Genomic DNA, 72089 nt, shown 5'->3' with positions numbered 1-72089 from the left:
CTATGGTGCCCACCAGGAGGCACCCAGGATCCCCGACCCAAAGCCCCGACTCCTGCACATCCATCCCTGTAGCCATTTTGAATGCTTTGATGCCCTCCTCTTCGTTATCTGTGCCCCACTTTAGAGACAACACCCCATCCAACGACTGATCTGAGGACCCTTTTTAGCAGCGGATGGCCCTAACCACTGTTCCATAATTGCTGACCGTCAACCTTCCTCTCCTCATGGTGTGCCAGTTGGGGAAGGATATTAAGTGCCACATGCCTTTCAATGCATGACTTTGAACACCTTGAAATGCATTTGTTGTAAGAAACGTGATATATAAATATAGTTTGATTTGATTGATGACATTACAGCTGTAGAATATTTAATAAACTGTAGGTTTTCCATAAACTTTTAATTGATATTTTGGGATTTTATCACTTGACATCAATCATATAGTGGGAAGGATCTTATAAATCTAGACTGTGTGAATGCATGTACCATTCAGAATGAATAAATAAATACTATGCCTTTTGAAGATTTGTCTCTGGTCATGAAACTACAGTACAGGCTGAATGTCTAAACAAAGTCAATTCTGAATGGCAATAGATTTTTTTTAATTCATTCTCAATGACAACATTCTATAACTGAGTTATCACTCATCTAAGTAGTATCCGGGGTAATATGGTTAATGATTCTATAACTGATTAAGTAGCTCTCCTTGTAGAATGTTGACAGCAGTATATTACACATTGTATTGCTAAAATGCTCAAACTTAACTTACTAACTACACACTGACACAGGATCAACTTGATTAAATATACAGCAAGGAAAATAGTACTGTAAACTATATTACAGCATCACTGCTGTAAAGCAAAATTACAGTATTAAGCTGGCAACTGTGGTGCCAGTATAATGCTGTAAATTTACAGGGAAATACCTACAGTAATATACAATTATTTTACAGTACTAAGCAGCAATGCAGGTTGTCTTTAGAAGACATCTCCCTGAAATGTAATTTTGTGAGAAAAACAATACTTGTACAAATATATATATCTATTCAAATTCATAACATGAATTTCACATGAATTGCACTTTAACCACAAATATATTTAAGAAAGAAAACTCAAAACGGATCAATGAAAAATAGGAAAACAGTCGAACAGGGAGAAATGTTTACAAAAAAACTATAACAAGAACTGCTTGCCTGCCTGTCTGAGAGAGAAACGAGAGAGAGAGGGATGGATAGAGAGGAGCGAGCAGGACGAGACTGGAGCCAGAGAGGCATGCTACCGCAAGCCAACACAGGCTCTGGGATGGCACTAGCAGAGCATCTACTGCCCCATCCCGCATGGCAGGATTTCTGAGAGAATGAGAGATGCAAACAAGTCTCGAATTTGTCTTTGTGGCGTGCAAATTATCACCCCAATCTTCGAAACTCTGATCCTCCTTAGCTCTGATACGTCAAGTAGGACAGATGTGGAAATAGACAGAATAGAAAGAAAGCGATTGCTATTACTATTAATATTACTCGGTGGATAAAAAGGTATATGACAACTGACAAATAAAGTTTATGTGTTCATCATGTCGTGACGTGACTTACAGTGGCTTGCGAAGGTATTCACCTCCTTTGGCATTTTTCCTATTTTGTTGCCTTACAACCTGGAATTAAAATTGATTTTTTTGGGGTTTGTATCATTTGATTTACACAACATGCCTACCACTTTGAAAATGCAAAATATTTTTTGTTGCGAAACAAACAAAAAATAAGACAAAAAAACTGAATACTTGAGCGTGCATAACTATTCACCCAACCCCAACCCCCCCCCCCCCCCCCCAAAGTCAATTCTTTGTAGAGCCACCTTTTGCAGCAATTACAGCTTCAAGTCTCTTGGGGTATGTCTCTATAAGCTTGGCACATCTAGCCACTGGGATTTTTGCCTATTCTTCAAGGCAAAACTGCTCCAGCTCCATCAAGTTGGATAGGTTCCGCTGGTGTACAGCAATCTTTAAGTCACACCACAGATTCTCAATTGGATTGAGGTCTGGGCTTTGACTAGGCCATTCCAAGACATTTAAATGTTTCCCCTTAAACCACTCGAGTGTTGCTTTAGCAGTATGCTTAGGGTCATTGTCCTGCTGGAAGGTGAACCTCCGTCCCAGTCTCAAATCTCTGGAAGACTGAAACAGGTTTCCCTCATGAATTTCCCTGTATTTAGCGCCATCGATCATTCCTTCAATTCTGACCAGTTTCCCAGTCCCTGCCAAAGAAAAACATCCCCACACCATGATGCTGCCACCACCATGCTTCACTGTGGGGATGGTGTTCTCGGGGTGATGAGAGGTGTTGGGTTTGCGCCAGACATAGCGTTTTCCTTGATGGCCAAAAAGCTCAATTTTAGTCCTATCTGACCAGAGTACCTTCTTTCATATGTTTGGGGAGTCTCTCACATGGCTTTTGGCTAACACCAAACGTGTTTGCTTATTTCTTTCTTTAAGCGATGGCTTTTCTCTGGCCACTCTTCCATAAAGCCCAGCTCTGTGGAGTGTACGGGTTAAAGTGGTCTTATGGACAGATACTCCAATCTCTGCTGTGGAGCTTTGCAGCTCCTTCAGGGTTATCTTTGGTCTCTTTGTTGCCTCTCTGATTAATGCCCTCCTTGCCTGGTCCGTGAGTTTTGGTGGGCAGCCCTCTCTTGGCAGGTTTGATGTGGTGCCCCTGACATGTTTGGAGAGCTCCTTGGTCTTCATGGTGCTGCTTGCTTGGTGGTGCCCCTTGCTTAGTGGTGTTGCAGACTCTGGGACCTTTCAGAACAAATGTATATATACTGAGATAATGTGACAGATCATGTGACACTTAGATTGCACACAGGTGGACTTTATTTAACAAATGATGTTACTTCTGAAGGTTATTGGTTGCACCAGATCTTATTTAGGGGCTTCATAGCAAAGGGGGTGAATACATACAGTGGTGTGAAAAAGTGTTTGCCCCCTTCCTGATTTGTTATTTGTTTGCATGTTTGTCACACTTAAATGTTTCAGATCATCAAACTAATTTAAATATTAGTCAAAGATAACACAAGTAAACACAAAATGCAGTTGGTTGTTATTATTAAGGGAAAACAAAATCCAAACCTACATGGCCCTGTGTGAAAAAGTGTTTGCCCCCCCTGTTATAACACAACTCAACTGTGGTTTATCACACCTGAGTTCAATTCCTCTAGCCACACCCAGGCCTGATTACTGCCACATCTGTTCTCAATCAAATCACTTAAATAGGACCTGCCTGACAAAGTGAAGTACTGCCTGTTTTGTAAAGTGGTTATCCCACTGGCTATAGGGTGAACGCACCAATTTGTGAGTCGCTCTGGCTAAGAGCGTCTGCTAAATGACGTTAATGTGCCCTTGAGCAAGGCACTTAACCCTAATTGCTCCTGTAAGTCGCTCTGGTTAAGAGCGTCTGCTAAATGACTAAAATGTAAATGTAAATGTAAGTAGACCAAAAGATCCTCAAAAGCTAGACATCATGCCGAGATCCAAAGAAATTCAGGAACAAATGAGAAAGAAAGTAATTGAGATCCATCAAAAGGTTATAAAGCCATTTCTAAAGCTTTGGGACTCCAGCGAACAACAGTGAGAGCCATTATCCACAAATGGCGAAAACATGGAACAGTGGTGAACCTTCCCAGGAGTGGCCGGCCGACCAAAATTACCCCAAGAGCGCAGCGACGACTCATCCAAGAGGTCACAAAAACCCCACAACAACATCCAAAGAGCTGCAGGCCTCACTTGCCTCAGTTAAGGTCAGTGTTCATGACTCCACCATAAGAAAGAGACTGGGCAAAAATGGCCTGCATGGCAGAGTTCCAAGACGAAAACCACTGCTGAGCAAAAATAACATTAAGGCTCGTCTCATTTTTGCCAGAAAACATCTTGATGATCCCCAAGACCTTTGGGGAAAATACTCTGTGGACTGATGAGACAAAAGTTGAACTTTTTGGAAGGTGTGTGTCCCATTACATCTGGCGTAAAAGTAACACCGCATTTCAGAAAAAGAACATCATACCAACAGTAAAATATGGTGGTGGTAGTGTGATGGTCTGGGCCTGTTTTGCTGCTTCAGGACCTGGAAGAGATGCTGTGATAAATGGAACCATGAATTCTGCTGTCTACCAAAAAATCCTGAAGGAGAATGTCCGGCCATCTGTTCGTGACCTCAAGCTGAAGCGAACTTGGGTTCTGCAGCAGGACAATGATTCAAAACACACCAGCAAGTCCACCTCTGAATGTCTGAAGAAAAACAAAATGAAGACTTTGGAGTGGCCTAGTCAAAGTCATGACCTGAATCCTATTGAGATGCTGTGGCATGACCTAAAAAAGGCAGTTCATGCTCGAAAACCCTCCAATGTGGCTGAATTACAACAATTCTGCAAAGATGAGTGGGCCAAAATTCCTCCACAGCGCTGTAAAAGACTCATTGCAAGTTATCGCAAACGCTTGATTGCAGTTGTTGCTGTTATTAGGTTGTAGGGGGCAATCACTTTTTCACACAGGGCCATGTGGGTTTGGATTTTGTTTTCCCTTAATAACAACAACCTTCATTTCAAAACTGCATTTTGTGTTTACTTGTGTTATCTTTGACTAATATTTAAATTTGTTTGATGATCTGAAACATTTTAGTGTGACAAACATGCAAACAAATAAGAAATCAGGAAGGGGAAAAACACTTTTTCACACCACTGTATGCACGCACCACTTTTCCGTTTATTTATTGTTTATAATTTTTTGAAACTAATTATTTTTTTCACTTCACCAATTTGGACTATTTTGTGTATGTCCGTTACATGAAATCCAAATAAAAATCCATTTAAATTACAGGTTGTAATGCAACAAAGTAGGAAAAACGCCAAGGGGGTTAAATGCTTTTGCAAGGCACTGTAGCTAAAGTTATTGTGCTGGCTGGCAACAGCATTTTGTCTTGCATCTTTAAGTAGAACAAGGCTGAGTTACTCAATAAAGCCCCCTGGTCAACTACATCTTCTTTATCAAAATGTGCATCTGTGAGTGTGACAGTCTCATCATCTACTGTGTTTTCTGCATTTTGTCTGACATAACTGTGATCTGTAACCGGCTCCTTATGCTTTCTGCTCAGATGGTAGTTAAAAGATTACCTGACCCGGAAATATCTGGAGCAGCCTCTATAGGGACAAGACACCTTTTTCCCATCTCTGATATGCCATCTCAAATGAGCACACAAAACTGAAAAAATAGGGTTCTGAAATGAGCATCCCTGAACCTGGCAGGCCATGGGAATTCCCCTTGAGTCGTTTTATGACGCCTATATACATGGGATTTAAAAGCAGAGAAGTTCTTAAAAATGGAAGGGCACTCCTCTACCCCACAAGCAAAACTGTAGTTTGCCACATTTCTATGTTTTTTTTGCATGAGTAATGAATGCTTTAATATTTAGGCAACAGAAATTGCAGGATTTACACCTGTACATTCCCAATAAAGCTACTTCCAGCTACCAGCCAGCCTGCAATATGAAAATTACACTACCCCCAGCCACAAAATTGCATGCACACACCTGAAGAGCTATTGAGCTATACCATGCAACTCATGCCAACCACACAATCTCAATAAAAAAATGTAATAGACTACAAGGCTAAATAAAATATCAGTCTGTTCCTGATGTTTCAGATATAATTAATTTAATGTTGCCTAATTAATGAATGAACAAGGATAACTTCTGAAAGATTAGCAAAAGCACGAAAATTCAACTCACGCGGGAAAATGCCACGTCCATCTGTCACGCCCTGACTCAGGGGACGCTTATATGTTGAGTCAGGGTGTGTATATTCCTTGTTGCGCTTGTTCTATGTTATAGGATCTAGTATGTCTAGATCTATGTTGGCCGGTGTGGTTCCCAATCAGAGGCAGCTGTCGCTCGTTGTCTCTGATTGGGGACCATACTTAGGCAGCCTATTGGCACTAGTGGGTTGTGGGATCTTGTTCCTTGTAAGGTATGTTGTGTGTTCTACCTTGGACTTCATGTTTTGTTTCCTTTGTTGTTTTGTCTTGTGTTTATTTAGTTTAATAAACATGTACGCATATCACGCTGCGCCTTGGTTTGACCCGTCATTCAACGAACGTGATACCATCGCCCTGAATAATGCTAGTGAGCTAACCACACAATCTGAAGAAAATTAAAATAAAACATAACTTTAATATCCTGCAGGGCAAAATATCAGTATGTGCCTGTTGTTGCTGAATTAATAATTTAATGGATTAATAAGGATAAGAAAAGCAGGGGGAATATTCCACTACACTTCTGCTAAATCATACGCACCCCAGACTGAATAGAGCTAACCAGAGAGATTTAGAGAAAGGTGTCCAGTGGAGTTCCCCATCTCTGAGCTATAGCTAACGTTAGCAAGCAGCATTCCACTTTCATCTGAGACGCCTCTCATTCTAACTACAGAATCCCCCCAAAATTATACATCCCAAGGCAAAATGTCAGTCCGTGCCTGCTGACAAACTAAAGGTGCATTTGACCTAGCTAAACTCTCGCTCCCTCGACGGACAGTCTTTTTGTCTGGTGTAGCCTACGAGAACTTTGCCACTAATACCATAGCGTTAGCACCATGCCACCCATGTCATTCACCCACTGGTTAAGTAGCCTTTCCAAAGAAACACACATATGGATTTCTGCACGTTGTTAATACTAATATGATTTGCTCTATAGCTACAATATCACTGATTATTTTACCAGCAAGAAAGATCAATGCAACAGACCGACATGTCAACTTGGCTAGCTAACACAATCCAAACAAGCTAGCTAGTAGCTTAGTTAAGAAAACCTGCAGTAGGTATATGGAAGTATATAGTATATGGAATTAGTACATACCTAGCAGCTGCTCAAAAGTCTTTAGGTGACTTTTCCCCCAAAATAAAAGATAAAATAGCTAGTTAAGAAAATATAAGTACAAATCAAATAAAAAGTGTTAGAAATTGCGTAATTCAAATCTGGTATTGGAATAAAAGAAAACATAATCAAGAGATATTCAATCCAAGCTAAATGTATTATATGCAAAATATATGTATGATAAGTATGATGGTTCGTATACGGGCTCACTGAAATACCACGCAGGGCAGACAGAGAACTGATCCATTGTTATGAGTTCTTCTTCAAATACTCTGACAGAGATATTTCCCACTCCCTGCTGGCCAATCAGAGTAGAGACTGAGCGTGGTTTAGACTTACTCAGCCAATCCGTTGGCGCACAAGCTGGTCCCAGCCCCTTGGCGCTCCACTGTTGCCAGGTGTCTAGTTGTTTTGCAATGTCGTATATGATGAATGGTGGCCATTATCGCTGTCAACAAAGAGTTCGCCATACTGCATCGTGTTAGAGGCTTTTATTAAAATCACGAATCTACAGCATAGATACAGACTCGCGATGTCCGGAGAACGGCTCCCCAGATTGCTATGGCCGTTCTGCCGTCTAATCGTTTACCCCCTATTTATAAACAATGCAAAGGGAGGGGCTACTCCCTTCTTCTGGCCAATCACCAGTCTCCCCTCGGGCGTCACCCTCCAAGCGGCACATTTCAAATAACATCATAAAACATCCCCCCTTTGGCCTGAACAACCAACATTCCATTTCGTCATGAAAAACATTTAACAAAGGCATAATCTTCAGATACGATATTCCCCCCTTTCGAGACGAAATAAACGTCTCGAAAACAAACAGAATAAGATTATGACTATTAACCATTTATCTCATTGAATATTCTTAACCTTAAACCCAAAAACATTCTCCTCTAGAGTGTAAATACCTTTCTATGAAATACCTGTTTATGAAGTGTGAATACATTACTATGACCTATGAAGAAATCTCTATGGAGTGTAAATACATTACTATGACATATGAACAACTGTTTATGAAGTATGAACACATTACTATGAATTATGAATAAATCTCTATGGAGTGTGAGAGCGAAAAACTGTCCAGCAGCCATCCATCCATATCAATCAAAACAGTAAAATTCTCTCACCGTCCCTCTGCCCCAGGCAACCACCGTCGGTACTCCAGATAACCTCATAACTCATGTAAATGCATTTGAAACTATGATGTAATTAAATACCCATGTAAACAAAATCCTATCCATAAATATCCACTCTCAGGCTGGTCAACCCATAGGACCTGAAAGGGAATCTCTCCCTGCTTAAACCTTCTGTCCCTAACCCCATCGAAATAAACAAAAGCATCTACGATCCTCATCTGCATTCAATAACATCAAACATAATTCTACTAAAATCAATACCTAAGAATATGACACAATTATGTATTACACATGTCTATATTTCATTGCAGACACTGGAATGTAGTCCACTACACTTCATCTCCCTGTAATGTCCTCTTCCAATGGACTTGTTGATGATGGAATCAGCCACACCCTCCTTGTTTCATCTCCTCCAGTCATATTGTCTTTGTTTGAGTATTCCAATCTCCACCTGTTCTCCCACATGCTTCTGGAATGACAAGAAAATAAACGACCAAACAGTATCCTTTGCAAAACAACCACTTTCAAATTAAACCTCCATTTCACCTAAGAATTTAAAAAATGATACATAAATGATGCATGAATCACATTATCCATTCCCCCCTTTGATTCATAAATCATACTAAAAATCATACTAATATTGAAAAACCAATTTGAAAAATCATAAAATAATCCAAAATGATATTTATCCCTCAGTTCCACTTGTCCATCTTTATCCAGATCAGGAACAGTCCACACCGGCATCTGAGTGTTGTCTCCAGGCACCACTTCTCCAACCTATCTCAATCTCATAACTTTCTCAAAAGTCAGTACAACATCACACAGTGTTATCAAAGCTTAAACTAGAATCTGACCCATCACTGCCCCTACTGGCCTAATTGATCTTGCAACCAAATCCTTTCAAATGCATCCCTTACAATGCATCTATAACCCCAGTGATATTATCTGAACTATCTGGACTCACAGTAATACACTAATATTTATCAATATTATCTTCCCAAATGTTACACCATACCATGAATGAAGTCCCCCCTTCTCCCTTAAACTTATTCTTCAATGATAGGCTTGAAGACTATGACATGTCGCCATGTGTCTGCTAAATGACTAAAATGTAAATGTAATGTCACCCTTTTAACCCTAGATTTAGCTGTGTCCAATGCTATCCCTCTTATAATGGTAAAACCTCATATGGAAGCTTCAACGTTGACCTGTAACAACATCCTATCCCCATAGGGTAAGAATATACTCTATCATAATTTCCCCTTATCCTCTAAAATTCCCATAGTCACATTGTCAGTCAAAAGCTAATCTTTTAACCATCAAAGTCCTGCTCTTCTTACTACCTGATATATAAAAAGTAACCTATTATTTGTCATTACTACCCTTAAGGTCATGCTTATCCAAATTTATCATACAACATCACCCTGATCTTCCCATAAACATACCCCTTACCTCATATGTTTTATTAGAGCAAAAACAACTTTTATCCCTCAATATTTCACCTGAATACTTCAGAGTTTGCAATTACCTGATTTTACTTTCCCTCTAACCAATGCTCATAGGGTAATCCCTTCACCCAAGAACACTTAAACCCTACTGTTTTGACAACAACATTATTTTATCTGTCAATGACTGTTGCCAATTCCACAGTCATGACAAAGCTCAAAACTGACCCACACCTGACAGAGGCTGCGCAACCGTCTAACAGGTTCGGGATGGAATTCTCAACAGACATGGACCCTCAAGATTCCCCACTGACCCTACAGAATGAGTTAATCTATCTCTAATTTCCACAACAGAGGAACGAGCAGCACTGATCAGATGCCCCCCCCCCTCTGTCATCAAAATCAAAAGACCCCATACTGCAGCTTCCATGATGAATCTCTCTTCTCCATTTCAGATTAATCTATATTGCTCTCTACTACTATCTGCTCTACTTTTTTAACCCTATTCGTAGTAACCTAAACCCCTGAGTCTCTCTTGCTGCCTCCTTTAATTTCAGAAAAGTTGTTGTCATCCTTCCTATATTTGCTATTACCATCGTATCATTAATCCCTTCCAAAGTTACCATTAACGTTGTTGATTTAGTTGATGAATTAAAACCCTTAATTCCTTCTAATGGAAAAGCTACCCATATCCTATGTGTATTATTCACTGTTGGAGTGACTACTGTAATAAACTTATCCTTAACTCCCTCTGTGACTGTGGAAACTTCTACAGACTTCAAATCTTCCATTATAAGCGTTACTTTATGAATTACATAGCCCTTTAACCCATAATTCCTAACCGGAACAAATTCTAATGCTTCCCCTAAATAAGTACACATATATTCTCCCTGACCTTTCTCTGTAACATTACGCAACATCAGTGAACAGTCACTCCTAACCCTCTTCTAAACTATACCTCCTTTTACTCCTGGTCCTGATAACAATACTTATTCTCCATAATTATCTCTCCACATGAGAGAAACATCCCCAGCCTAAACCCTAATAAGTGTTTTCCCCTCAAATTGGTGCTGTATTGGTTCCCTTATAATCAAATGCGATATATTTATGACTTTAATACCTATCAATGTTGAAAGAGTTAAATTGCTTCTCCCTGTTGTTCTAATAAACTGAAGTGTTAATGTCCTTATTTACTCCTATTTTTCCCATAAGACTTTGAACTCCTTCCTTGTACTTCCATCCATCCCCACTAGTGTCACTTTTTCCCCCTTTCAGTTCTACCTCTAAACTTTAAACCTCCTGATTATAACAAAATACACCTATAATGACCTTGATCTCCCTACTGGACAGTGTCATTCATTACTGTTCTCTCTCACTACTAACTTTAAAACTTAGCTTACTGTCTCAGAGTTCCTTCACCCCTAGTTCTCCTAACCTATTTTAATCTAATCTTTTCTCTCATAACATTTAAAACCTTTTCCCCTGACTTATTGACAAAATCTCTTACCACCAAATTTTAGAATATGTGATTGGGAAAGTTCCCCACCTGCTTCTGACTCATTACACACAGACTTGGCAAAACCGACTAAACACCTTTTAGCCTAACCTCAAATCTCTTAGTGTAAGAATGTAACCCAAAATAACAGTCACCCGTATTAAGTTTTTTCCCAGACAGATTGTCTAACAGGCAATCTAATACATTATCATCCTTCCTATGATATTTATCTTTTAAGCAAATGACTCCCCAAAAACCCTACTTCTTAAAATAGTCTACCAGACAGTCAGTCGTCTAGTGTGCATCTTATTGTACAATTCAATTCTCTTCCCAACACTACAATAACAGTATCTTCTAATATTAGTACCTTAAGAGTAAGTACTACGTCAAATCCCTATCCTAATTAGTTATCAATTAGTGAGATGTTTAACCTCTTTAGGCTGAACACAGATAAGTTTACCCCTATTCACTATCACTTCTAATTGTTGGTTGTTTCAACTGTTCGCTATTTTCTCTTCTTCTCTAATCGATGCTCTCAGCAATGCACCCCTTCATCTCTTCTAGAACAGGTGATCTTTTTCTCCTTCATCTTCCTCTGTTGTTTTCTCCTGTTCTTGTTGCATGAACATGTAAAGTACCCAATCTGTCCATAATTATACCAGTCTTCTGAAAGTTGCTGAAAGTGTAACTGAAATATTCCTCCTTCTTCTTTGTTCTTCTCCCTCTCCAATTCTGTGTCTGTCCAGAAACTGACAGTCGATATGGAACATCTGGTCCCCCCTTGGCGGGTACAATTGCCTTTGATATTGTTCAGTTAAAGCTGTAACAGTGATTGTTGATTTGATTCACTCTGATTCTTCATAACCAACACTTCTTTTCTTCTTCTCCACCACCAGTTATAAGTTGTATTTGATAGAGTTTTCTTCGTCCGGTTCTTCTCGTTGTGGACCTATCAGTATTCTTCAAAAGGTTATCTTCTAAGTTCTGTCCTTGAAATATCATCTTCTTACCAGTGGCCTTTCCTTTAGCCTCACTGTATTATTCTTTTCCTTCAATTCTTGAGGTCTTCATCCAGTCGTGTTACTTCTTCCATTTCTCCATTTCTTCTTTCCTCTCTTGTACCTTCAACTTTCATCAGAGATCAAATCTCTAGTCTCCATGTCTTCTTTCCTCTCTTGCCACTTCCTTCTGATCACAGAGTCACTTCCTTCTGATCACAGAGTCACCTCCACCCATGACCTCTCATCATCATCATCCTCTTCTCCTTAAGTTCCCAGACATCTCGGTTTTCTTCCGTCTTCTGGATTCATCTTCATCGTTGTTTCTGCTCGTATTCGTCTTCATCTCTGATGCCATAATCACCCTGCTGGATGATGTCTTTCTGCTGAATCCATATGTGAGAAAGGTGTACTAACTTCTGCCATTAGTCTCTCCTAACACTACTCTAACCCTACTTTGATTACTTTGATTAAAAAATGACTATTTTAATCAATTTTCCCCTATACCAAGCCCTTTATATTCCTTTATTGTGAACTATCCTATTTTAGACTATTTAAGTTATATAGGCTTCCCCCTGTAATTCTTAATATAACCCTAACAACTCCAAATAAATCCTGAATAATTAAACCCAATTTTTATTCCTATATCCTATGTCACCAACTTATCCATTAGTGTTGAGTATATCTTACCACAACTCATCAACTGCCAGTAAATGCAAGTTAGTCATCTTCAGACTAAAATACCCATAAACAAAGCCTTTAACCCCTTGCTCTATAACCCCTAATTATCATAAATTTAAAGAATAATGTCAGTACCTGATTTCCAATCGAACTGCAATCCAGCCCAGTGATGCACATAGCTTCCAAAATGTAACTTTTATTGAAATAGAATTTGCCAAGCCCCTTGTAAAATCGTCATAACATCACATATCCTGTTAGGGAAAGATTTTGTAACCATAATCAGTACCAAAACCTTTTTTTGACTTGATCCTCTGCCACGTGACGTGATCACTTCCTGTATCTCCTCGCTCCTCTCGCTTAGCGTTCCTCTCATATGACAGAAGAACAAAGACACAACATAACATTTTAGTCGTTAATGCAGTCACTGAGTATCTCCAACCATTCAATATTCATTTGTTCTACATGATTCACTGTAAGACTTTAACTCAGGACTAATTATAGATCGCCCAAAAACCTTTTGCTTTCAATCCGTCATTTAATTATTTAATTCAATCTATTATAATCCGTTATCCTATATTTAATTTATAAATTCAATAGGCTACAAAACAAGTTTCATCTTTAACCAATCTTCGTGTTAAACTCTCCCTGTGCCTATTTGTTCCGTCGTCTGTGTTCCTCTCCCTGCAGTTTAACCAATGTGTTGTTTTGCAGAATCCCACGCATGCGCAAATATCATTTTAACATTAAACGCATCCCCATACATTTACTAACGCCACCATTTTGTTTCGTCGACCGCATGTCGTAGATTTAGTGCCGTAAACCAAAACGTGTCCTAATCTCGTGTCATAAACTCCCCTTTCTATAGTGTAGTGTCGCAAAATTAAACGCATGCGCATACCCATTCCTCAATACAATTTCACCGTGGAAGGAAGATTCTCTACTCTCTCTCCCCAAACATAATAACAGTCCAGCTGTAATTCCCCATTTCCCCCTTATAATCAAACAACATTTACCAGCGCTCACAAAACATATAACCTGACTTACAAACACATAAACAAGTTTAAGAGACTTTCACCCGTCGCAACGGAATCTCTAAGGATACGTTAGCATGTAGCACGCAACACAATTAGCCTGTAGCATAGCCTAAGGTACACCATAGCATGATTCACACTTTAGCCTTACAAAGATTAACCTGAGCAACGATGTACCACGTGGCCTGAAACAATCCAGCCTTAGCTTCAGCCTCTAGCCAACAGCGGCCTACTACACAAATCAATATCCTGCACCGTGGCCAAATAAATAATCGTCCAATTCTCCCCGTCTAACTTTATGCTGCCTTGAAAGATGAATCTCATATCAAGCGGTTATCCCCAAACCAATTTCCCGTCGACCAGAGGAGGAGTATAACATAGCTACAACCATTCACTTCATAATTCCCGCTTAAGAAATCAACCTGATTCAGTCTAACTAAGCCCAGGATTTGTAGCCCACTTAATAATAATAATAATAATCATTACAAGTCGCCTCGTTTCGAGGTCTTTTCCGTATTCCCGGTGCCCTAATTATGCAGATATCTCCCAACATATATTCTCTACCAATCCATTTGTACAATCCATTGTTGTAAACAGCGTTTACACATCAACCAAATTTAAAATATTTTCGTTCAGACTCCCAGTTAACAGCCATAACGCCACCTGAGGCCAGGTCATAATGGAACATCTCCTCAATGTACACAAGTCATAACCAATCTAACAACCTCCGAAGCGGTAAGAACACTCACCCTTTTCCCTCAGAGAGAGTTAGGCCGGCGGTTGACTGAAACAAGGAGGAGACGCAAACCCAGGCCCCACGTTGGGCGCCATTATGTCGTATATGATGAATGGTGGCCATTATCGCTGTCAACAAAGAGTTCGCCATACTGCATCGTGTTAGAGGCTTTTATTAAAATCACGAATCTACAGCATAGATACAGACTCGCGATGTCCGGAGAACGGCTCCCCAGATTGCTATGGCCGTTCTGCCGTCTAATCGTTTACCCCCTATTTATAAACAATGCAAAGGGAGGGGCTACTCCCTTCTTCTGGCCAATCACCAGTCTCCCCTCCGGCGTCACCCTCCAAGCGGCACATTTCAAATAACATCATAAAACATCCCCCCTTTGGCCTGAACAACCAACATTCCATTTCGTCATGAAAAACATTTAACAAAGGCATAATCTTCAGATACGATAGCAACTTATCCAGAAAGTCAGCACTTTTGCAGTACACGTCCTTGGACGGTTCACAGAGCACAAAGAAGCAGTGTAGTCTAGTATTTTGAGACACAAGTTCTTATCTCATCCTACCCCCTAACGTTCCTCACATGAATCACAGCTTGTCATGTGAAACAATTTATATCAGTACAGTACAAACCTTCTATGTTTTAATCACCAATGCATTCCTTCTAAGCTATTCATCCCTCCAGTTATGAGAAAATAGATCCCCACAAAAGTAAAACAATAAAATAACAATAACGAGGCTATATACAGGGGGTACCTGTACCGAGTCAATGTGCGGGGGTACAGATTGCGTCATCTGTGGATCTGTTGAGGCGGTATGCGAATTGGAGTGGGTCTAGGGTTTCTGGGATGATGGTGTTGATGTGAGCCATGACCAGCCTTTCAAAGCACTTCATGGCTACCGACGTGAGTGCTACGGGGCGGTAGTCATTTAGGCAGGTTACCTTTGCTTTCTTGGGCACAGGGACTATGGTGGTCTGCTTGAAACATGTAGGTATTACAGACTCGGTTAGGGAGAGGTTGAACATGTCAGTGAAGACACTTTCCAGTTGGTCCGCGCATGCTCTGAGTACACGTCCTCATAATCCGACTGGCCCTGCGGCGTTGTGAATGTTGACCTGTTTAAAGGTCTTGCTCACATCGGCTATGGAGAGCGTGATCACACAGTCGTCTGGAACAGCTGGTGCTCTCATGCATGCTTCAGTGTTGCTTGCCTCGACGCGAGCATAAAAGGCATTTAGCTCGTCTGGTAGGCTCACGTCACTGGGCAGCTCGCGGCTGGGTTTCCCTTTGTAGTCCACAATAGTTTGCAAGCCCTGCCACATCCGACGAGCGTCAGAGCCGGTGTAGTAGGATTCAATCTTAGTCCTGTATTGATGGTTCGTCGGAGGGCATAGCGTAGCATCCGCGTCATCTGACCACTTCCGTTTTGAGCGAGACACTGGTACTTCCTGCTTTAGTTTTTACTTGTAAGCAGGAATCAAGAAGATAGAATAATGGTCAGATTTCCCAAATAGAGGGCGAGGGAGAGCTTTGTATGCGTCTCTGTGTGTGGAGTAAAGGTGGTCTAGAGTTTTTTTCCTTCTGGTTACACATGTAACATGCTGGTAGAAATTAGGTCAAACGGATTTAAGTTTGCCTGCATTAAAGTCCCCGGTCACTAGGAGCGCCACTTCTGGAAGAGCATTTTCTTGTTTGCTTATGGCCTTATACAGTTCGTTGAGTGCGGTCCTAGTGCCAGCATTGGTTTGTGGTGGTAAATAGACGGCTACCAATTATATAGATGAGAACTCTCTCGGTAGATAGTGTGGTCTACAGTTTATCATGAGGTACTCTACCTCAGGCGAGCAATACCTCGAGACTTCTTTAATATTAAACATCGCGCACCAGCTGTTATTGACAAATAGACACACACCCCCGCCCCTCATCTTACCAGACGTAGCTGCTCTGTCCTGCCGATGCATGGAAAACCCAGCCAGCTCTATATTAGCCCTGTGTCGTCATTCAGCTATGACTCGGTGAAACATAAGATATTACAGTTTTTTATGTCCTGTTGGTAGGATAGTCTTGATCGTAGACTATCCAGTTTATTTTCCAGTGATTGCATGTTGGCTAATAGGACGGATGGTAGTGGCGGTTTACCCACTCGCCGAAGAATTCTCACAAGGCACCCCGACCTCCGCCTCCGGTATCTCCGTCTTTTCTACACGCAAATGACGGGGATTTGGGCCTGGTCTCAGGAAAGCAGTATATCCTTTGCGTGAGACTCATTAAAGAAAAACTCTTTGTCCAGTTCGAGGTGAGTAATCGCTGTTCTGATGTCCAGAAACTCTTTTCGGTCATAAGAGACGGTAGCAGCAACATTATGTACAGAATAAGTTACAAACAATGCAAAAAAAATAAAAAAAATAGCACAGTTGGTTAGGAGCCCGTAAAAACGGCAGCCATCCCCTCCGGCGCCATTAATAATTTGCTTTATCATTTTTATTATTGTAGGCCTATTTATTAATCTAAACCAGTTCTTTAAATATGCAAAATGTGTTTTGTTTCATTCTGTTGAGAAATTTTTGTTGGGTAAATTAAGTATTTTTAATGGAAAACTCCACCCAAAAACTATCTTTTGGTATTTGTTTCATTTTTCCATTGTTGATATAGTCCCAAAATCAAGTTTTCAAGATACATAACTTTCAAAATACAGAAATACAGCGGTTATGATGCCTTTTGTAAAGGTTTGGTGTGGTGTGACAATTAGCCTATACTGCAGGCCTATGATATGAAGGCAGTGCGCACCGGCGCTCCAACTGACTCTGACAGTTGAATTTAAGGTGAGGAAGAACGTTTTAGGCCTACCAGAGTTACTCCTATAATCTAACAATATAATGCTTATCTTCAAATTCTGATCGAAAAATAACGAATGAGACTCCTTCTGTACGCCCATCTGACAAGGATAAAGAAATGCATGTTGGTGTCGTAGCATGGCGGCGGCATATCTCTATCTCTCTGGGGCTAGGATTAAGCCGGCTTCCCTTCCTTTATATTTCTTTTTTAAATATTAATATCATACAGTGGACACCTAAGCCTATAGGCCAATGGATGCAATGTCCTGATGCATTTAGTGCTCAAATCTCTGACAGGCTATATAGTGTCCATTTTTTCTTTCGCACTTTTAACAAATGGTACCTTTTTATATCCATTAGATGGCAGTGTCAGACAGAATATTATCCAGATCAATTCAATTGTCACGTCTTCCGCTGAGGCTGCCTCCCCTCCTTGTTCGGGCAGGTTTCGGTGTTCGTTGTCACCGGCTTACTAGCTACTGCCGATCTCATTCTCATCACTCCACTTGTCATGTCTTGTCAATCACACACACCTGGTGCTCATTCCCCTAATTAGTATGTGTATAAGTGTTCCCTCTGTTCCCCTTGTCTTTGTGAGTGATTGTTTCATTGTGAGAGCAAGTAACTCGGTTGAGCTACTCTTCCATTTGTTATTGCCAAGGTGGTATATTTCCCTTGTGATAGTTTCGTATTGACACTGGGTGCGTTTTATTTATGTAAACGGAATATACTCTGGACTTCTGTGTTTTACCTCCTGCGCCTGACTCCTTAATTCACACCTCATCACAGAATCACTCACCCGCTGAATGGAGTCAGCAGGAGAAGACCGCATGCCTGGAGTTGTGGCAAGGGTCAAGGAGCATTCCTCGATGCTGGCCAGCTTGGGGGAAGCGATGGATCGGGTTCTTCAGGTAGTACAACGCCTGGAGAGGAGAGGACCCAATCTATCGAGAGGACCCAATCTATACACCCCAGCCCCTGGAGGAATCCAGATATCCCGGCCACCAGTGTTTGATGGGATGGCAGCGCGATGTAAGGGATTTCTGCTCCAACTAGAGTTGTATTTCTCCAGCATCAGGCCGGCGCCACTGGAGTGGGAGAAGGTATCCGTCCTCGTTTTCTGCCTTTGTGGGAGAGCCCTGGAGTGGGCCAACGCGATGTGGAATGAGGGAGGTGCCACGTTGGAGGACTACGGGAGGAGGAGGTTTATGTACCAGTCACCATGTTTACACAGGAGATGCATGTTGAGCAGATCACTTTTTTGATTATTGAGTCTCCTGCTTACCCTGTAGTCTTAGGTATTCCGTGGTTAGCCCTTCACAACCCCACTTTTTCATGGCCGCAGAGAGTTCTTACGGGGTGGTCGCGTGAGTGTCCGGGTAGGTGTCTAGGTGTTTCCGTTGGTGCGACCACGGTGGAAAGTCCAGACGGTACCCCCACCGCATTCCCCCCGAATACCATGATCTGGCGCTCGCGTTTTCCAAGATGCAAGCGACTAAATGACCACCTCATCGGGAGGGGGATTGCGCGATAAACCTTCGGGTAGACGCTGTACCTCCCAGGAGTCATGTATATCCCCTGTCGCAGGCTGAAACGGAGGCTATGGAAACATACGTCACCGAGTCCCTGCTCCAGAGGTCCCTCCACTTCACCTGCTTCCTCAAGTTTCTTCTTTGTGTAGAAGAAAGATGGCAGTTTACGCCCATGCATTGATTATTGACCACTGAATAAGGTGACTGTACAATTTAGTTATCCTCTTCCCCTCATTCCTTCAGTGATTGAGTCAATGCATGGGGCCTGTTTTTTCACCAAATTAGACCTCAGGAGTGCCTACAACCTGGTGCGTATTCGGGAAGGGGATGAGTGGAAAACCGCATTCAGCACAACCTCGGGGCATTATGAATACCTGGTGATGCCCTACGGTTTGATGAATGCTCCATCTGTTTTCCAGTCCTTTGTGAACGAGGTGTTTCGGGACATGCTTGGTCGCGGTGTGGTGGTCTACGTCGATGACATCCTGGTGTATTCCGCTATGCGCGCCGACCATGTGTCCCTGGTTCGCAAGGTACTGGTCTGACTGCTGGAGAATGATCTTTATGCCAAAGCAGAGAAGTGTGAGTTTTTCCAGCAGTCAATCTCCTTCCTCGGATACTGCATTACTACCACAGGTGTGGAGATGGAGGGAGATCGCATTTCAGCCGTGCGTAATTGGCCGACTCCAACCACGGTGAAGGAGGTGCAGTGCTTCCTTGGCTTTGCCAACTACTATCGGAAGGTTTATTCGGTGCTTTGGCAAGGTCGCAGCTCCCATTACCTCCTTGTTGAAGGGTGGGCCATCCCGGCTCCGCTGGTCTGCTGAGGCTGATTTGGCCTTCAGTAGATTGCGGGGCCTGTTCACCTCAGCCCCGGCATTGGCTCACCCTGATTCATCACTACCGTTCGTAGTGGAGGTGGATGCGTCCGAGGTAGGGATAGGCGCTGTCTTATCCCAACGCTCGGGCACGCCACCCAAGCTCCGCCCCTGTGCCTTCTTTTCGAAGAAGCTCTGCTCAGCGGAGCAGAACTACGGCGTTGGTGATCGGGAGCTGCTGGCTGTTGTCCGAGCTTTGACAGTGTGGAGACATTGGCTCGAAGGGGCAAAACACCCTTTCCTCGTCTGGCCAGACCACCGTAACCTGGAGTACATTCGGGCAGCGAGGAGGCTGAATCCTCGCCAGGCCAGGTGGGCCCTCTTCTTCACCCAGTTTGATTTCACACTCTCATACAGTCCGGGTACGAAGAACGTGAAGGCAGAAGCACTGTCCCGGCTGTATGACACAGAGGAGAGGCCCAGAGACAACACCCCCATACTCCCGGCCTCATGCATTGTGGCACCGGTAGTATGGGCGATGGATGCGGATATAGCGCAGGCATTACACACAGATCCATCTCCACCGCAGTGTCCAGCTGGGCTGCAGTACGTGCCTGCGCTTATCCGTGATCGTCTGATCTACTGGGCACACACGACACCCTCCTCTGGTCATCCAGGTATCGGTCGTACAATGCGCTGCCTGACCGAGAAGTACTGGTGGCCTACCTTGGCTAAGGACGTGAGGGTGTATGTTTCCTCCTGCTCAGTGTGCGCCCAGAGTAAGGCACCTAGGCACCTCCCAGCGTGTAAGCTACAACCTTTACCAGTTCCACAACGACCATGGTCTCACCTTAGTATTGATTTTCTTACTGAACTTCCCCTCTCCCAAGGTAACACCACTATCCTGGTCGTTGTGGATCGCTTTTCAAAGTCCTGCCGCCTCCTTCCTCTGCCCAGGCTCCCCACGGCCCTACAAACTGCGGAGGCTCTGTTTACTCACGTCTTCCGGCACTACGGGGTACCAGAGGATACAGTGTCCGACCGAGGTCCACAGTTCACGTCTAGAGTCTGGAAGGCATTCATGGAACGTCTGGGGGTCTCGGTCAGCCTGACCTCTGGATTTCACCCTGAGAGTAATGGGCAGGTAGAAAGGGTGAATCAAGATGTGGGTAGGTTCCTGCAGACCTACTGTCAGGACCGGCCGGGGGAGTGGTCGGTGTTCCTGCCATGGGCAGAATACGCTCAGAACTCTCTCCGCCACTCCTCCACTAACCTAACACCCTTCCAATGTGTTTTGGGTTACCAACCGGTCCTGGCACCATGTCACCAGAGCCAGACCGAGGCTCCTGTGGTGGATGACTGGTTTCGGCGCGCGGAGGAGAATTGGGACGCTGGCCACGTTCACCTCCAGCGCGCCGTGCGTCGTCAGAAGTCGAATGCTGACCTCCACCGCAGGGAGGCCCCGGTTTTCGTACCGGGGGATCAGGTCTGGCTCTCGACCCGGAATCTACCCCTCCGCCTGCCCTGCCGGAAGCTGAGCCCGCGGTTTGTGGGGCCGTTTAAAGTACTGTCACGACTTCCGCCGAGGCTGCCTCCCCTCCTTGTTCGGCAGGTTTCAGCGTTCGTCGTCACCGGCTTACTAGCTACTGCCGATCCCATTCTCATCACTCCACTTGTCATGTCTTGTCAATCACACACACCTGGTGCTCATTCCCCTAATTAGTATGTGTATGAGTGTTCCCTCTGTTCCCCTTGTCTTTGTGAGGGATTGTTTCATTGTGAGAGCGAGTAACACGGTTGAGCTACTCTTCCATTTGTTATTGCCAAGGTGGAATATTTCCCTTGTGATAGTTTCGTATTGACGCTGGGTGCGTTTTATTTATGTAAACGGAATAAACTCTGGACTTCGGTGTTTTACCTCCTGCGCCTGACTCCTTCATTCACACCTCATCACATCAATTTCAATTCAAGGGGCTTTATTGGCATGAGAAACATATGTTTACATTGCTAAAGCAAGTGAAATGGATAAACAAAAGTGAAATAAGCAATAAAAGGTGAACAGTAACTATTACTCACACAAGTTCCAAAAGAATAAAGACATTTCAAATGTCATATTATGTCTATATACAGTGTTGTAACGAAGTGCAAATAGTAAAAAACAAATACACTATTTGGGACAAACAATTACCATAAATATGGGTTGTATTTACAATGGTGATTCTTCTTCACTGGTTGCACTTTTCTTGTGGCAACAGGTCACAAATCTTGCTGCTGTGATTGCACCCTGTGGTATTTCATCCAATAGATATAGGAGTTTATCAAAATTGGATTTGTTTTCAAATTATTTGTGGGTCTGTGTAATCTGAGGGAAATATGTGTCTCTAATATGGTCATACATTTTGCAGGAGGTTAGGAAGTGCAGCTCACCTACGGCAACCTTTCTCAATAGCAAGGCTATGCTCACTGAGTCTGTACATAGTCAAGGCTTTCCTTAATTTTGGGTCAGTCACAGTGGTCAGGTATTCTGCCACTGTGTACTCTCTGTTTAGGGCCAAATAGCATTCTCGTTTTTTTGTTAATTCCTTCCAATGTGTCAAGTAATTATCTTTTTGTTTTCTCATGATTTGGTTGGGTCTAGTTGTGTTGCTATCCTGGGGCTTTGTGGGGTCTGTTTGTGTTTGTGAACAGAGCCCCAGGACCAGCTTGCTTAGGGGACTCTTCTCCAGGTTAATCTCTCTGTAGGTGATGGCTTTGTCACGGAAGGTTTGGGAATCGCTTCCTTTTAGGTGGTTGTAGAATTTAATGGCTCTTTTCTGGATTTTGATAATTAGCAGGTATCGGCCTAATTCTGCATTATTTTGTGTTTTACGTTGTACGAGGAGGATATGTTTGCAGATTTCTGCATGCAGAGTCTCAATTTGGTGTTTGTCCCCATTTTGTGAATTCTTGGTTGGTGAGCGGACCCCAGACCTCACAACCATAAAGGGCAATGGGTTCTATAACTGATTCAATTATTTTTAGCCAGATCCTAATTGGTATGTCAAATTTTATGTTCCTTTTGATGGCATAGAAGGCCCTTCTTGCCTTGTCTCTCAGATCGTTCACATCTTTGTGGAATTTACCTGTGGCGCTGATGTTTAGGCCGAGGTATGTATAGTTTTTTGTGTGCTCTAGGCCAACAGTGTCTAGATGGAATTTGTATTTGTGGTCTTGGCAACTGGACCTTTTTTGGAACAGCATTATTTTTGTCTTACTGAGATTTACTGTCAGGGCCCAGGACTGACAGAATCTGTGCAGAAGAGCTAGGTGCTACTGTAGGCCCTCCTTGGTTCGGGACAGAAGCACCAGATCATCAGCAAACAGTAGACATTTGACTTCAGATTCTAGTAGGGTGAGGCCGGGTGCTGCAGACTGTTCGTTGATATATATATATTGAAGAGGCTGGGGCTTAAGCTGCATCCCTGTCTCATCCCACGGCCCTGTGGAAAGAAATGTGTGTGTTTTTTGCCAATTTTAACCGCACACTTTGTTGTTTGTGTACATGGATTTTATGATTTGTTAAAATGCCAATTTGACATTTGCTCAGTACATTGTTTTCACTGAGGAAATGCACCAGTCTGCTGTTAATGATAATGCAGAGGATTTTCCAAAGGTTGCTGTTGACGCATATCCCACGGTAGTATGAAAATGTATGCACTCACTAACTGTAAGTCGCTCTGGATAAGCGTCTGCTAAATGACTAAAAATGTAAAAAAAAAAAAAAAAAAAGTTGTTATTGGGGTCAAATTTGTCTCCACTTTTGTGGATTGGGGTTATCAGTCCTTGGTTCCAAATATTGGGGAAGATGACAGAGCTGAGGATGATGTTAAAGAGTTTAAGTATAGCCAATTGGAATTTGTGGTCTGTATATTTCATCATTTCATGTGAACGATCAGTTTCTTCTGTGTATTCTGACCTCTAAAGAAATAGTTGTCAGAATGTCAGTCTCTTTCATATTAATCTCATCTTCATGTCCTCTTTACATGAAGCTGATGCTGCATCGTGACTCCTGTACTGAGTCATGGCTGCTGCCTGAAACAAGTAATAGGGGTCTCTTGTGAAAATCAATAATATTTTAAAACACACACACACACACTTGATGTGTGTTATTGGCAAAGTGTTATGAGTAACACACTATTATACCCCCAAGTCCAGTAAACCAATAAAAACACAGAAGAGCATTACATTTAACACAGCCTCTGCAGTTCCTTTACTAGCTCATACTGGCTTACACACTATTTGCAGTATAAAGACAACCAATCAAGGGATAAGAGTCAAGTTCATGAGATCCAGAACTTATGTGAGGTGTGTCTCATTCCTCCCATTCTAGAATGAAGAGATGGCCAGTCCAGATCTTCTGATTCCCCGGTTCCAGACCCAGTCCCCTTTCAGTCAGCCTGATGGAGCAGAACCAGGTAACAGTGAATTGTATGAATTAATTTGTTTGCCTGGAAAGGTGAGCTGCCAGAGGCGCTCAATAATTTGGTGTTTGTAACAGACGGTGGCTCAGCAGGTGAACACGCAACACTACGGCTGATTGATACACACTGCCGAAACTAAAAGCAGGGTCTCATTGTTATTATTGTAATAGGATCTGTGGAAACTCTACAGCATACCTTTGTTAGCCCTCTAGTCTCAACTGTACTAGTTTGGCACAGAAAGAAAAACAACGTAGTTTTGACCTTGACTAATTTAGTTCCTGGTGATATTTGACCTTCTCAAATGAAATGGGTTAGTTCAGAGTCTTTATCACTGGGTTTTACCCTTTGAGTGATTGTTAATGATATTTATCTGCTCTCTCTTATCCATTATTGATGGAGGTGTAACTGAGGATGCCAATTTGGCTTCAAGGCTTATTAAACGTACACCTGATAATAGCTGTTATAAATGACATTGAGGGGATCTCATGAACACTGGAGGAAGTCTGGATCACCTGTCAGGGAAACCCAGGTATTCTGATAAGTGTGGATGAACAGAGAGGTCCATAGTTTCCACATGCTGTGATGTAGAGATGATAAGCCACAGAGTAATACAGTAAACTCAGTGCTTGACTTGGACTGAAATACAGTAGGTGTCGGTCCTAATTTTGGGTGCCGGTACTGTTTATATTTAGGTGCAGGAGCTCCACAATACTTTTGAGCTAATACAGTATTCTATAAGAAGTGCAGGAGCTGAAGCAGTAGAACATTTGAGGTGGGAGTACTCAGCTCCGGTAAGCTCTTGCCCAAGTCAAGCACTGAGTAAACTCCTGATTAGGGCACATTGGAAAATGTAATTGTTAGAATTTGGGACATGGATATTTTTCTGGACGACAAAAGTGTTAAAATAATTTTTTTGCAAATTATGGTGGAAAATAAGTATTTGGTCACCTACAAACAAGCAAGATTTCTGGCTCTCACAGACCTGTAACTTCTTCTTTAAGAGGCTCCTCTGTCCTCCACTCGTTACCTGTATTAATGTTACCTGTTTGAACTTGTTATCAGTATAAAAGACACCTGTCCACAACCTCAAACAGTCACACTCCAAACTCCACTACGGCCAAGACCAAAGAGCTGTCAAAGGTCACCAGAAACAAAATTGTAGACCTGCACAAGGCTGGGAAGACTGAATCTGCAATAGGTAAGCAGCTTGGTTTGAAGAAATCAACTGTGGGATCAATTATTAGGAAATGGAAGACATACAAGACCACTGATAATCTCCCTCGATCTGGGGCTCCACGCAAGATCTCACCCCGTGGGGTCAAAATGATCACAAGAACGGTGAGCAAAAATCCCAGAACCACACAGGGGGACCTAGTGAATGACCTGCAGAGAGCTGGGACCAAAGTAACAAAGCCTACCATCAGTAACACACTTCGCCGCCAGGGACTCAAATCCTGCAGTACCAGACGTGTCCCCCTGCTTAAGCCAGTACATGTCCAGGCCCGTCTGATGTTTGCTAGAGTGCATTTGGATGATCCAGAAGAGGATTGGGAGAATGTCATATGGTCAGATGAAATCAAAATATAACTTTTTGGTAAAAACTCAACTCGTCGTGTTTGGAGGACAAAGAATGCTGAGTTGCATCCAAAGAACACCATACCTACTGTGAATCATGGGGGTGGAAACATCATGCTTTGGGGCTGTTTTTCTGCAAAGGGACCAGGACGACTGATCCGTGTAAAGGAAAGAATGAATGGGGCCATGTATCGTGAGATTTTGAGTGAAACCTCCTTCCATCAGCAAGGGCATTGAAGATGAAACGTGGCTGGGTCTTTCAGCATGACAATGATCCCAAACACACCGCCCGGGCAACGAAGGAGTGGCTTCGTAAGAAGCATTTCAAGGTCCTGGAGTGGCCTAGCCAGTCTCCAGATCTCAACCCCATAGAAAATCTTTGGAGGGAGTTGAATGTCCGTGTTGCCCAGCGACAGCCCCAAAACATCACTGCTCTAGAGGAGATCTGCATGGAGGAATGGGCCAAAATACCAGCAACAGTGTGTGAAAACCTTGTGAAGACTTACAGAAAACGTTTGACCTGTGTCATTGCCAACAAAGGGTATATAACAAAGTATTGAGAAACTTTTGTTATTGACCAAATACTTATTTTCCACCATAATTTGCAAATAAATTCATTAAAAATCCTACAATGTGATTTTCTGGATTTTGTTTCTCATTTTGTCTGTCATAGTTGACGTGTACCTATGATGAAAATTACAGGCCTCTCTCATCTTTTTAAGTGGGAGAACTTGCACAATTGGTGGCTGACTAAATACTTTTTTTCCCCACTGTATACCAGGTTTTGAACAAAGGACGGGGAGAGCTATCATATTTGAGATTGGGTTTCGTGGCTCTCCAGACTCTGCAGAAGTCTATAAATTGATGCTGTAATCTATGATATAATAAACCTTTATAATCAAGTACAGTGTCAGCGGATTTCTTATCAACACAGCATATCAGCATCGTTGTTCGGCCACCACAGAAATTGGCGACGAGGATTTTGGGACGTGTTGCGTCTGTTTCAACGTTCCATCATGGGCTGCGACCTGACTCCCGCTCAAGAGGCCTGCAGATAAGGTGAGCTTTCTCACAACTTTGGGCGCTGGTCAGTTCGTGTGCCTGTGTGTGCGTTGGGGGATGCACTGTTATGAACTTGTGTGTGCGCCTTGCTGTTGTTTGCTGTGTGATGAGAATCCGTTCTAAATTTCTAAAGCAAACAGGGGGGAGTGAGAATATAATACAGGATAAAAGTGTCTATAGGAATTGATAACACTGGGCACAGGGAAAATTCGCTTTAATAGAATTAAAGGGAAAAAGGAATAGAATGAAGAAATAAGGAACTAAGGAAAAAAGTATACTGTTAGGACGTCGCTGATCTACGGAAGCCCTCAAACGAGGCGATCATTAGATGAGGTATATGTCCGAAGTAGCCTCTCATTGAATATCTGCAACTCAAGGTAGCAGAAATTTAGGAAGGAATATAAAGGAAATAGGAGCGACGGAAGCATGCGGTATGAATGGATGCAATCTGTTGATTATGTGTGTGTGTAAGAGAAAGAGAGCGTGTGTTTGTGTAAATAAAGAGGTTTCTGCTGTGTTTCAGCTGTGTGTCGACTCATGCTATGATAAGATTTATGTTAGAGATATATACATTTACATTTACGTCATTTAGCAGACGCTCTTATCCAGAGCGACTTACAATTAGTGAATAAATTTTTTTTTTTTCATACTGCCCCCCCGTGGGAATCGAATCAAAACATATATACATATATGTTTTGGTTGAGAACAGTGGTTTTAGTTTGGGTAAGGAAATATGTTAATTACGGTTAAAAGCTTATGAGTCTCCATTTGAGAGAACGTTTTCAAAAGTGTTAAAAACTATGAGCCCCCGGGAGGATGTTATGATCGTATAGAGAGGATTTGTAATGGATAAGAAAATGAGTATAAAATCTGCGGATTGGAGTAGAATGGGTGAAGAAAGAGGAGAGAGAAAATAGACTATAGTTACGTTAAAAAACTTCGAAGTAGGATTTGTGTTCTATGTTTTGTTTTGGTTTGTGTGTTTTGTTCAGTGTTACTGTTTGTCTGTGTTGGAAAGAACGGAGGGACAGCTGGTCTGTCTGCTGTCTGACTTAGAGAAAAGTTACTTGTGGGAGAGCTCCTCTCACCTTGAAATCGCACTAGTAAATGAGCTGCGCATGTGTGTGATTTTATGAGTTTAGAGTTACACAGAGCAAATATGCCACTCCCCTGCCTGCACTGAGCTGCTGGGAGACGCAGATTTAGAGCTGAAAAAGAAGGAGGGGGACTTTGAATACACACGAATAAAGTATTCTGTTTGTTAAGTGGCTGTTGCTTAATTATGAAACTATTTGATTGAGATCCATTGAATTTATAAATGAGAGTTATGTTGACGGATTAAAAATAAAAATAAAATAAATAAATACAAATATTATTGCGCTATTTATAATATTCCTGAGTTAAGCTGTTTGCTTATTTCTTAGCGCGAATGTGAACATAGGTATGTCTAAAAGGGTATTGTATGGTTGAAATAACCCAGTGAGTGCATAAAAGACTACATTCTTGTCTGTTTCTTTTGTTCTCCTGTGATGTGAGAAACGAGAAGGAGGAGACAGAGAGAGAGGAGGTGCTGACCAGTGCATCACGCAACAGCGTGTGCTGCTCCGGATCCAGTCCAATTAAGGCCAGTACTATTTTATCCACAAACTTACTTTCCCTTACAGGATATAATAGATACATTGTGTATGCATAGAATATTTCATGTTGTGACCATTTGACAGGGACTTGGCAACAGACTGATCAATTGATGTAATTGAGAATTGCACATTCTTCTCTTTTTTTGTGCATGAGTTGTTTTGATTAAAGTTTTGTTGGAAATCCAGCACTGAGATTATTCTGTAAAATTAAAGTGATTGGGTGCTTATTAAGCAATTGGTTTGTGGGTGCTGTAGTGTTGCTAGATTGCAGGTCTTTCTTTTTTGATTGCTCTGAAGCTGACTAGTTTCCTTTACTTTTCTTTATCGGATGTGGTAAGATTGCCACTAATCAATAATTTGGTAGAAGAAAAAAAAGAAAAAAGGAGGGAATGATAAGCTACATAGCTTAAAATATTTTTTGGTTTACAAATGAATTAGTTTAAAACAATAATAATAATAATACAATAATTCACAATAAAGGAATATAAAAGAGTTGTTACAATGGGGAAAAAGGACATCAAAACTATGAAAGTAATTACTCCTGTTGATGTAGTACAAAATAGTAATCCATTAGTTAATGGTATTGCAAGGTTATCTGGAAAATTGAATAAATGTTGGCCTGACATTGACAGAAACTGATAAAAGATATAAAAGATAAAAGAGACAGAGGTATAGAGAAAATGGCAAAAGAGGCGAAGGTAATAGAAAAACTAATGGCAGAAGTCAATACACCTTTCTCACATACGGATTCAGCAAAAAGGCCCCCACCTTACGAGGAAGAAGTAGAGTTTAAGGACGTCTATCCTCAGCTTCCAGTGATCATTCAGGAGGGTGATTATTGCATCAGAGATGAAGATGAACGAATAATAGAGAGAGGACAAGCAGAAACAACCATAAAGATGAATCCAAACTTCACAAGTAAGAAGAAAACGACATGTCTGGAAACTAAGGGTAGAGTGAGGTTCAGGAGGATGGAATTTGAAGATGATGATGATGATCAGAGTGATTCAGAAGACATCATGGGTGGATATGACCCTGTGATCAGACGGAGGTTGGCTAGAGCGGAAAGAAGGGGTGATGAAAGTTGGAAGAAGAAGGATACAAGAGATTCGACCTCTGATGAAAGTGAAGATGGAGACAGCGATGCAAATTTGGAGATTAAAGGTGCTTCTTGTTCAAGAGCATTTTATTCTACAATGACTAGCACAGAAGAAATAGAAAGAGATATGCATCGATGCATATCATGCTTGGATAAGGCAAATAATTTAGAAGAAGTGAGAGAATTGGAAGAACAACTCAAGAAGCTGAAAATACAGAAGGAAAAACTGCTGAAAAAATAATCCCAAAAATTTCAGAGGAAGGATACATTGCGAACAAGAAAAGGGAGCACAAGTAAGAAGATGATGCCAGTGATAATTCGAGGACAGAATCTGGAGTATAAACCTTTGCAGAATACCGATATGTCAGATATACTTGAGAAGCTGCCTACTCTTCAAGATGGAGCATATCCTTGGATTTCTAAGTTGGAAGAAATTATGGTGGGAACACAGTCTGCCATAGGAGACATTAAGAGACTTTTGGCTAATCTCCTTGGGATTCCAGGTATGGAAGACATTTTTCAGAGAGCTGGACTTAATCGATATGTGGGGACTGCGGTGAATGATCCTGAGTTGTTAGCTGCAAGTAGAAATCGGCTGTGGAGAGCACTGAAAGATACGTTTCCAACAAATGTGCATCCTGACAACATTCTGATTGACCCACTAGGACAACAAGAAAATCCGAGAGCCTATGTGTCAAGAGCTCATCAAGTGTGGAGAAATATTACCGGAAATGATCCAGATGTGAGTCAAATTGAGCAGTGAATTTTGCAAGCTAAACTGCAGATGGGGCTGCCCTCACCAGTAAAGAGCAAACTGGCAGAGTTGGTTGGACTTGGAAGCATGACAAAAGGTGTCTATATAGATCATATAGCCCATCAAGTGGATCTATACAGGAAAAAGGAACACAACCAGAAAGAACAGGACCAAGAAACTCTCAGAAAACTCAATCAAATACAACTGGTGGAGAATAAGAAGAAGGAGAAGAAACAGGCTTTGGTTATGTAGAATCAGTGTTCACCAAATCAACAATCACTGCCACAGCTTCAACCGAACCAGTTCCAACTGCAATTGTCCCAGCCACCACTAGTGGGACCAGTTGTTTCATATCCATAGCCAGCTTCCGGACAGACACAGAATTGGAGAGGAAGAGGACGAGAAGGCTTAGGAAGAGGAGGAAGATTTAATCCATACTTCCAGCAATCTTCAGAAGTATGTTATAATTGTGGACAGGTTGGTCACTTTCCCCGTGAGTGTAATGGGCCAGTAGAAAACACCAGAGGGAATTTCAGAGGAAGATACAGGGGCCAGTCAAGCTCATTTGGAGGACCGGTGAACCCTTATAGGGGCCCGGAGCAAGGATTGTAGAGGTGCCCAGAAGATCCGAAAGGGGGGGTGTCAGCTGGTAGCATCAGGACCGGAAAATTATCCAACAATTGAGGTGAAAGTAAACAACCGACCATTGGAAGTGATGGAGGCTAGCGGAGCTGCTTTCAACTGTGTTAGGCCTGAAGATGCTACACATCACACTATGTCCAATCAACTGATTTGGACAATTGGATTTGAGGGGGTGAAACAGCTGATTCCTCTTACGGAACCAATAGAGCTCTGCTATAAAAATCTGAAAATTACAATACCCATACTGGTATAGGAACATACACCTATTGCATTGTTGGGAAGAGATGCATTGTGTAGATTGAACTGTACAATAAAATGTACGCCAGACGGCTGTCTGGTAGAAGTGCCAAAAGAAAAGGTTTACCAATTGTTGATGACGACAGAGATGGATTCTTCTTCAGTATTTTGGATTGGAAATCTCAGTGCAGATTTTTTGAAGCAGGCTAAGATATGGGAGAAATTCATTGTGGCAAACATGCCAGATGCGAGGCTTCCTGAATATCCATTTCATTGTACGCTCAAGTATTTCAAGAATGCTGCCCAATCGAACTCAGAGGAATGGTTGAGTCATCAACCAAAGAAACTTCAACTCAACTCATGTTGCATAATTTTAGGACCACAAGGAGCAGCTATGAAGATAAACACAGTCGATTATCTGGATAAAGAATTTGAGATTTGAGAAGAGTGTGCCACATGTGACCTTGTTGGTTTCTGAAGACTATGAGCAGAAGCATATAGGAGAAATGATGACAGAAGCAGAGAAAGCTGTTTTCGTACCAATGAAAGAGAATTTGGCGATTTGGAGGAGTGAAGATCAGCGATTTCTCAAAATCATGATTTCGGCTCAGGGACAAGGACAGCCACAAGCTGTACGGATGACACGTGAATCTATTTGCAGTGCAAAGATGGATTCAGACTCTATGAAAGAGGAGATGTTGCAACAAGTTCCAGAAGGTTTGTGGTCTCAACACAGTGCCGATATTGGACTTGTGAAATCAGCCCAACTGGTGAAAGTTGAACTTCGACCAGGAGCCAGACCTCCTTGGAAGAATCAGTATCCATTGAAAGATGAAGCAATCCAAGGGATCGAACCACAAATTGAAGGACTTTCGAAAGCAAGTGTTTTGAAGACAATAAAAAATCCTCAGAGTAACACACCTTTGTTGCCTTTGAAGAAACCTGATGAGACTTATTGTATGGTTCATGATTTGAGAGCAGTGAATGAAGTAGGGACCTTTGAGAGCTATGGTTAAAGATACTGGGAGTGGTCAACTCCATAGCAATCTTTCCTGGACACAGGAAAGCCTTGTAGCATTTGAAACGATCAAACAGAGGTTACAAGAGGCACCTGCACTCACACTACCAGACTACTCTAAGAATTTCTTGCTATATGTGTCTACTTCTACTGGAGGTAAATATGCATGTGCAGTTCTTTGTTAACCGACAGGTACAGGGACGAATCCTCAACCTATTTCCTACTACTCTACTGCCTATTCAGAAGTAGAACTAGGGCTACCACTGTGCTACAGAGCAATGGTGGGAGTATATTCAATGTATGACAAAGCATCATCTGTTATGATGGGTTACCCAGTAACAATTCTTACCCATCATAGTCTCAGAAATCTTCTGAACTATGGAAAATATACATTGACCATGCCTAGGCTCAGAGACTATCATAGGCTCTTAGAGCAGGAAGATGTCACCCTAGTGAGGTGTGATACGGTGAATCCAGCCGAGAATTTGCCAACGTCAGAGGATGGTGAGCCACATGATTGTGTTCAAGAAGCAGAGAAATACTCAAGGCTTAGATCAGATTTGCAAGCCTTTCCATTACGTGAGGCAGACCTGGAGTATTGGACTGATGGGTCTTGTTATCGTGTGGGAGATAAATTGTGTGCTGGCTATGCAGTAGTTAAAGCCCAAGGAACTGGATTTGTTGTTGAAAAGGCTGAAGTAATACCACAGCCTGCGTCAGCACATCTTGCTGAACTTGTGGGGCTAACAGAAGAGTGTTTGTTAGCAGAAGGAAAGCGAGTGACGATACATACTGATTCTGCATATGCACATAGTGTATGTCATTTGTTTGGAGCAGTGTGGAAAGGTTGAGGGTTTAAGAAAACGGATGGTTCTCCGATACAACATCATGCGCAAATAATGAAATTGTTGCATGCTATGATGAAGCCTAAAGAGATAGCGATAGCTAAGTGTGCAGCTCATAAAACCGATGTGTCAAAAGTCACACAAGGGAACAAAGCTGCTGATGAAGCTGCAAAAGCCGTCACAGCAGCGGACAAATTGGGCAAGGTTTTTCTGGTCATGCATGGAGTGGACTTGGAAGACAAAATTATGCTTAAGGATGTGATTTTTATGCAGGAAGCTGCTTCTACGATTGACAAACAGTTATGGCTAGACCGAGGTGCCGTTAAAGATGCTACTGGTCTTTGGAGAAACCATGAGGGGTTGATAGTAGCGCCTCTAGACCTATTAGGCCTGATGATTCAGGAAGCACATGGGTTAGCTCATGTTGCAAGGGGGGAGGTTAGGAGAAAGATCACAAAGGAGTATGGTTTTTGGGCACCATATTTGCTTGAACAGGTTGACTATGTCATAGGCAGGTGCACAATCTGTCTGAAAAATAATGTTTGCAGGGGTGTGACTGTTCTTCCTGGTCACATTCCTACACCGAGAGGTCCTATGCGTGAGTTGTTATCGACTTTGTTGATATGATAAAACCAGTTGAAGGGAAAAGATATATGCTGGTGGTTGTGGATAGATTTTCACAATGGCCGGAGGCCTGTCCAACCAAGCGAAAAGACGCTCAATCGGTTGCCAAGTTTTTGTGTAAAGAAGTCATAAGCAGGTGGGGACTTCCTGATCGAATATCCTCAGATAATGGGAAAGAATTTGTGGATAAATCAGTGAAATTGATTTTTCAAAAATTGGGAAAAAATTAGACCAAAATGTTACGAAAACTAGGGTTGAAGTAACTCTAGGAAATTTTGAATATCTGATTGTGTGATAATCTTCACATTTCTTTGCATATTGTTGTGATATTTAGTGTTTTCTTATGAATCAAAGGGGGGAAATGGAATGTGATTATTTTATATATATCATTTTTATATTATTTTTGATATTGACGTTCAAATTTGCATGTGTTGCTTTGCAAAAGATACTGGTTGGTGTTTTCTTTTCTTCCAGAAGCATATGGGAATGTGTAGAGTGGGATTCAAATACTCAAACATGGACAATATGAATGGACTGGAGGAAGTTGAACAAGGACGGTGTGGAAATGTTCAGATTCCATCATCGACGTTGCATTGAAAGTCGACACTGCTGAGGAGATGCAGTGTAGGGGACTACATTTCAGTGTCTGCAATGATTTATATACATATTTGCATGTGTAATACATAATTTGTGTCATATTCTTTCTGTATACATTTTTTGAAGAATTATGTTTTCTGTTGTTGGGTACATGTGGGGACCTCAGATGTTTAGTTTTTTGGGATATTGGGTCTAGGTGGTCCTCTGTAGCTCAGCTGGTAGAGCACGGCGCTTGTAACGCCAAGGTAGTGGGTTCGATCCCCGGGACCACCCATACACAAAAATGTATGCACGCATGACTGTAAGTCGCTTTGGATAAAAGCGTCTGCTAAATGGCATATTATTATTTATTATTTGACAGAGAGAATCCACAGGAGGATCCGATGGGTCGACCAGCCTGAATGTGGACATTTTTGATTTTGTTTTCTGAGGTTTTCATGTATATTCAATTGCATCATAGCTTAAAATGCATTGATAAAAATGTATAAATTGATCTGGAGTACTTAGGTGGTCACCTGGGGCAGAGGGGCCGTGAGAGAATGTTCCTGTCTTGATTGATTGATGGATATTTGGAATGAAAGCTGCCAGACAGGTTTTTCGCTCTCACACTCCATAAAAATGTGTTTACACTCCATAAAAATGTGTTTACACTCCATAAACATTTGTTTACACTCTTTGAAAATGTGTCTACATAAAAATGTGTTTACTCTTCATAAATTTTGTTTTATTGCTAAAGTTACTCAACCTGATGTAATAAAAAAATGTATTTGTCATAATCCTATTCTTTTTGTTTTCGAGACTTAATTAGTCTCGAAGGGGGGAAATATGTAGTATCTGAACAGTTTATAATTTTGGCTGACGTTTGCAAATGGTGTGTTAGATGAACTTTACTCTGCTTTGCTGAAACATCTGGAAAGCATTACTATAGGGGCCCCCTGAAACAGTGGACATGTAGATATGTGGAGGCCAGGGATTGGTCTATTCAAAACACCCATCTTATGTTACATAGGATATATACCAGGTTTTGAACAAAGGACGGGGAGAGCTATCATATTTGAGATTGGGTTTCGTGGCTCTCCAGACTCTGCAGAAGTCTGTAAATTGAAGCTGTAATCTATGATATAATAAACCTTTATAATCAAGTACAGTGTCAGCGGATTTCTTATCAACACAGCATATCAGCATCGTTGTTCGGCCACCACACACACCAAGACACACATGCACTAAGACACACACACACAGAGGCGTATTTCATTGCCATCCTCCACAGGCAGTGAGTGTGCGAGGGAGGGAGGGAGAGAGAGAGAGAGAGAGAGAGAGAGAGAGAGAGAGAGAGAGAGAGAGAGAGAGAGAGAGAGAGAGAGAGAGAGAGAGAGAGAGAGAGAGAGTGAAAGAGAGACGAGTACACAGACAGACGGAGCAAGCAAGACAGATAGGTAGGAGAGCTAGAGCAAGAGAAGAAGAAAAAGAGTGAGCACACAAGAAAGACAGCAAGAGAGAGGGTGGGAGTGAGAGCACCAGAGACAGAGGGACAGCTAGAAAGAGAGAGAGACGGCTGTGTGTTTCCTCAGCTGTTTTCCCGAGGACATGGCAGGCATGGCGTCGGAGTCAGGCACCCAGTCCAGGGTGATGTTCCAATCCGCAGATAAAAAAGAGGAGCCTACGCATCGCAAACTGGGCAAGCTGACCGTCAAATACAACCGCAAGGACCTGCAGAGGAGGCTGGATATTGAGGAGTGGATTGACAATCAGCTGCACCTTCTTTTCGACTGTGAGGTAGGTCGTGCGCGGCTGCTGCTGGCACAGCTAGGTCCCAGGGGCTGTGTGGGAGATTTATTACTGTATTATCAGCCTTGTAGTGATAAGGTACGCATTATCTGACCATCATATAAGGATGACTATACATCATATTACATGACTGTATATCCTTCCTGAACATCTGTATCACTGAATTGACATACAAACAGCATTCCAGAGTAAACACAACATTATCTATCTACAAGAAAAATTGTAATTGGCTAATACAATCACCCCTTTCCTTATTATAAACACTTCTACACAGACAGTACTATAGTGGCACGCAGCCTCTGTCCTCAGAAAATGAGAATCGACCCCCCTCTGTGACACGGGTTCAGACAGGGCAGCAAATCCCTGTTGTCTCTGGCCAGTTTGCAGTCTGAGCAGTTCTAAGAACTTGAGAGGTTTACTGCCTAGATCTCGGCAGGGAGGCTGTCTGCAGAACTGCTTACGGCCAGGATTGCACATCACAAACGTAGGGACTGGGCGTTTGCATAATAGATTCCATAGATTAGGGAGTGGGACCCCTGTGTGGAGACCGTAGGACCCCTCCGTGTCATTACTGCACTGCTATTTGGTGGGGGGAAATCCAATTATATCGGAGGCTGCATCGATTTGCTGGGAAGTCTCTGGGGATGCCATGGCAACAGAAGACTGGCTCCCACGTGAATAAGAAGGTCTCAGTGGAGTCAGAGGGACGTCTTCAGGAGCATGGGCATCCGCATGATGATGGAGATCATATGACAACACAGCCTCTGTTTGAAGCTGGATTGGGGAAGGTGGGGGTGGAGGAGGGTGATGTTTCTCATTTACTTTCCTGACTGAGGAGGGACTTGGGTTGGGGCAGTGAGTGGCCTGAATGCCTCCAACCAAAACATTATTCTCCACTGCCAAGAAACACTGCATATGGCATACTGATGCTGCAGGGCATGAGAGAGCATTACGTGTGAGGGGTGTCCTCATTAAAGTTTGAGTTCCTGAAAATTGCTACAGATGTAGGATCTTAATTTGATCACTCTTTTGTTGCTGAGAATGTTCCTGCACAGCAGGAAATGCAAAGCTTCTAAAGTTAGTAATTTTCACTTTAAAATGTCAGACTTGATTTATCCTAACAAAAAATGTATCAACCCCTAGTACATTAATTATAATCCACATAATAATTCACAATTCCTGTTGCTGCAGAATTACTTTCCTGCTGTAGCAAACTGGCTCAAATTAAGATCCTACATCTGTATATGTATGGTTAGGAGTTTTTCCTGACCATGTGAATTGACCTGGAAAAACCTATAGTCTAGCTAGGGCCCAGGGGTTTTCCCAGTCAGGTTATGTGGTCTGGAAAAACTCAGGGTCCTAGCTATAACGTTGAGGTAAGAAGACGGGAGTCAGGTTAATGCAGTGACCTGTTGAGTTTATGATCAGGTCTAAATGAACACAGACAGCAGAATATCCTCAGTAGCGACACCTGTCCAGATACATGCATCCAAAGTACATAGTCAGAGAGGGCAGTGACGGGTCGGTCGGCCAGGGCATCAGGTTCAACCAGATCCCATTCCACACAATGAGATGGGAGGGAGAGACAGTCATTACAGCCAGTCTGGTGGCAGACAGACAGACACCCAACGACTCCACATTTCCCTCAGAACAGGCCAGTGGACATCCCGTTTGAGCTAAGCCTGGGTGATTTTAATAAAACCACTCTACTGTCAGATTGGACCCACAACAATGGTTGGCGTTTTGTAAGGATTGCATTACACCTGTCTCCTAAATAATTTATATTCCACTCAGCAGTGCAAATTTGTATGGATCTCATCCCATTAACTGCTTATTTCTCTGTTAATATATGCAAAGATCCTCGAAAGGCAGTGGGTTGAAATGACGCCTGAATCTCAGAAATAAGGATAGAGGATTATGGTTAAAGAAAAATCTCTATGCTGCTTTACAAATTATGCTAAATCAGTCTTGCCTGCTGCTTCAAAATCAAATGAAATATATATTTTTAAATCAAATCATATTTTATTTGTCACATGCTTCGTAAACAACAGGTAGGATTTGATCTTAGTCCTGTATTTATGCTTTGCCTGTTTGATGGTTCGTCAGAGGTCATTGCGGGATTTCTTATAAGCACAGTGGCGACCCGTCATTCAGGGCAGGTGGGGCAGAGCCTGTTGCCTGTTTTGCATGTTATTTTAGCATTAATACGTGTCATATATCAGTTTGTAAACAATGTAAAAAAAAACATATTTGAGTTAATAAAACCGCTCCAAAATGCAGGTGTTTCAGCCTAGCTCAGTGCTTTCTGTGTTTGTGGGGCAGCCAGCGGATAATAGAGAGCTTAGGAATTGGTAATGTTCTCTAGTTGCGCCATGATTGGCTCAGTGTTCTGTCACTCATGGGGACATTACGTCACTGCAAAATCTACAGGGAGAGAGCAAAAAAATTCAAGCCCCTTTGGTGCTGCCATAGATTTACATTACAAGTGCCCATCCAAGAAGGCTCAAGGTCCTTGGCCACAGATAAAATGACGTAAAATCACGTTATATCTACTGTAGCTTTGATTGAACTGATTATGCCAACATCATACTTTCAAAATCTTAGCTAGCAAGCTAGACAAGCAGTCATCATCATGAATCAAGTTGACAATCTACTGGCAAATAATTTTCAAACCTTGTCATAAAGAGGAATTATAGATAAAATGTATAGGTGCTCATCGGCCATTGGACAAAAACATTAGACAACAAGTTGGAAATTGCAATTTCAACAATGAGTGGTTTGGAAGAAATCAGTGGCTAACTGCAAGCAATCACTAGCCTGCTATTCAGTGCAGAGGGTGTGTGGTTCAAGTCTGGGTTTAAGGGTCTATTTTCCAAGCTTAAAAGGATAAACATTCACATGCAACACAATGGGCCAGAAAAGGTTGAATACAGTGCCTTGCAAAAGTATTCACCCCCTTGGCGTTTCTCATATTTTGTTGCATTACAACCTGTAATTTAAATTGATTTTTATTTGTATTTCATGTAATGGACATACACAAAATAGTCCAAATTGGTGAAGTGAAATGAAAAAAATAACTTGTTTCAAAAAATTGTAAAAAATAAATAACGGAAAAGTGGTGCGTGCATATCTATTCACCCCCTTTGCTATGAAGCCCCTAAATAAGATCTGGTGCAACCAATTACCTTCAGAAGTCACATAATGAGTTAAATAAAGTCCACCTGTGTGCAATCTAAGTGTCACATGAACTGTCACATGATCTCAGTATATACAGTGAGGGAAAAAAGTATTTGATCCCCTGCTGATTTTGTATGTTTGCCCACTGACAAAGAAATTATCAGTCTATAATGTTAATGGTAGGTTTATTTGAACAGTGAGAGACAGAATAACAACAAAGAAATCCAGAAAAACGCATGACACTGAGCCCCGCCGATCCAACACGACTGGTTTGCCGACTAAATCGTCTGATGTGGTTTCAACAGGCTTCCCGTTGCGACGACCACGAAGATCCATCTGCTAGCCCCGGCCCGCTAGCACACGCAAACTACAACTGTGCTCCCTGCTAGCTGTGCTGAAGCACCAATTTGAACTGCTCTCGGACTCACATATTGCTGTTCACTGGACCTTATGATCACTCAGCTGCACAGCTGATGCCTGCTGGACTGTTCCTTTACATGGTACCCTGTCCTGTTTATTCTGTTTAGCCTCAGCCCAAACTTTATCGCTATTACCAGTTGTTGTCTTAGCTCTCTCTAATAACACCTGTGATTGCTTTATGCCTCTCTCCCTTGTCAATATGCCTTGCCTATTGCTGTTCGGGTTAGTTCTTATTATACAATTTCACTGTAGAACCCCTAGTCCCTCTCAAACTGCCTCAAATAGTTCCTTTGTTCCACCCCCCATACACGCCGAGACCGGCTCAATCGGTGCCTCCAGTGATGCTATCTCTTTCATTGTTACCCAACGCTTAGGTTTACCTCAACTGTACTCATATCCTTCCATATCCTTTTCTGTACATAATGCCCTGAATCTTTTCTACAACGCCCGGAGAACTGCCCCCTTTATTCTATGTACCCAACGCACTAGAAGACCAGTTCTTAAAGCCTTTAGTCGTATCCTTATTCTAGTTCTCCTCTGTTCCTCTGGTGATGTAGAGGCTAACCCAGGCCCTGCAGCCCCCAGTATCACTCCTACTCCCCAGGAGCTATCATTTGTTGACTTCTGTAACCGTAAAAGCCTTGGTTTTCTGCACATAAATATCAGAAGCCTCCTTCCTAAGTTTGAGTTATTCACTGCGTTAGCACACTCCGCCAACCCTGATGTTCTAGCAGTGTCTGAATCCTGGCTTAGGAAGGCCACCAAAAATTCTGAAATTTCCATCCCCAACTATAACATTTTCCATCTAGATAGAACTGCCAAAGGGGGTGGAGTTGCAATCTACTGTAGAGATAGCCTGCAGAGCTCTATCATACTATCCAGGTCTGTGCCCAAACAGTTTGAGCTTCTACTTCTAAAAATCCACCTTTCCAGAAATAAATCTCTCACTGTTGCCGCTTGCTACAGACCCCCCTCAGCCCCCAGCTGTGCCCTGGACACCATATGTGAATTCGTACTGCTTGGTGACCTAAATTGGGATATGCTTAACACCCCGGCCATCCTACAATCTAAACTAGATGCCCTCAATCTCACACAAATTATCAACGAACCTACCAGGTACAACCCTAAATCCGTAAACATGGGTACCCTCATAGATATCATCCTGACTAACTCACCCTCTAAATACACCTCCGCTGTCTTCAACCAGGATCTCAGCGATCACTGCCTTATTGCCTGCGTCCGTAACGGGTCCGTGGTCAAACGACCACCCCTCATCACTGTCAAACGCTCCCAAAAACACTTCAGCGAGCAGGCCTTCCTATTTGACCTGGCCCAGGTATCCTGGATGGATATAGATCTCATTCCATCAGTAGAGGATGCCTGGTTGTTCTTTAAAAGTAATTTCCTCTCAATCTTAAATAAACATGCCCCATACAAAAAATACAGAACTAAGAACAGATATAGCCCCTGGTTCTCCTCAGACTTGACTGCCCTTGACCAGCACAAAAACATCCTGTGGCGTACTGCATTAGCATCAAATAGCCCCCGCGATATGCAACTTTTCAGGGAAGTTACGAACCAATATACACAAGCAGTTAGGAAAGCAAAGGCTAACTTTTTCAAACAGAAATTTGCATCCTGTAGCACTAACTCCAAAAAGTTTTGGGACACTGTAAAGTCCATGGAGAATAAGAGCACTTCCTCCCAGCTGCCCACTGCACTGAGGCTAGGAAACACTATCACCACCGATAAATCTACAATGATCGAGAATTTAAACAAGCATTTTGCTACGGCTGGCCATGCTTTCCACCTGGCTACCACTACCCCGGCCACCAGCTCTGCACCCTCCGCTGCAACTTGCCCATGCCCCCCCCCCGCTTCTCCTTCACACAAATCCAGACAGCTGATGTTCTGAAAGAGCTGCAAAATCTGGACCCCTACAAATCATCTGGGCTAGACAATCTGGACCCTTTCTTTCTAAAACTAGCCGCCAAAATTGTCGCAACCCCTATTACTAGCCTGTTCAACCTCTCTTTCGTAACGTCTGAGATCCCCAGAGATTGGAAAGCTGCCGCGGTCATCCCCCTCTTCAAAGGGGGTGACACTCTAGATCCAAACTGTTACAGACCCATATGCATCCTGCCCTGCCTTTCAAAAGTTTTTGAAAGCCAAGTTAACAAACAGATCACCGACCATTTCGAATCCCACCGTACCTTCTCCGCTATGCAATCCGGTTTCCGAGCTGGTCATGGGTGCACTTCAGCCACGCTCAAGGTCCTAAACGATATTATAACCGCAATCGATAATAGACAGTACTGTGCCGCCGTTTTCATTGACCTGGCCAAGGCTTTCGACTCTGTCAACCACCGCATTCTTATTGGCAGACTAAATAGCCTTGGTTTCTCAAATGACTGCCTCGCCTGGTTCACCAACTACTTCTCAGATAGAGTTCAATGTGTCAAATCGGAGGGCCTGTTGTCTGGACCTATAGCAGTCTCTATGGGGGTGCCACAGGGTTCAATTCTTGGGCCGACTCTTTTCTCTGTGTATATCAATGATGTCGCTCTTGCTGCTGGTGACTCTCAGATCCACCTCTACGCAGACGACACCATTTTGTATACATCTGGCCCTTCATTGGACACTGTGTTAACAAACCTCCAAACGAGCTTCAATGCCATACAACACTCCTTCAGTAGCCTCCAGCTGCTCTTAAACACTAGTAAAATTAAATGCATGCTCTTCAACCGAACGCTGCTTGCACCCGCCCACCCGACTAGAATCACTACTCTCGACGGGTCTGACCTAGAGTATGTGGACAACTACAAATACCTAGGTGTCTGGTTAGACTGTAAACTCTCCTTCCAGACTCACATTAAGAATCTCCAATCCAAAGTTAAATCTAGAATCGGTTTCCTATTTCGCAACAAAGCCTCCTTCACTCATGCTGCCAAACATGCCCTCGTAAAACTGACTATCCTACCGATCCTTGACTTCGGCGATGTCATTTACAAAATAGCCTCCAACACTCTACTCAGCAAATTGGATGTAGTCTATCACAGTGCCATCCGTTTTGTCTCCAAAGCCCCATATACTACCCACCACTGTGACCTGTACGCTCTTGTTGGCTGGCCCTCACTACATATTCGTCGCCAAACCCACTGGCTCCAGGCCATCTATAAATCACTGCTAGGCAAATCCCCGCCTTATCTTAGCTCATTGGTCACCATAGCAACACCCACCTGTAGTATGCGCTCCAGCAGGTATATCTCACTGGTCATCCCCAAAGCCAACACCTCCTTTGGCCGCCATTCCTTCCAGTTCTCTGCTGCCAATGACTGGAACAAATTGCAAAAATCTCTGAAGCTGGAGACACTTATCTCCCTCACTAACTTTAAGCATCAGTTGTCAAAGCACCTTACCGATCACTGCACCTGTACACAGCCCATCTGAAATTAGCCCGCCCAACTACCTCATCCCTATATTGTTATTTATTTTGCTCATTTGTACCCCAGTATCTCTATTTGCACATCATCTCTTGCACATCTATCATTCCAGTGTTAATACTAATTGTAATTATTTTGCACTATAGCCTATTTATTGCCTTACCTCCATAACTTGCTACATTTGCACACACTGTATATATATTTTTTCTGTTGTATTTTTGACTTTGTTTTGTTTTACCCCATATGTAACTCTGTGATGTTGTTTTTATCGCACTGCTTTGCTTTATCTTGGCCAGGTCGCAGTTGTAAATGAGAACTTGTTCTCAACTGGCTTACCTGGTTAAATAAAGGTGAAATAAAAAAAATAAAAAATGTCAAAAATGTTATAAATGTATTTCCATTTTAATGAGGGAAATAAGTATTTGACCCCCTCTCAATCAAAAAGATTTCTGGCTCCCAGGTGTCTTTTATACAGGTAACGAGCTGAGATTAGGTGCACACTCTTAAAGGGAGTGCTCCTAATCTCAGCTTGTTACCTGTATAAAAGACACCTGTCCACAGAAGCAATCAATCAATCAGATTCCAAACTCTCCACCATGGCCAAGACCAAAGAGCTCTCCAAGGATGTCAGGGAAAAGATTGTAGACCGACACAAGGCTGGAATGGGCTACAAGACCATCACCAAGCAGCTTGGTGAGAAGGTGACAACAGTTGGTGCGATTATTCGCAAATGGAAGAAACACAAAAGACTGTCAATCTCCCTCGGCCTGGGGCTCCATGCAAGGTCTCACCTTGTGGAGTTGCAATGATCATGAGAACTGTGAGGACTCAGCCCAGAACTACACGGGAGGATCTTGTCAATGATCTCAAGGCAGCTGGGACCATAGTCACCAAGAAAACAATTGGTAACACACTACGCCGTGAAGGACTGAAATCCTGCAGCGCCCGCAAGGTTCCCGTGCTCAAGAAAGCACATATACAGGGCTGTCTGAAGTTTGCCAATGAACATCTGAATGATTCAGAGGAGAACTGGGTGAAAGTGTTGTGGTCAGATGAGACCAAAATCGAGCTCTTTGGCATCAACTCAACTCACCGTGTTTGGAGGAGGAGGAATGCTGCCTATGATCCCAAGAACACCATCCCCACCGTCAAACATGGAGGTGGAAACATTATGCTTTGGGTGTTTTTCTGTTAAGGGGACAGGACAACTTCACCGCATCAAAGGGACGATGGACGGGGCCATGTACCGTCAAATCTTGGGTGAGAACCTCCTTCCCTCAGCCAGGGCATTGAAAATGGGTCGTGGATGGGTATTCCAGCATGACAATGACCCAAAACACACAGCCAAGGCAACAAAGGAGTGGCTCAAGAAGAAGCATATTAAGGTCCTGGAGTGGCCTAGCCAGTCTCCAGACCTTAATCCCATAGAAAATCTGTGGAGGGAGCTGAAGGTTCGAGTTGCCAGACGTCAGCCTCGAAACCTTAATGACTTGGAGAAGATCTGCAAAGAGGAGTGGGACAAAATCCCTCCTGCGATGTGTGCAAACCTGGTGGCCAACTACAAGAAACATCTGACCCATGTGATTGCCAACAAGGGTTTTGCCACCAAGTACTAAGTCATGTTTTGCAGTGGGGTCAAATACTTATTTCCCTCATTAAAATGCAAATACATTTATAACATTTTTGACATGTGTTTTTCTGGATTGTTGTTGTTGTTATTCTGTCTCTCACTGTTCAAATAAACCTACCATTAAAATTATAGACTGATCATGTCTTTGTCAGTGGGCAAACGTACAAAATCAGCAGGGGATCAAATACTTTTTTCCTCACTGTATACACCTGTTCTGAAAGGCCCCAGAGTCTGCAACACCACAAAGCAAGGGGCACCACCAAGCAAGCGGCACCATGAAGACCAAGGAGCTCTCCAAACAGGTCAGGGACAAAGTTGTGGAGAAGTACAGATTGGGTTATAAAAAAATATCAGAAACTTTGAACATCCCACCATTAAATCTATTATTAAAAAATGGAAAGAATATGGCACCACAACAAACCTGCCAAGAGAGGGCCGCCCACCAAAACCCATGGACCAGGCAAGGAGGGCATTCATCAGAGAGGCAACAAAGAGACCAAAGATAACCCTGAAGAAGCTGCAAAGCTCCACAGCGGAGATTGGAGTATCTGTCCATAGGACCACTTTAAGCCGTACACTCCACAGAGCTGGGCTTTACGGAAGAGTGGCCAGAAAAAAGCCATTGCTTAAAGAAAAAAAAAGCAAACACGTTTGGTGTTCGCCAAAAGGCATGTGGGAGACTCCCCAAACATATGGAAGAAGGTACTCTGGTCAGATGAGACTAAAACTGAGCTTTTTGGCCATCAAGGAAAACGCTATGTCTGGCGCAAACCCAACACCTCTCATCACCCCGAGAACACCATCCCCACAGTGAAGCATGGTGGTGGCAGCATCATGTTGTGGGGATGTTTTTCATCGGCAGGGACTGGGAAACTGGTCAGAATTGAAGGAATGATGGATGGTGCTAAATACAGGGAAATTCTTGAGGGAAACCTGTTTCAGTCTTCCAGAGATTTGAGACTGGGACAGAGGTTCACCTTCCAGCAGGACAATGACCCTAAGCATACTGCTAAAGCAACACTTGAGTGGTTTAAGGGGAAACATTTAAATGTCTTGGAATGGCCTTGTCAAAGCCCAGACCTCAATCCAATTGAGAATCTGTGGTATGACTTAAAGATTGCTGTACACCAGTGGAACCCATCCAACTTGATGGAGCTGGAGCAGTTTTGCCTTGAAGAATGGGCAAAGATCCCAGTGGCTAGATGTGCCAAGCTTATAGAGACATACCCCAAGAGACTAGCAGCTGTAATTGCTGCAAAAGGTGGCTCTACAAAGTATTGACTTTGGGGGAGTGAATAGTTATGCACGCTCAAGTTTTCTGTTTTTTGTGTTATTTCTTGTTTGTTTCACAAAGTAAAAATATTTTGCATCTTCAAAGTGGTAGGCATGTTATGTAAATATAATGATACAAACCCCCCCAAAATCAATTTTAATTCCAGGTTGTAAGGCAAAAAAATAGGAAAAATTGTAAATATTGGTAAATATTTTCGCAAGCCACTGTATGTTGCATTGATCCAATCTGTAATAGACTATGGCAGTATAGCATATGGTTCGGCAGCCTGGACCTCATTGGAAAGACTAGATGTCATACAGGGGCAAGGACTCAGAATATGTAGTGGGGCGTTTCAGATGTCCCCAGTAGCTGCATTACAGGTGGAGATGGGGGATATTCCATTGCAGATTAGGAGGCAGCAGCTGGCAATGGGGTGTCTTATCCTGCGAAAGGGATTATACAGGCATGCTGGGAACATGAGCAAAGACAGAACATACACTTTGGGTGGGTGGGTAATACCCAGGCGAAGGAAATGGGACTGTATGGAAGGGAGTTTAGTCCAAAGGTAGCTATTCCTGTAAATCCACCATGGCTACTCCCGCCTCCAGTAGTTGATCTAGAAGTGTTGGAGAGAATACAGAAAGACAGGGAGAGTGTTGATCCATCTGATTTGTTTAAGATCATCTGGATACTGTGTATCAGGATTTTGTGGCCTTTACACAGATCCAAGGACAGGATGTACTGGGTAAGCATTTGTAGTGCAGGAATGTGGGGTGGAGGTCAGGAAACGTATTACAGATCATCTGGCTGTATATACGGTGGAGATGATGGCCATACTGTTGGCCTTGCAGTGGGTGGAGGAAGTCAAACAAGACAGAGTAGTTATTTGCTCTGATTCATGTGCAGTGTTAATGAGTCTCCAGTCCTTTAGCTCACGTAGCAGACAAGACCTGCTTTATGAGGTGCTACAAACCCGAGGCAGTAGATGTACTGGCCCTTAAGTATGGCCTATCTCTTTATAGGATTTGAGGTGCTAATGTCTTCATATCAGATTTCAGTGGTGACTAGACAAACTCCAGTCTATCTGAGATGGATGAGTTGTTTGGTAGACACCACCCATTGGTGTGGCTGGAGGAGACATGGTTGGTCCATGTGCGTTGGCTAATGGGATGAATTTTGCATGAACTCAGGGGAAGGCAGGTTAGGCTGTGGTTGGGTACTCTGACTCTTCCGTGTGGAAGTATTTAGTAGTCAGCCCCCTGTGTCAAGAGCTGAATTATTTAGTGACATCTCTAATTTATACAAGTAGCCTATTGGTTGGGTATTGAGTGGCAGTGGCACTGGACCACATTGCTGACTTCACACCTTTTAGGAAAATAGTCTCAAATCATAGAGGTGTAAAAAAACACTAATGTAAGAGAAAATTAACAGAAAATATCCTTACAGTAGAAATATACTGTCTATGTGCCCTTGAGCAAGGCACTTAAGCCTAATTGCTCCTGTAAAGGTATAAGAGTGTCTGCTAAATGACTAAAATGTAAATGTAATTATTAATTTACAAATGTAAGGCAATATGGCTCTCGTTGCAATGGATACAGTACTAAATGCTTGATGCCTCTTTAACTTCTTACAGCCATTAGCCTCCTCACAATGCAGATGACCTCAGACAAATGTCAGGCGTATGACCTGTGACCCCTCTGTTATGGTGTGTTTTGATTGGTCGACAGCTCAAGCCTCTTACAGGAATTGTTTTTAATTAGTAATGAATTTAGACGACAATCAGTCTTGTCTGACTTTCACGTCAGCCTCTTTTCAAAACAACATGGTTTTCTGGGAAAGGTTTCCTTTACATCTCTGATTAGTATCAACTACACTGAACAAAAATATAAATGCCAACATGCAACAATTTCAAAGATTTTACTGAGTTACAGTTCATATAAGGAAATCAGTCAATTGAAATAAATTAATTAGGCCCTAATCTATGGATTTCGAAGACTGGGAATACAGATATGCATCTGTTGGTCACAGATACAGTGGGGGAAAAAAGTATTTAGTCAGCCACCAATTGTGCAAGTTCTCCCACTTAAAAATATGAGAGAGGACTGTAATTTTCATCATAGGTACACGTCAACTATGACAGACAAAATGAGAGAAAAAAAATCCAGAAAATCACATTGTAGGATTTTTAATGAATTTATTTGCAAATTATGGTGGAAAATAAGTATTTGGTCAATAACAAAAGTTTCTCAATACTTTGTTATATACCCTTTGTTGGCAATGACACAGGTCAAACATTTTCTGTAAGTCTTCACAAGGTTTTCACACTGTTGCTGGTATTTTGGCCCATTCCTCCATGCAGATCTCCTCTAGAGCAGTGATGTTTTGGGGCTGTCGCTGGGCAACACGGACTTTCAACTCCCTCCAAAGATTTTCTATGGGGTTGAGATCTGGAGACTGGCTAGGCCACTCCAGGACCTTGAAATGCTTCTTACGAAGCCACTCCTTCGTTGCCCGGGCGGTGTGTTTGGGATCATTGTCATGCTGAAAGACCCAGCCACATTTCATCTTCAATGCCCTTGCTGATGGAAGGAGGTCTTCACTCAAAATCTCACGATACATGGCCCCATTCATTCTTTCCTTTACACGGATCAGTCGTCCTGGTCCCTTTGCAGAAAAACAGCCCCAAAGCATGATGTTTCCACCCCCATGCTTCACAGTAGGTATGGTGTTCTTTGGATGCAACTCAGCATTCTTTGTCCTCCAAACACGACGAGTTGAGTTTTTACCAAAAAGTTCTATTTTCGTTTCATCTGACCATATGACATTCTCCCAATCCTCTTCTGGATCATCCAAATGCACTCTAGCAAACTTCAGACGGGCCTGGACATGTACTGGCTTAAGCAGGGGGACACGTCTGGCACTGCAGGATTTGAGTCCCTGGCGGCGTAGTGTGTTACTGATGGTAGGCTTTGTTACTTTGGTCCCAGCTCTCTGCAGGTCATTCACTAGGTCCCCCCGTGTGGTTCTGGGATTTTTGCTCACCGTTCTTATGATAATTTTGACCCCACGGGGTGAGATCTTGCGTGGAGCCCCAGATCGAGGGAGATTATCAGTGGTCTTGTATGTCTTCCATTTCCTAATAATTGCTCCCACAGTTGATTTCTTCAAACCAAGCTGCTTAACTATTGCAGCTTCAGTCTTCCCAGCCTGGTGCAGGTCTACAATTTTGTTTCTGGTGTCCTTTGACAGCTCTTTGGTCTTGGCCATAGTGGAGTTTGGAGTGTGACTGTTTGAGGTTGTGGACAGGTGTCTTTTATACTGATAACAAGTTCAAACAGGTGCCATTAATACAGGTAACGAGTGGAGGACAGAGGAGCCTCTTAAAGAAGAAGTTGCAGGTCTGTGAGAGCCAGAAATCTTGCTTGTTTGTAGGTGACCAAATACTTATTTTCCACCATCATTTGCAAATAAATTCATTAAAAATCCTACAATGTGATTTTCTGGATTTTTTTTCTCACAATTTGTCTGTCATAGTTGACGTGTACCTATGATGAAAATTACAGGCCTCTCTCATCTTTTTAAGTGGGAGAATTTGCACAATTGGTGGCTGACTAAATACTTTTTTTCCCCACTGTACAGTTGAAGTCGGAAGTTTACATACACCTTAGCCAAATACATTTAAACTCAGTTTTTCACAATTCCTGACATTTAATCGTAGTAAAAATTCCCTGTCTTAGGTCAGTTAAGATCACCACTTTATTTTAAGAATGTGAAATGTCAGAATAATAGTAGAGAGAATGATTTATTTCAGCTTTTATTTATTTCATCTCATTCCCAGTGGGTCAGAAGTTTACATACACTCAATTAGTATTTGGTAGCATTGGCTTTAAATTGTTTAACTTGGGTCAAACGTTTCGGGTAGCCTTCCACAAGCTTCCCACAATAAGTTGGGTGAATTTTGGCCCATTCCTCCTGACAGAGCTGGTGTAACTGAGTCAGGTTTGTAGGCCTCCTTGCTTGCACACACTTTTTCAGTTCTGCCCACAAATGTTATATAGGATTGAGGTCAGGGCTTTGTGATGGCCACTCCAATACCTTGACTTTGTTGTCCTTAAGCCATTTTGCAACAACTTGGGGTCATTGTCCATTTGGAAGACCCATTTGCGACCAAGCTTTAACTTCCTTACTGATGTCTTGAGATGTTGCTTCAATATATCCACATAATTTTCCTTCCTCATGATGCCATCTATTTTGTGAAGGGCACCAGTCCATCCTGCAGCAAAGCACCCCTACAGCATGATGCTGCCACCCCCATGCTTCACAGTTGGGATGGTGTTCTTCAGCTTGCAAGCAACTCCTTTTTTCCTCCAAACATAACGATGGTCATTATGGCCAAACAGTTATATTTTTGTTTTATCAGACCAGAGGACATTTCTCTAAAAAGTACAATCTTTGTCCCCATATGCAGTTGCAAACCGTAGTCTGGCTTTTTTATGGCGGTTTTGGAGCAGTGGCTTCTTCCTTGCTGAGCGGCCTTTCAGGTTATGTTGATATAGGACTCGTTTTACTGTGGATATAGATACTTTTGTACCTGTTACCCCTTTGCTGTTGTTCTGGAATTGATTTGCACTTTTCGTACCAAAGTACTGAGAGACAGAACGCGTCTCGTTCCTGAGCGGTATGGCGGCTGCGTGGTCCCATGGTGTTTATACTTGCGTACTATTGTTTGTACAGATGAACGTGGTGCCTTCAGGTGTTTGGAAATTGCTCCCAAGGATGAACCAGACTTGTGGAGGTCTACAATGTTTTTTCTGAGGTCTTGGCTGATTTCTTTTGATTTTCCCATGATGTCAAGCAAAGAGGCACTAAGTTTGAAAGTAGGCCTTGAAATACATCCACAGGTACACCTCCAATTGACTCAAATGATGTCAATTAGCCTATCAGAAGCTTCTAAAGCCATGACATCATTTTCTGGATTTTTCCAAGCTGTTTAAAGGCACAGTCAACTTAGTGTATGTAAACTTCTGACCCACTGGAATTGTGATACAGTGAATTATAAGGGAAATAATCTGTCTGTAAACATTTGTTGGAAAAATTACTTGTGTCATGCACAAAGTAGATGTCCTAACTGACTTGCCAAAACTATAGTTTGTTAACAAGAAATTTGTGGAGTGGTTGAAAAACAAGTTTTATTGACTCCAACCTAAGTGTATGTAAACTTCCAACTTCAACTGAAAAAAAAGGTAGGGGCATGGATCAGAAAACTAGTCAGTATCTGGTGTGACCATCATTTGCCTCATGCAACGTGACACATCTCCTTCGCATAGAGTTGAACAGGCTGTTGATTGTGGCCTGTGGAATGTTGTCCCACTCCTCTTCAATGGCTGTGCGAAGTTGCTGGATATTGGCGGGAACTGGAACACGCTGTCGTACACGTCGATCTAGAGCATCCCAAACATGCTCAATGGGTGACATGTCTGGTGAGTATGCAGGCCATGGAAGAACTGGGACATTTTCAGCTTCCAGGAATTGTGTACAGATCCTTGTGACATGGGGCCATGCATTATCATGCTGAAACATGAGGTGATGGCGGCAGATGAATGGAACGATAATGGGCCTCAGGATCTCGTCACGGTATCTCTGTGTATTCAAATTGCCATCGATAAAATGCAATTGTGTTCATTGTCCGTAGCTTATGCCTGCCCATACCATAACCCCACCGCCACCATGGGGCACTCTGTTCACAACGTTGACATCAGCAAACCGTTCACCCACTCAACGCCATACTGCCATCTGCCCGGTACAGTTGAAACCAGGATTCATCTGTGAAAAGCACACTTCTCCAGCGTGCCAGTGGCCATCGAAGGTAATTATTTGCCCACTGAAGTCAGTTACGATGCCAAACTGCAGTCAGGTCAAGACCCTGGTGAGGACGATGAGCAAGCAGATGAGCTTCCCTGAGACAGATTCTGACAGTTTGTGCAGAAACTTTTAGGTTGTGCAAACCCAGAGATTCATCAGCTGTCCGGGTGGCTGGTCTCAGACGATCCCGCAGGGTGAAGAAGCCGGCTGTGGAGGTCCTGGGCTGCCATTGTTACACGTGGTCTGTGGTTGTGGTTAAGGCCGGTTGGACGTACTGATAAATTCTCTAAAACGTCGCTGGAGGAGGCTTATGGTAGAGAGATGAACATTTAATTATCTGGCAAAAGCTCTGGTGGACATTTCTGCATTCACCATGCCAATTGCACGCTCCCTCAAAACTTGAGACATCTGTGGCATTGTGTTGTGTGACAAAACTGCACATTTTAGAGTGGCTTTTTATTGTCCCCAGAACAAGGTGCACCAGTGTAATGATAATGCTGTTTAGTGAGCTTCTTGATATGTCACACCTGTCAGGTGGGTGGATTGTTTTGGTAAAGGAGAAATGTTCACTAACAGGGATGTAAACAAATGTGTTCACAACATTTGAGAGAAATAAGCTATTTGTGCGTATGGAAAGTTGCTGGAATTTTTTATTTCAGCTCATGAAACATGGGACCAAAACTTTACATGTTGCGTTTATATTTTTGTTCAGTATAATATCACTGATTGGTTTAGGAACATCGGTTTGTGATGTGGTCAGTGTTTTAGGTATCCAAGCAAAGTGGAGAATGTAGCTTCTCTATCATACTGCATGGTCACCATGTCCTTATTCTAAATGCATCTATCTACAATACCTCACCAGTTGGCTACTATGATATGATTTCTGTCTTGTCATGTCAATGTTGTATATACAGTGGGGGAAAAAGTATTTAGTCAGCCACCAATTGTGCAAGTTCTCCCACTTAAAAAGATGAGAGAGGCCTGTAATTTTCATCATAGGTACACGTCAACTATGACAGACACATTGAGATTTTTTTTTCCAGAAAATCACATTGTAGGATTTTTAATGAATTTATTTGCAAATGATGGTGGAAAATAAGTATTTGGTCACCTACAAACAAACAAGATTTCTGGCTCTCACAGACCTGTAACTTCTTCTTTAAGAGGCTCCTCTGTCCTCCACTCGTTACCTGTATTAATGGCACCTGTTTGAACTTGTTATCAGTATAAAAGACACCTGTCCACAACCTCAAACAGTCACACTCCAAACTCCACTATGGCCAAGACCAAAGAGCTGTCAAAGGACACCAGAAACAAAATTGTAGACCTGCACCAGGCTGGGAAGACTGAAGCTGCAATAGGTAAGCAGCTTGGTTTGAAGAAATCAACTGTGGGAGCAATTATTAGGAAATGGAAGACATACAAGACCACTGATAATCTCCCTCGATCTGGGGCTCCACGCAAGATCTCACCCCGTGGGGTCAAAATGATCACAAGAACGGTGAGCAAAAATCCCAGAACCACACGGGGGGACCTAGTGAATGACCTGCAGAGAGCTGGGACCAAAGTAACAAAGCCTACCATCAGTAACACACTACGCCGCCAGGGACTCAAATCCTGCAGTGCCAGACGTGTCCCCCTGCTTAAGCCAGTACATGTCCAGGCCCGTCTGAAGTTTGCTAGAGTGCATTTGGATGATCCAGAAGAGGATTGGGAGAATGTCATATGGTCAGATGAAACCAAAATAGAACTTTTTGGTAAAAACTCAACTCGTCGTGTTTGGAGGACAAAGAATGCTGAGTTGCATCCAAAGAACACCATACCTACTGTGAAGCATGGGGGTGGAAACATCATGCTTTGGGGCTGTTTTTCTGCAAAGGGACCAGGACGACTGATCCGTGTAAAGGAAAGAATGAATGGGGCCATGTATCGTGAGATTTTGAGTGAAAACCTCCTTCCATCAGCAAGGGCATTGAAGATGAAACGTGGCTGGGTCTTTCAGCATGACAATGATCCCAAACACAACGAAGGAGTGGCTTCGTAAGAAGCATTTCAAGGTCCTGGAGTGGCCTAGCCAGTCTCCAGATCTCAACCCCATAGAAAATCTTTGGAGGGAGTTGAAAGTCCGTGTTGCCCAGCGACAGCCCCAAAACATCACTGCTCTAGAGGAGATCTGCATGGAGGAATGGGCCAAAATACCAGCAACAGTGTGTGAAAACCTTGTGAAGACTTACAGAAAACGTTTGACCTGTGTCATTGCCAACAAAGGGTATATAACAAAGTATTGAGAAACTTTTGTTATTGACCAAATACTTATTTTCCACCATAATTTGCAAATAAATTCATAAAAAATCCTACAATGTGATTTTCCGGATTTTTTTTCTTCTCATTTTGTCTGTCATAGTTGACGTGTACCTATGATAAAAATTACAGGCCTCTCTCATCTTTTTAAGTGGGAGAACTTGCACAATTGGTGGCTGACTAAATACTTTTTTTCCCCACTGTAAATGGTTATTAACCTCAATTTCCACTCAAATTGAAATTGAACTCTACCTAAAGGCAATGTAGCTTTAGGCTCTGCTGGCATGGATACAACTGGTCCCTTTGGATTTAGGAGATCATCTTATCCTGACAAAATCCCTCAGCATAAAATGGCTCATTAAAATTGCAGTTCTAATCCATATTGCAGTTCTAAAATTATGCTCCTCTAAAGAACCACTTTCATATTCATGTATTAAAAAATGACTTCCAACATTCATTTTAATGTCGGACTAGTTTTCCTAAGTTCAAAAGTGCTGTCGAGACATTTTCAGCCCCAGATAATAAAATATTGTACTATTAAAAAAATCGCACAAACGAAAAGCAGTCAACCACACACAATATAAACATTGATGAGCTACTACAAAAAGTTACAAAGGCTTTCTCCTGACAATAACAAATTCATACACCTTTTCTCCCTCTGAAGTTTTTTTTGCTTTCATTGATATTCTGTGGTGCTGTGCATCACCCTGCAGTCTTAAGGCAGAGTCCGACAGAGGGAGGATCACTGCATCAGTGGTTTGGCCCAGCACAGCACAGCTCCCGTGGAATAATGCCAATATGCAGAATCCCAAACAGTCAGACCTGGCAGCATTTATCAATTAGAGGGACACACAGGGGACTCTGGACTAGGCTGTAGATCTCTTCCGTTCCGCCACTCAGCACTAGTCTCATTGATTAGCTCGCTCCTCATCCAGAAATCTGCCGTCTTCAACAGACCTGCCATTAAACCCCCAGACTGGAAAATTCTCTTTTTAAAGGGCCCCCACTTGTCAAATCTGAAACTACACCTGCTGACTCCAGATATTTCCCAGCTCAGCCTTCCATGGCCTGAAGTGAGCCATGATCGTTTCCTCTCAGTAAATGGTCTTCAAATGGCGATATCAGCCAGAATATAGATTGACTACTATTCCCTTCATATTTGTTTTAGATTAGCGAAGTCATTTTGGTGTGGGTGTGGTTTTGCAATGTTTCTCAAAGATGGCAGACACTCATTTATATCTTGGGGCTGTAACTGACATTGCTAGGCGTTAACTGGATTAATTTAAAATCTGTTAACACAGTCTACTAAGTTCATTAGATAATTAGATTTCCAGGTAAGCATCAGTTTACAACAAATTACCACAGATCACACAGTAAGGGGTTATTCTTAAACACACCCAGGCTATTTCCCACAGGTCTAGACTAATCTACCCAGGACATTTGCCATATGAAGAAATTAGCCCAGTATAAGGAAGCAGAAACACTGCTAATTTCATATCATAAACATTTAAACCAGAGGAATTCTTACTCTAACGGTTGAGCAAAATACCAGCTGGGTAAATCATCCATGAAATCAGATGGCGGTTGCCTATCCTTCTGCCCCTGGTCTCTCGTTCTTGCCTGAATGCTTCCATCAACAATCTCATCATTGTTAGTAATGTAATCAATATTTATCTTATACCACTATGTAATAACATCCACAACTGAGTTATAGTCTTGTTGACTATATTGTAGGTCTACTGTGAAATCACTTGTGCTTTTAGAATACATTAAGGACTTCCAGATGTGGGAAAATTACCATTTTAATTACACTGAACAAAAATATAAATGCAACATGCAACAATTTCAAAGATTGTACTGAGTTACAGTTCATATAAGGAATTCAGTCAATTGAAATAAATTAATTAGACCCTAATCTATAGATTTCACATGACTGGGAATACAGATATGCATCTGTTGGTCACAGATACCTTTAAAAAAAAGTAGGGGCATGGATCAGAAAACCAGTCAGTATCTGGTGTGGCCACCATTTGCCTCATGCAGCATGATCTCCTTCGCATAGAGTTGTTCAGGCTGTTGATTGCGGCCTGTGGAATATTGTCCCACTCATCTTCAATGGCTGTGTGAAGTTGCTGGATATTGGCGGGAACTGGAACACGCTGTTGTACACGTCGATTCAGAGCATCCCAAACATGCTCAATGGGTGACATGTCTGGTGAGTATGCAGGCCATGGAAGAACTGGGACATTTTCAGCTTCCAGGAATTGTGCACAGATCCTTGCAACATGGGGCTGTGCATTATCATGCTGAAACATGAGGTGATGGCGGCGGATGAATGGCAAGACAATGGTACTCAGGATCTCATCACGGTACTCTGTTCAGAACGTTGACATCAGCAAACCCACTCGCCCACACGGCACCATACACGCTGTCTGCCATATATAGTTGAAACCGGGATTCATCCGTGAAGAGCACACTTCTCCAGCGTGCCAGTGGCCATCGAAGGTGAACATTTGCCCACTGAAGTCAGTTACGATGCTGAACTGCAGTCAGGTCAAGATCCTGGTGAGGACGACGAGCAGGCAGATGAGCTTCCCTGAGATAGTTTCTGACAGTTTGTGCAGAAATTCTTAAGGTTGTGCAAACCCACAGTTTCATTAGCTGTCCGGGTGGCTGGTCTCAGATGATCCAGCAGATGAACATGCCGGATGTGGAGGCCCTGGGCTGGCGTGGTTACACGTGGTCTGCGGTTGTGAGGCCGATTGGACGTACTGCCAAATTCTCTTAAACGACGTTCGAAGCAGCTTATGGTAGAGAAATGAACATTAAATTCTCTGGCAACAGCTCTGTTGGACATTCCTGCAGTCAGCATGCCAATTACATGCTCCTTCAACACTTCAAACATCTATGGCATTGTGTTGTGTGACAAAACATTTTAGAGTGGCCATTTATTGTTCCCAGTAGAAGGTGCACCTGTGCAATGATCATGGGGTTTAATCAGCTTCTTGATATGCCACACCTGTCAGGTGGATGGATTATCTTAGCCAAGGATAAATGCTCACTAACAGGGATGTAAACGAATTTGTGCACAAAATTTGAGAGAAATAAGCTTTTGGTGCGTATGGAACATTTCTGTGACCTTTTATTTCAGCTCATGAAACATGGGACCAGCACTTTACATGTTGCATTCATATTTTTGTTTAGTATAATTTGAGGTTACACATATATTATTGTTCTAGTGGTACATCATGCATGATGCATCAGCCATGCCTTTAGACTTGATCCTCGGAGACTCATTTTCTTTGATACGGTTAAGAGTGAAATGTGTTCAAACACTGAATGGTAAAGGCCTATTTTAGGTGGCAGGGAGCCCCAGTCACAGTTAATCTATGTGTGCATGGCGGGTAAAAGAACAACGTCCCAGTGTCTGTGGTATGGGTGTTTATATAAAGGTTCAAAGAGGACCATTGTCTCTGACCACTTCTTTCTTTCTCTCCTTCTCTCTCTCCGTCCAGGAGGAGGAGATCCCAGAGTTAGAGATTGACATAGATGAGCTGCTGGAGCTATCGGACGCGGAGCAGAGATCCAGACTGCAGGTGAGTACTGGCAGGATGTCCTGAGAGGAGCTCAGGGAAAAGCCGTAAAAAAGAAAGGTACAGTATGTTACCGTACCATATTTTACGGTATCCAATACTGTTACTGTAATATTTTTTCCCTTTGTTTTTATGGTAACTTTCAGGCGACTGGCTGCCTGTAAGTTACCGCAAAAACAACAGTACAGTGCATTACTGTAATATTATTATGGTAATTGTAACAAATTAATGAATAAATCATTTGATTAATTAATTAATTAAATTGAGGGTAGATGGGTTTTTATTTTACTGCATGGGATTGGTGCAAACAGGTTGGCTAGGTAATGTGTTTTCATATTACAGCATATCAATAAATGTCAGTGTAGAAGAAGCCTTTGTTAAAACCTCTAGAAGTGCAAGTGAAAAAATACAACATTTTGGTATTTTATATCACTTTCTTTGTTTTCTTTTTTTAATTCAGCGGAACCTTTTGAGACCAGGGTCTCATTTACAATGGTGCCCCGAGGACAACAATACAACAAATTCAAAATGATACATTAAAATAAACTAGAACTTACAGAATCAACACTATAGCTTCAAACACCACAAATGCAATTATTTACATTCAATCCAAACAGTTGCAATTCTCAATAAATATATTCAACATTAAAGTCCTAAACTACCCTAGAGGCACCAGAGAGTCAAGATATAGGGAGTTTTGTAGGCTATTCCAAAAATGGGGGGCACTAAAACTGAAGGTGGATCTACCTAGATCGGTACGTACTAGTTAAATGTTTAACTTTCAAGGTTACGCTAGTATGTACCGATCTCGGTAAATCCGTCTTGAACGGGTTTGGTGTTTCATATTTATTTCTTTTAACAGTGAAGTGAGGTAGGTCGGAAGCTTGTGTAGTAGAGCTTTGTAAACAAAAAGTCAGTAATGAAGTGATCTACGGGACTTTAATGAGGACTGATACTTCTAGAGGCCTTAACAAAGGTTTCCAAACTGGCAGCGAGTACAGGGAAAACAGATGAAAGGAAATGGCAAATACTCAACCATTAAAGGTTTGAGACTTGCTGCCACTCGAATGTGTTCCCTTTACACATTTAATTGTTGGGGCACTACTACCACATATCCATTAAATTGGTACAGTGCTCTCACTAACGGGTGGCACAAATATAGCCTCTTATAAGGCACTCCTCAAAATATGTTAATGAGCCAGAAACAACAATACCATGCAACCAATAATGGTCAAAAGGTTTTTGGCGCTCCAAGAATACAGTACAGTACTGTATTCTAAGTAATGGAATTACAGTACCATTCGAAATACAGAAATTATTTCCCTGCCCACAACATTTTCCCACAATGCACCATAATTTACAGTATGCTGCAGTATAATGCTTCACAGTATTTTACTGTTGATAAATGAAAAAATATACTGTATCAATCAGTTTTCCATCACAGTGTAATATTTGGTGTAATTAATATTGTAAATCATATAAATGTTGTACACACCTTGTTTGGTTGGTTGACTTCAAACCTTGATGTCTCTCAATCTTCACTTCAGTTGCTGTGCGGTTACAGTAATGTACTGTTAAATCAAAGTTTCTTTGGAATTTACGGTATCATTTACTGTTTACGAATAAAATCACCCAGAGTGAATTGCCATTTATGGCAATTTACTGTAAATAATTAATAAGGTCCTATACTGTTAGTTTTATTGTAATACTGTCAAAACAAAGTTATAACAGGAAATATCTGCTCTGCTCTGCTCCATTCAGAATCACTAAACGCAGCAGACAAGGTGATCCAATTTCGCCTTTGCATGGAACCCATTGCCCAGGCAATTCTTCAATCGAAGGAAATAACACCCATTTCCCTAAAATCTACTAATCACTTAATCTCTTTTTTGTTTTACTATACCTAGACAATGTATCTCAATCGCTCCCAAATGCATTGAAGATCAAATATCAATTCAGCTTCATCTCAAGTTATAAAATTAATCTAACCAAATCAGTCCTACTGCCTCTCAAGACCCCGATGGATGAGTTAATCTCTACTTATGGAATATATTGCCATGGTTGAATTTCTGTAGTTCAATGCTTGACATGGATCCCCCTTCTGGCTATTGAGTTAAAATGCATACGGCAAGGTAAACGATCCCGGATAAAATTAACAAAAGTACAAAGAGGGAAAGACGTAGGAGGACTATCCGTACCAAACTTTTTAATTGTATTTTCAGGCACTAGCATTTCGTTCAAAACTAAATTGGTTTAGACATGATTATTCTGCCCCCTGGTGTCTCCTATTGCTTTGGAAGAGGTGGTCTTCACTGATATATCCATTAAACAATTTAAACTACGCTTTGGTCCTATTAATGTTCACATAATTTGAATTTGGATGTACAAACAAAATGGCATGCGCATACTCCCATATTTCACAAGAATGCCTTGCGATCTGGAGTGCAGCCTTTTGCATCCCCCCAATGGTCCAAATGTGGAAGCTGCACCCTTGCCGATATCATGGACAGTAATGGTTTAAGAACATTCCAAGATTTCAAAGATACAGTGAGGGAAAAAAGTATTTGATCCCCTGCTGATTTTGTACGCTTGCCCACTGACAAAGACATGATCAGTCTTTAATTTTAATGGTAGGTTTATTTGAACAGTGAGAGACAGAATAACAACAAAACGCATGTCGAAAATGTTATAAATTGATTTGCATTTTAATGAGGGAAATAAGTATTTGACCCCTCTGCAAAACATTACTTAGTACTTGGTGGCAAAACCCTTGTTGGCCACCAGGTTTGCACACGTCTCAGGAGGGATTTTGTTCCACTCCTCTTTGCTGATCTTCTCCAAGTCATTAAGGTTTCGAGGCTGACGTTTGGCAACTCGAACCTTCAGCTCCCTCCACAGATTTTCTATGGGATTAAGGTCTGGAGACTGGCTAGGCCACTCCAGGACCTTAATGTGCTACTTCTTGAGCCACTCCTTTGTTGCCTTGGCCATGTGTTTTGGGTCATTGTCATGCTGGAATACCCATCCACGACCCATTTTCAATGCCCTGGCTGAGGAAAGGAGGTTCTCACCCAAGGTTTGACGGTACATGGCCCTGTCCATCGTCCCTTTGATGCGGTGAAGTTGTCCTGTCCCCTTAGCAGAAACCCCCCCCCCCAAAAGCATAATGTTTCCACCTCCATGTTTGACGGTGGGGATGGTGTTCTTGGGGTCATAGGCAGCATTCCTCCTCCTCCAAACACGGCGAGTTGAGTTGATGCCAAAGAGCTCCATTTTGGTCTCATCTGACCACAACACTTTCACCCAGTTCTCCTCTGAATCATTCAGATGTTCATTGCAAACTTCAGACGGGCCTGTATATGTGCTTTCTTGAGCAGGGGGACCTTGTGGGCGCTGCAGCATTTCAGTCCTTCACGGCGTAGTGTGTTACCAATTGTTTTCTTGGTGACTATGGTCCCAGCTGCCTTGAGATCATTGACAAGATCCTCCCGTGTAGTTCTGGGCTGATTCCTCACCGTTCTCATGATCATTGCAACTCCACGAGGTGAGATCTTGCATGGAGCCCCAGGCCAAGGGAGATTGACAGGTCTTTTGTGTTTCTTCCAATTGCGAATAATCGCACCAACTGTTGTCACCTTCTCACCAAGCTGCTTGGCGATGGTCTTGTAGCCCATTCCAGCCTTGTGTAGGTCTACAATCTTGTCCCTGACATCCTTGGAGAGCTCTTTGGTCTTGGCCATGGTGGAGAGTTTGGCATCTGATTGATTGATTGCTTCTGTGGACAGGTGTCTTTTATACAGGTAACAAACTGAGATTAGGAACACTCCCTTTAAGAGTGTGCTCCTAATCTCAGCTCGTTACCTGTATAAAAGACACCTGGGAGCCAGAAATCTTTCTGATTGAGAGGGGGTCAAATACTTATTTCCCTCATTAAAATGCAAATCAATTTATAACATTTTTTGTTCAAATAAACCTACCATTAAAATTATAGACTGATAATTTCTTTGTCAGTGGGCAAACGTACAAAATCAGCACGGGATCAAATACTTTTTTCCCTCACTGTATATATACAGTACCAGTCAAAAGTATGGACACACCTACTCATTCCAGGGTTTTTCTTTATTTGTACTATTTTCTACATTGTAGAATAATAGTTAAGATATCAAAACTATGAAATAACACATATGGAATCATGTAGTAACCAAAAAAGTGTTAAACAAATCAAAATATATTTTATACTTGAGATTCTTCAAAGTAGCCACCCTTTGCCTTGATTACAAATTTTTTTTTGAAGTGCATGAATGTAAATATTCAATGCTTTACATTTATTATGTTACTTAACGATGATAGCTCCTTCAATCTCTCATTCAATCAGAGACGATTACTGCAGGCAGGCAGCACTGCCGCAAAAAATATGTTGGCTCTTAGATGGCAATCACCTCACTCTCTCCCAATTCGCCAGTGGATACAGTTACTATTAGAAGTTATAACAGAATTATTGACAGCAAGAATTAATGGTACTTGACTCTGTAAAGTGTGGTCCTCTGTAGCTCAATTGGTAGAGCATGGTGCTTGTAACACCAGGGTAGTGGGTTCGATCCCCGGGACCACCCATACGTAAAAATGTATGCACGCATGACTGTAAGTCGCTTTGGATAAAAGTGTCTGCTAAATGGCATATTATATTATATTAAAGACAAATGGGAGGTTGGGGGTGGGGGGGTTGGATGGAGACATGTTGGCTGGGTGGGGTTGGGGGAATGGAATGGGAGGTTGGGGGTGGGGGGGGGTGAATGGAGACATGTTGGCTAGGTGGGGTTGGGGGAATGGATTGGGAGGTTGGGGGTGGGGGGTTTGATGGGGACATGTTGGCTGGATGGGGTTGGGGGAATGGAATGGAATGGAATGGGAGGTTGGGGGTGGGGGGTTTGGATGGAGACATGTTGGCTGGATGGGGTTGGGGGAATGGAATGGAATGGGAGGTTGGTGGTGGGGGGGTTGGATGGAGACATGTTGGCTGGGTGGGGTTGGAGGAATGGAATGGGAGGGTGGGGGTGGGGGGGTTGGATGGAGACATGTTGGCTGGGTTGGGTTGGGGGAACGGAATGGGAGGTTGGGGGTGGGGGGGTTGGATGGAGACATGTTGGCTGGGTGGGGTTGGGGGAATGGAATGGGAGGTTGGGGGTGGGGGGGTTGGATGGAGACATGTTGGTTGGGTGGGGTTGGAGGAATGGAATGGGAGGTAGGGGTGGGGGTGTTGGATGGAGACCTGTTTGCTTGGTGGGGTTGGGGGAATGGAATGGGAGGTTGGGGGTGGGGGGGTTGGATGGAGACATGTTGGCTGGGTGGGGTTGGGGGAATGGAATGGGAGGTTGGGGGTGGGGGGGTTGGATGGAGACATGTTGGCTGGGTGGGGTTGGGGGAATGGAATGGGAGGTTGTGGGTGGGGGGGTTGGATGGAGAAATGTTGGCTGGGTGGGGTTGGGGGAATGGAATGGGAGGTTGGGGGTGGGGGGGTTGGATGGAGACATGTTGGCTGGGTGGGGTTGGGGGAATGGAATGGGAGGTTAGGGGTGGGGTGGGGTGGGGTGGGGGGGTTGAATGGAGACATGTTGGCTGGGTGGGGTTGGGGGAATGGTATGGGAGGTTGGGGTGGGGGTGGGGGGGTGGATGGAGACATGTTGGCTGGGTGGGGTTGGGGGAATGGAATGGGAGGTTGGGGGTGGGGGGGTTGGATGGAGACATGTTGGCTGGGTGGTGTTGGGGGAATGGAATGGGAGGTTGGGGGTGGGGGTGGGGGGGTTAGATGGAGACATGTTGGCTGGGTGGGGTTGGGGGAATGGAATGGGAAGTTGGGGGTGGGGGGTTGGATGGAGACATGTTGGCTGGGTGGGGTTGGGGGAATGGAATGGGAGGTTGGGGGTGGGGGGGTTGGATGGAGACATGTTGGTTGGGTGGGGTTGGGGGAATGGAATGGGAGGTGGGGGTGGGGGTGTTGGATGGAGACCTGTTTGCTTGGTGGGGTTGGGGGAATGGATTGGGAGGTTGGGGGTGGGGGGTTGGATGGAGACATGTTGGCTGGGTGGGGTTGGGGGAATGGAATGGGAGGTTGGGGGTGGGGGGGTAGGATGGAGACATGTTGGCTGGGTGGGGTTGGGGGAATGGAAGGTTGGGGGTGAGGGGGTTGGATGGAGACATGTTGGCTGGTTAGGGGAATGGAATGGGAGGATAGGGGTGGGGGGGGTGGATGGAGACATGTTGGCTGGGTGGGGTTGGGGGAATGGATTGGGAGGGTGGGTGTGGGGGGGTTGGATGGAGACATGTTGGCTGGGTGGGGTTGGGAGAATGGAATGGGAGGTTGGGGGTGGGGGGGTTGGATGGAGACATGTTGGCTGGGTGGGGTTGGGGGAATGGAATGGGAGGTTGGGGGTGGGGGGGTTGAATGGAGACATGTTGGCTGGGTGGGGTTGGGGGAATGGAATGGAATGGGAGGTTGGGGGTGGGGGGGTTGGATGGAGACATGTTGGCTGGGTGGGGTTGGGGGAATGGAATGGAATGGAATGGGAGGTTGGGGGTGGGGGGGTTGGATTGAGACATGTTGGCTGGGTGGGGTTGGGGGAATGGAATGGGAGGTTGGGGGTGGGGGGGTTGGATGGAGACATGTTGGCTGGGTGGGGTTGGGGGAATGGAATGGGAGGTTGGGGGTGGGGGTTTGGATGGAGACATGTTGGCTGGGTGGGGTTGGGGGAATGGAATGGGAGGTTGGGGGTGGGGGGGTTGGATGGAGACATGTTGGCTGGGTGGGGTTGGGGGAATGGAATGGGAGGTTGGGTGTGGGGGTGGAGGCCCACTTCTTTTTTGTTTTCTTTTCCTATTTATACTGAATTTATTATAATTTAAACTATGTATTTCATACAGTTTTTTTTATTTTGAGTGGCAGCCTACAGGTAAATTTTTTATAAACTTATTATAGAAATGTATAATGTACCTGGAACCCCCCCCCCAACAAAGAAATAACAAAACAAATACACATTTGGTCAACAAAAAAACAACAAAGTTTTACAGTATAGTTATAAAAGTTGAGATAAGAGTAATCACAGTGACTTGTTTCCGCATACATTTGTTTTGAGCCATATAAAACAAGCTCATTAAAAGAGAAACATTGACAGGGAAAACATAGACATTTTCCAGCCAAGCTTTCACTGTAAGCTATAACTTCACAAATGCTGAGCCTTATCTAACAGATAACAAGCCAATGAAAATTGACATCTCTTCAGAGTCCATTTGGTGGGTCACAGTACGAGGCAATACTTACACTTCAGCTATGCCCTTGTTTATACTTCACACATAAACCAGGGCATATTTAACAAAGTAGGGTAATTGCTTTACAAGCACTTGACCCCAGTTGGTGTCCTTTCGCAATGTTAGACGTGAAAGAGCAATGTCCACTGCAGTTACTGATGCCATGTTTGTTTCTGCCCATTTACAGGAGTTACTGCAGGAATGTGACAAGCCAAAAGAGGTGAGACACAACCATCAACCATTATAGCCTTAGTCATGTACTGAAAAAACGAAACATCAAATTCCGTTGAGTGTACATTTGCTCTCTTTAATAAATACTTGCAATTCAATGGTCCACTGCTCCAACAGTCTCAGAACGAGTTTAACTGTCAACTGCTAGTACGGGTAGCGTTAACTAGTTATCTTCCTCCCCCTCAGGACTTTATCAATGGGCTGCTTTATCGGATGAAGGGCCTACGCAAAATGTCAGGGCCCCTGAATAAATAATTATAGGTCAAATCAAGAATCAAGACAATGTGAAGCCTCCCCGGCCCACCCCGTCATTACCTGGTATTCTGGATGTCTCTCTGTGCAGTTACATGTTAATGGGATCCTCTCTCTGCACACATGGGTCAATGTTGGTCTGTAAAGAGAACAGTGGGTTTTGATTAGTGTTTTATATTACATTATTTATGGACAGTTTTAACATTTTGATTCCCCTCAGTACCAATAATGCACCAGTAATAACATGTATTGTCTATTACTCACATGGAATGTTTTTGTGTAAGACTGTAAATTTTTTGGTTGCCTATTTATGTACAAATTTTTTTGTTCTGATAACAGTGTTTTATGTCAATAAAAACAACATTTTTGAGACAAGGCTCTGGATGTCTACCTACTGTATATGGATGACATGTCATTTCTTTGAAGGATTAAGCCAGTCAGTGTATTATAAGCATCAAAACAGTGGCCGATAGGTATTGTTCTAAAAGCTACACGCTTCACACTGGGGACTCTGTATAAGATGAGAGGAAGAGATTGAATAGTCGATGCCAGCAGAAATAGGGCAGCGAGAATGGCAGCCCCAAGGCAGTTTTTAGGCTGTGCTAGTGTGGCAAGGCCAACCCTCCCAATGTTTGTCTTCACCCATCAACATATAAATCAAATCAGCACCAATGGATAAATCAACATCATTGAGGGGCAATGTTACACTTTAAGCATTTCAATATTACTCTAAATATTCTGCATGTTTGCACTTTATCACACAGTTGCTCTGATGCAAATTACACATGAAGTCATGTTTTTTGTTAAAGGCCCAGTAAAGTCAAAAACTAAATTTTCCTGTTTAAAAAAATATATACAGTATATACACTACCAGTCAAAAGTTTTAGAACATCTACTCATTCAAGGGTTTTTCTTTATTTTTTAAACTATTTTCTACATTGTAGAATAATAGTGAATACATCACAACTATGAAATAACACATATGGAATCATATAGTAACCAAAACAGTGTTAAACAAATCAAAATATATTTTATATTTGAGATTCTTCAAATAGCCACCCTTTGCCTTGATGACAGCTTTGCACACTCTTGGCATTCTCTCAACCAGCCTCACCTGGAATGCTTTTCCAACATTCCCACATATGCTGAGCAATTGTTGGTTGCTTTTCCTTCACTCTGCGGTCCGACTCATCCCAAACCATCTCAATTTGGTTGAGCTCTGGGGGTTGTGGTGGCCAGGTCATCTGATGCAGCACTCCATCACTCTCCTTCTTGATAAAATAGCCCTTACACAGCCTGGAGGTGTGTTGGGTCATTTTCCTGTTGAAAAACAAATAATAGTCCCACTAAGCCCAAACCAGATGGGATGGCGTATAGCTGCAGAATGCTGTGGTAGCCATGCTGGTTAAGTGTGCCTTGAATTCTAAATAAAACACAGACAGTGTCACCAGCAAAGCACCCCCACACCATCACACCTCCTCCTCCATGCTTTACGGTGGGAAATACACATGAGGAGATCATCCATACACCCACACCGCGTCTCACAAAGACACGGTGGTTGGAACCAAAAATGTAACATTTTTGGTTCCACTGGTCTAATGTCCATTGCTCGTGTTTCTTGGCCCAAGCAAGTCTCTTCTTCTTATTGGTGTCCTTTAGTAGTGGTTTCTTTGCAGCAATTCGACCATGAAGCCCTGATTCACACAGTCTCCTCTGAACAGTTGATGTTGAGATGTGTCTGTTACTTGAACTCTGTGAAGCATTTCTTTGGGCTGCAATTTCTGAGGCTGGTAACTCTATTGAACTTATCCTCTGCAGCAGAGAATCAACTCTGGGTCTTCCATTCCTGTGGCGGTCCTCATGAGAGCCAGTTTCATCATAGTGCTTGATGGTTTTTGCGACTGCACTTGAAGAAACATTCAAAGTTCTTGAAATGTTCCGTATTGACTGACCTTCTTGCCTTAAAGTAATGATGGACTGTTGTTTCTCTTTGCTTATTTGAGCTGTTCTTGCAATAATATGGACTTGGTCTTCTACCAAATTGGGCTATATTCTGTATACCCCCCTACCTTGTCACAACACAACTGATTGGCTCAAACGCATTAAGAAGGAAAGAAATTCCACAAATTAACTTTTAAGAATGCACACCTGTTAATTGAAATGCATTCCAGGTGACTACCTCATGAAGCTAATTGAGAGAATGCCAAGAGTGTGCAAAGCTGTCATGAAGGCAAGGGGTGGCTATTTGAATTATCTCAAATCTCAAATATATTTTTATTTGTTTAACACTTTTTTGGTTACTACATGATTCCATATGTGTTATTTCATAGTTTTGATGTCTTCACTATTATTCTACAATGTAGAAAATAATAAAAATAAAGAAAAACCCTTGAATGAGTATGTGTTCTAAAACTTTTGACCGGTAGTAATATACACTGCTCAAAAAAATTAAGGGAACACTAAAATAACACATCCTAGATCTGAATGAATGAAATAATCGTATTAAATACTTTTTTCTTTACATAGTTGTGTGGGTTGTAGACTCCGTCTCATGCTACCACTAGAGTGAAAGCACCTCCAGCATTCAAAAGTTACCAAAACATCAGCCAGGAAGCATAGGAACTGAGAAGTGGTCTGTGGTCACCACCTGCAGAACCTCTCCTTTATTGGGGGTGTCTTGCTAATTGCCTATAATTTCCACCTGTTGTCTATTCCATTTGCACAACAGCATGTGAAATGTATTGTCAATCAGTGTTGCTTCCTAAGTGGACAGTTTGATTTCACAGAAGTGTGATTGACTTGGAGTTACATTGTGTTGTTTAAGTGTTCCCTTTATTTTTTTGAGCAGTGTATATATATATACACATACAGTGAGGGAAAAAAGTATTTGATCCCCTGCTGATTTTATATGTTTGCCCACTGACAAAGAAATGATCAGTCTATAATTTTAATGGTAGGTTTATTTGAACAGTGAGAGACAGAATAACAACAAAACGCATGTCGAAAATGTTATAAATTGATTTGCATTTTTAATGAGGGAAATAAGTATTTGACCCCCTCTCAATCAGAAAGATTTCTGGCTCCCAGGTGTCTTTTATACAGGTAACGAGCTGATTAGGAGCACACTCTTAAAGGGAGTGCTCCTAATCTCAGCTTGTTACCTGTATAAAAGACACCTGTCCACAGAAGCAATCAATCAATCAGGTTCCAAACTCTCCACCATGGCCAAGCCCAAAGAGCTCTCCAAGGATGTCAGGGACAAGATTGTAGACCTACACAAGGCTGGAATGGGCTACAAGACCATCGCCAAGCAGCATGGTGAGAAGGTGACAACAGTTGGTGCGATTATTCGCAAATTGTAGAAACACAAAAGAACTGTCAATCTCCCTCGGCCTGGGGCTCCATGCAAGATCTCACCTCATGGAGTTGCAATGATCATGAGAACGGTGAGGAATCAGCCCAGAACTACACAGGAGGATCTTGTCAATGATCTCAAGGCAGCTGGGACCATAGTCACCAAGAAAACAATTGGTAACACACTACGCCGTAAAGGACTGAAATCCTGCAGCACCCGCAAGATCCCCCTGCTCAAGAAAGCACATATACAGGGCCGTCTGAAGTTTGCCAATGAACATCTGAATGATTCAGAGGAGAACTGGGTGAAAGTGTTGTGGTCAGATGAGACCAAAATGGAACTCTTTGGCATCAACTCAACTCACCGTGTTTGGAGGAGGAGGAATGCTGCCTATGACCCCAAGAACACCATCCCCACCGTCAAACATGGAGGTGGAAACATTATGCTTTGGGGACAGGACAACTTCACCGCATCAAAGGGACGATGGACGGGGCCATGTACCGTCAAATCTTGGGTGAGAACCTCCTTCCCTCAGCCAGGGCATTGAAAATGGGTCGTGGATGGATATTCCAGCATGACAATGACCCAAAACACACGGCCAAGGCAACAAAGGAGTGGCTCAAGAACAAGCACATTAAGGTCCTGGAGTGGCCTAGCCAGTCTCCAGACCTAAATCACATAGAAAATCTGTGGAGGGAGCTGAAGGTTCGAGTTGCCAAACGTCAGCCTCGAAACCTTTATGACTTGGAGAAGATCTGCAAAGAGGAGTGGAACAAAATCCCTCCTGAGATGTGTGCAAACCTGGTGACCAACTACAATAATCATCTGACCTCTGTGATTGCCAACAAGGGTTTTGCCACCAAGTACTAAGTCATGTTTTGCAGAGGGGTCAAATACTTATTTCCCTCATTAAAATGCTAATCAATTTATAACATTTTTGACATGCGTTTTTCTGGATTTTTTTGTTGTCATTCTGTCTCTCACTGTTCAAATAAACCTACCATTAAAATTATAGACTGATCATGTCTTTGTCAGTGGGCAAACGTACAAAATCAGCAGGGGATCATATACTTTTTTTCCCTCACTGTACATATACATACTGTACATTTCGCTTTACAAGCATTTCGCTACACCCGCAATGACATCTGCTAAATGTGTATGAGACCAATAAAATTGTATTTGAGATTTTCATTCTCACTTGTGAGTCTAAATGTCCTCTTTCTGATCGGAGGTAGTGTCTAGTTGAAACAAGGGACTTGATTGAAAATGACAATATATCAGCAACATAGGTAACAACTGTAGCAAAAAGGTGGCCCATTATCTCTATCTGCATCCATTATACCTGTCCATGTCCTGCCTGTGGTCACTGTGTGGGATAACCAAGGTAGGCAAACACAGAGTGGCCTCCATCTGGCTCTTAATGGACTAAACCCCTGGAGGTGAGATTCATTATGTCTCTCCAGAGTGAGCCATACGGTAATGCGCCCTGATGAAACTGCACTCTGCCCCGCTCTCTCTGTCATACACTGACGGTAATCTGGTAAAGGTCTTCATTACAGAAACTCTCCTAAAATAAATCCTCTCTCCAGCCTTTCTGAAACTGTGGCTGTCCTAGTGTATGAGTGGAGGACCCCTAGAGGGGTATGCCAAAATAGTGAGTCTTTCATGGTTATTATATTAGTGGTGTGTGAAGTAGGGCACATAGCAAAAAAGCTATAAAGGAAATCACTTTTTTAAATCTCTCATACAGACATTATTTACATCCCTTAGATCTACATTACACACAGCTACAGGAAAAGCAACAATAATGTCAGAGTGCCAGCCAAAGACAGATCACAACACAGACTATGCGGCCTGCCAAAAGACAACTAAGCCTTCACTAATCCTTTTATACTGGCTCCTCTGTGAGCCTCTAGTGAGAAGCTGACATTTATCTGGGACCGTACATCATCCCAAATGAGCAACTTGTGTTTGTGCGACGTGCATGAGTGTGTTGTTACCAACTCAACATCTCAGTATCATGACAACAAATAAGAAATCTGCAAGCCAATTCAAGTGCACTACAATTGAGGTAGCACATCAAATTGCCCAGATAACTTTATTTAATTGGACCAAAATCCAAAGGGTTAGGGTGGGTAATGCTAAAAGACAATAATGTTAAACATTTTGTGATAGTAAGTTAGACTAACCTCACAAATTAAATGTAATGTCACGCCCTGGCTCTGGGGACTCTAATATGTTGAGCCAGGGTGTGTATAGTCTATGTGTGTTCTAGGTTTCACTTTCTGGTTTTGTAATTCTATGTTGGCCAGGGTGGCTCCCAATCAGAGACGGCTGTAGCTCGTTGTCTCTGATTGGGAGTCATACTTAGGTAGCCGTTAGGCATTCATTTGGTGTGGTTTCTTGTTCGTATTTGGTTTGTGTATTACCATTGACTGTCACGTCATCGTTTTGTTGTTTTGATCGTGTGATCAGTCTATAAATAAACATGTTCGCCTTCAACGCTGCGCCTTGGTCCTCCTCTATATATGACGATCGTGACAGAAGAAACCACCAAGACTTGACCAAGCAGCGTGTCCAGGAGCCATCGCCAGGGAGATCTCTAGCAGATCTCCTTCGCCTCCTCGACTGGGTCAAGCCGAATGAGGAAGAGAAGGGCTTGACATTGAGGCAGAAGGGCGAAAGGCTGGCGAGGGACATGGAGACCTGGTCCACGGGTAGGAGAGACGGCCAGAAAATGTTTAGGGGGGGGGCTAACGCCGTGGACGACGGGCCAGCAGGAGACCGCGGCAGAGCGGCCCAGCGGATTGGCAGAGGAGGCCGCCAGGTTACGGGGGCCACTGGTCGAAGAGGGGGTGGAAGGTGTAGAGGCACGGCGAGAGGTACTGGGGTGTGTTACCAGTCCGGTCCGGCCCATTCCAGATCCCTGCGTAGGACCAGTGGTGTGTGTCCCCAGTACGGTCCGGCCTGTTCCTGCTCCCCGCACCAAGTCAGTGGTGCGCTTCGTCAGCCCGGCTCGGCCCGTTCCTGCTCCCCGCACCAAGTCAGTGGTGCGCTTCGTCAGTCCGGCTCGGCCCGTTCCTGCTCCCCGCACCAAGTAATAATAATAATAATAATAATAATAATAATAATAATAATAATAATAATAATAATAATAATAATAATAATAATAATAATAATAATAATAATAATAATAATAATAATAATAATAATAAGCCATTTAGCAGACGCTTTTATCCAAAGCGACTTACAGTCATGCGTGCATACATTTTTGTGTATGGGT

General features: G+C 42.8%; 1 protein-coding gene across 1 annotated transcript; it reads left to right on the top strand.

Annotated features, from left to right (window-relative positions):
* Positions 1-35587: 35587 nt before the first annotated feature.
* On the top strand, positions 35588-65823 carry LOC311102326 (protein phosphatase 1 regulatory subunit 14B-like). Its single transcript, XM_084143630.1, has 4 exons — positions 35588-35955; positions 57589-57669; positions 65156-65188; positions 65386-65823. The coding sequence occupies exons 1-4, from the start codon at positions 35767-35769 to the stop codon at positions 65452-65454; spliced, it is 372 nt and encodes a 123-aa protein (XP_083999756.1). The 5' UTR covers positions 35588-35766; the 3' UTR covers positions 65455-65823.
* Positions 65824-72089: the final 6266 nt, after the last annotated feature.

The sequence above is a fragment of the Coregonus lavaretus genome, assembly GCF_964263955.1.
Source record: "Coregonus lavaretus genome assembly, chromosome: 27".
NCBI classification, from domain to species: domain Eukaryota; kingdom Metazoa; phylum Chordata; class Actinopteri; order Salmoniformes; family Salmonidae; genus Coregonus; species Coregonus lavaretus.
This window is presented reverse-complemented; position numbering and strand designations above follow the sequence as displayed.

What these genes read in the sequence shown, in the direction of transcription:
- LOC311102326 (XM_084143630.1), top strand. Translation starts at nt 35,767, where the DNA reads ATGGCAGGCATGGCGTCGGAGTCAGGCACCCAGTCCAGGGTGATGTTC. An exon ending in AGCAGAGATCCAGACTGCAG is followed by an intron (nt 57,670 to 65,155) that starts GTGAGTACTGGC and finishes GCCCATTTACAG; the next exon opens with GAGTTACTGCAGGAATGTGA. An exon ending in AATGTGACAAGCCAAAAGAG is followed by an intron (nt 65,189 to 65,385) that starts GTGAGACACAAC and finishes CCTCCCCCTCAG; the next exon opens with GACTTTATCAATGGGCTGCT.